Source organism: Euphorbia lathyris, chromosome 1 (assembly GCF_963576675.1).
Source record: "Euphorbia lathyris chromosome 1, ddEupLath1.1, whole genome shotgun sequence".
Taxonomy (NCBI): Eukaryota; Viridiplantae; Streptophyta; class Magnoliopsida; order Malpighiales; family Euphorbiaceae; genus Euphorbia; species Euphorbia lathyris.
The window spans coordinates 27,484,960-27,557,048 of NC_088910.1; the positions used below are offsets into that span (position 1 = coordinate 27,484,960).

Below are 72,089 nucleotides of genomic sequence, written 5' to 3' on the forward strand. Positions count from 1 at the left end.
AGAATTCAGTTCTCTCAGACACCTATATCTATCAAGGATTGTGTTGGATCCTCACTGTCATCCTGTTTAAATACAAGTAAATCCATATAATTGATATGGAATACATTGAGTCTTTTTCCTCTCTTTAAACTCCTTGAAACTCCCAACTCTCCTATCTAAAGCAGGATCGGCTTCTGGATCCTTCTAGCTTTTGGACCGTAATAAGGCTTTGGGCCTTTATTAATTTTTAAAGCCTTTCTTGAATTCCTTTCTCTTTTTCTTTTTAATCAAAACACTTAACAAACCATTAGTTCAAATAAATCAACATTTATTTGTATACTTAAACTATTTTTGGGATTTTAAATTCCTATTTAATATTTTTTATCATAATCAAAAATCACTGTGGAAATCGTGTTTCAACAAATTCTGGCTACTGATGGTGGTTGGAAGAGGAGAAATAGCAAAGTAGCGGTGGTAGACGTTTTAAGAGATCTATTGCCACCAGCGGTAGTCTTCTAAAAGAAACTAGCTGGATTTTTTAGTAGGTGTTATTTTTGTTATTGGTCAGACACACCACATTATATTCTAGTGGTGTATTTGGCATATAGTATAATTTCTCCACACATCAACATTCTCAAAAATTTAAGGTTAAAAACTATATATATATATATATATATATATATATATATATATATATATATATATATCAGTTTTGATCACATAACCTTAATGATCATATAGTATTTGGTCATTCACCGTTAGATCTAGATTTATTAAAATCCTAAGTTGGAGATTTAAAGTATCCTAAGACTTAGATTTAATAACTCTAGATCTAAAGGTGAATGATCAAATTCATTTAAAACTGATTTAATAAGTCTAGCTCTAAATGTGTATATATACATTGATTTAAAATTGTAAATTATCATAATATCTATTTTATTTCATTAAAATGATTCTTATTTTTCCCGTGAATCACTCCTTAAATTACTCAATATCTTTTTCTATTATTTTGACTTTGAAATAAAATTTAATTTCTTCAAAAAAAATTCAACTTCTAATTAATATTTTAATTTCACATAATCTGTAAATTTCACTTTAAATCCTTATCGAGATTTGTGGTTTGCCATGACCTTGGGAGTGGATAGATCTAACCTTACCTAAACTTACTGTAACAAATTATTATACATATATATGCCACTCATACAATAGATTTAGAAAGGCTAAAAGATATTTTTGACAAAACTAATTTAATAATACTATCAATATAATATATACAATTTTAGGTCTCACATTTTATATATAATAATATAAATATTAATAGTTCACTTTGACCTTTTTTTTTTTTTACATAAATCTCGCTTCCGTTCCTTAATGTATTAGGCAAAACAGTCCTCTCATTTTTAGATATATTAAATAAGTATATCATTATGATGACAACACGTTATCATAATTTTATCCTATTATGTGTATGTATTAAATACGTCGTCGATACGATAATTATCAAATGATTTATTTTCAACTCTAAAACTTACACATTATATAATCTCACATATATACCTCATTCTCACGCCTCTTTTAATCCAGCTACATATTTACAATTTTTCCTTCTCTCTTCATCCACACCAAAAAAAGGCAAACCAGAAAGCGGGATCATGGACGAAATCTCTTGCCTCATAATCACTGAGATACTTCTTCTTGTCCTTCTCCTCCTCATGTCATCATCGATCCTCATCCACCAAAACCCCTTCTCTGAAATAAAAATTTATTTGCCTTATTCAAGGAATAGTTCGATAAAGGTCAGATATCATGAACCATCCGACTCAAACATTTGATCGACGATGATCAGTCGTCTAGAAGGCTCATTCTGAAGGTGATTGAAGTAAGGAACTCGAACTTCGGCTAAACAATATATGACACGACTATTTTTTTTCAGAGGTTAATCGCAAAATGCATATAATCGTTTTCATTTTGTTTGCAGATCTATATTATTAATATTTTAAGCATGTACTATTTCAAATGATGATGAAGCTATTTTGAAAAGTGATAACAAGCAAGGTAGAATTTTTAATAATGCTTAAGGCGAGGTGAAAAGAAGGTGTTAAAAGCTATTTTGAAAAGTGATAACAAGAATGTAGAATTTTTAATCATGCTTAAGGCGAGGTAAAAAGAAAGTGTTAAAGTGTAAGTTTTACGATTTTTGAGGAGTATTAGAAAGTGGTTATATTCATAAAAAAAAAAATTGGTTCAATTGTTAGTGTTAAAAAAATGAATCTGTTGGTTAACTTTGATTAGAATAGTCTAATCAAATTCCAGTTGTGATAGAATTGGTTTTTTTTTATAGAAAAAACAGTTTCATTAAATGGAATCAACATACAAGGAATACAAAATAAAATCTGGAGGGACAGTATCCCACTCTACAAGTTCTGACAAGGATTGAGAAGACCTAGCTAAAGCATGAGCCACCCCATTCGCAGAACAACCTATAAATCTGTCAGAAAATGTCGTTGATACTATACTAGAAATAAGACTTTTATAATTGTCTATAATTGAACCATAAGAAGAACAAAAGTATGCTTGTTGGGCGAATTCCGCAAGTGCACGGTTTCGTTTGTAGTAATAAAAGATATCGATCCCATAGGGAACGTATGATATTTTGATTAAAAATTACTATTTTGATTAAATTCGTTTTCCCTTAAGGTAAATAGAAAATCGTTATTTGTTAAATGTTTTCTAATTCTAATTCTAATTAAAGAAATTAAATCTAAATTAAAACTTATTCCAAGGTTAATTTTATGCTAAGCCAAAAACACAACTTTAAACTTTGCTTTGTTTAAAATAAATGTAATAAATTACCAATTGATTCAATTAGAAGAATTGATCTGTTATCAATCTTTACTTTCGATCTTAGATTGAAAACATTAATCAAGTTCGGAATCTAAACCCGATTACTCGAATTACCGCAATGACCAAATGTAAATCCGAATTTGCTTAAGTGTTCAAGAAAGTTTGCATGTTCGAATACCAAATTTCTTTCCAAGAATTTTTACATGAAAACACCAATTAATATTACTTAAAGAATATTATTAAATCAAACTTTAAGTAAAACAAAGTGAGAATGTAGTTGAATTAAAAGGTATGTTATTAATGTGAGTCATAAACATCACAAGTTTAACAGAGAAGAAGAAGGTTGAAATGCATTTGAATAAAGTAAGAATTTCGGGTTGTCAATCCTTTACTCAACTTCGTAGGTTCGTCACGCCTTGGTTTGCCTTCAATTCTGGATCTTCTCGTTAAGTCTTCGAAATAGAAATCTTTCGATCAACTTCGAAGCATAAACTCGACTTGGATAAGCCTTAATGTAAATAATAAAATCCGTAACTTGTAGTAACTCAAATGTAGTCACTTCAAGCCACTTTTTTCTACACAATTTCTCCTCTATTTATAATCTTCAAAGTGTCTGCTGGAGAGGCATATGCGTTGGTGAATAGTAGCCTCGATCCGGATGAAAGGATGCGTTGCTTGGATGAAGATGAGGAAGGAAAAATACATGAACTGCTCGCTAACGCGTACAAGGTTCAAGAATGTCGATCGTGGCATGCGAGGGAGAGGGGGAGATCACCGCGTGTTACTGGCCTGCGCGTGTCTCTGTCGAGATTCTAGTAATCTCAACAGTGATAGAAACTTTGATTCTTTCCTTGGCAAATTATTTCAGCTTCTCAGACGCGACTTCCAATTCTCGGGCGTGACTTTACTTGAAAGCTTGCTATCTTGCTCAATTTTAATCCATTTTTGCTCCGATTTAGCTTTTTCCAAATAATTAACACCTTGCAAACAAACATCAAATACTCATGTAAAATCTTCCCAAAATAAAGTAATTAACACACAATTTACAAGAAATCAAACAAAATTATGCATGTTAAATTAGGTATATTTTGGACTTATCAATGCTTGATGAATATGCTCTACCACTAACAGCGCATTTGATCCCACGTCCACACCACCCAAAGCCTTGAGTTTGATCCATCTAAGAGCCTATCGAATACCAATAGCTTCACCTTCCCTAATCGAAAAGTTTCCAGCAATACGAGAACGAAAAATAATAAATGGTTTGTAATTTTGGACAAGATCCATTAAAATGCCAACTAGTCATGGGTTGCACAGTCCACGACAGTTCCAGGCTAATAGACTCATGATGATGGGTGGGCCTGTCCCGTAGAACCCACCTAAAACCTGTTTTTTGGATCCACAATTAGACTATTATTTGAAACTGCCTCATCCCTCTAATTTAAAACATCTTATTTCCTTCTACGTTTTACTTCCATAAACACAATATCTTTTCCAAACTCATGTTCTGACCCATGATTTATACCTCCTTCATAAGCAACTGTCATATTAATTATTCCATTACTGTCGCCATTAGTCCCATGATCAATGCCACTAAATATGGAGGTTTGTTCAACTGTTTTGGTCCTTTCCCTAGAAACTGACCTATGAATTACGCCGCATTCATAATTAACTGCCCTATTAATTGTTCCATTAATGTTGCCATTAGTCTTACGATTAATGCCACTAAATATGAGAGTTTGTTCAACATTTTCCATAGTAACTGATTCATGATTTACTCCTAGATCATAATCAATTGTTATATTAATTATTCTACTAATGTCGCCATTAGTCCCATCATTTTTTTTGGTAGGAAAAGGAAAAGAAAAAAGCAAAAACAAAAAACCAAAAAACCTAGCCTGGGATTAGCCTAGGGAAGCTAACCCCCACCACATCTTCCCTAAGAAGAGAAAGAAGATAATCAGGAGGATAAGAAAGGGTAGTGACACCTATCATGCTTTCATGCCCAGCAGTCGCCAAACGATCACCCGGTTCTGCTCTCTGAAGATATGGCTGAAATTAATGAAATCAAAGGAAGAGCAAAACCTTCTAATTCCTTTGATAAGGTTCTGGCTATTTAAGCAAATAGCATTCTTTCTGGAAATCATTTCGATAGCCTCAAGGTTGTCTGATTCAACAATCAAAATTTTCAAACCCAGACTTAAGGTGAGTTTAAGGCCAGAAAAGATCCCCCAAAGTTCAGCCAAAAAGGCCGAACCTAAACCAAGATTCTGAGTAAACCCAGACACCCAGGCACCCCCATCATCCCTCAGAACACCTCCTGCAGCCATCTTACCATCCTTCAGACAAGATCCATCTGTATTTAATTTCACCACTTCTTCCCTAGGCCTGCACCAACTAAGGAGGTGAACTGCCTTATTCTGGGTAGACCTTGCAAAAGAATCACCTTTGAAGCTATCAGTAATATTGACCATTTTTTCCGTGAAGAATTCAATTAAGTTAGGAATAGAAACAATTTTCTTCCCAAAGATTTCTTCATTCCTCCACTTCCAAATCTGGTGACAAACAACAGCAAAGAAAATATCACCATGCTCAAGGTTACCCAACAACTTCCCACTAACTCCATCTATAAACCAGTCATGATCAGAACGAGCTAAGAAAGTGGGGAGCAGGTTGTGAGGGAGGACTTTTCTCCACACCTCTTTACTCCTAGCACAGTCTCTAAGAGCATGGAAAATAGTTTCCACATGCCCTCTGCATCTGCTGCACGCACATGAGTCCACCAGATGCCGTCTATTTCTATCCGAGTTAGTGAGCAGCCTGTCCTTAATACCAAGCCACAGAAAGCTCCTAATACGGTAAGGAATTTTTAAAGCCCAAATGATTTTCCAAACTTCAGAGTGAGGACCCGAACCATTCAGGTTGAAAGCCTCAAATGCAGACTTGCAGGAATACGCCCCATTGTTTGTCAAAGCCCAACAATGACTATCCCTATCTTCCTCCCTGTTACTTATCTTAACCCCTCTTATCCTTAGGAGAGTATCCAGGCTAAAAAAGGATTCAAATTTCGACCAAATCCAGTCCCCCTCAGAATCCACCACATCAGTGATCTTCCAATTACGAATATTATTAGGCGGCGGGGATCTACACACCTCTAATAAAGATTTGCCTCTAATCTAGATATCATTCCAGAAGCTGATGGACTTCCCATTTCCCACCTCCCAACCAATCCTAGAGCAGAACTCTGAAAACACAGAACTAAGGCATTTCCAAAGAAAAGAACAACTGACCACTCTTTCCTTGGGCCCCCCAAAAATATTATCTTTTCTATATTTACCACAAAGGAGACGAAAAGAGGGGAGTTGCCACATTCTCCACAGAAGCTTCATTAATAAAACTTTGTTATTATCTTTGGCTTGTCTAATCCCAAGGCCTCCCATAATCTTGGGCTGGCAAACCTCATTCCAAGGAACAAGGTGGATCTTCTTCCCCTCCGTCGAGTCCCCCCAAAGGAACCGCCGATTGATCTTATCAAGATCATTAAGAACAGGCTCCGGCAATCTACAAGCTTGCATAATATGATTAGGAGCCGCACTATTGACATATTGAATCAAAGTAAGACGGCCCGCAAGAGAGAGAGTCTTAGCTTTCCAACTGGCACATTTGCCATTAGTTCTGTCTAGAATCTCCTTAAAAGAGGCTTTGGAAACTCTATCACTATGGAGAGGAACCCCCAGATACTTACCCAAAGTATTTGTCAAAGGAATGCCCGATAAATCACTTAGCCTTTTGCAGACACCTTTACTCATATTCTTAGAGCACAACATCCGGGATTTTTGGATATTAAGCTTCTGGCCAGAAGCGACATAGAAACAGCTTAGGATATCCATAACCACACCAATTTGCTCCTCATTCCCTTCCACAAAGATCATAACATCATCTGCGAAGAACAGATGAGTAATCTCAGGACAGAATTTGTTGATGGAAACTGGATGGAACTTCCCATTGCCCACAGCTTCTTGGATAAGGTGAGACAGTCTTTCCATAGCTATAACAAATAAGAAAGGGCTCATAGGGTCCCCTTGACGGATCCCCCTGGAAGGAGTAAACTCCTCCGACATATCTCCATTGATCAAAACCTGAAAAACAGGAGAAGAAATGCAAACCTTGATCAATCTCCTCCAACTATCCGGGATACCAGCTCTCTTCAGACTATCCAGAAGAAAACTCCAGTTTAAGCGGTCGTAAGCTTTCTCCAGGTCCAACTTCAGTGCCACAATACCTTTCTTACCCTTCTTAATTTTCATGGAGTGAACCATCTCTTGGGCAATAACAACATTATCCATCATCTGTCTGCCCAGAACAAAACTGCCTTGATTTTGGCTAATAATCTCAGGAAGAATACACCTGAGTCTATTAGCCACAATTTTAGTAATAGCTTTGTACAACACATTACAAAGACTAATATGCCTCATTTGTAAAAAGGAGGACAGATTTTCAACTTTTGGGATCAAGACAAGAAGAGTTTTATTCACAAGCCTAATCTCATCGGAACCACTGAAAACTCTTTTAACAAAACTGTAAATGCCATCCTTCACAGTATCCCAATGTTTGTGATAAAAACTGGCAGGAATACCATCAATCCTAGGAGCTTTGGTAGCTCCAATACTCGAGAAGGCCAGGTCAATATCTTTCTGGTTAATAGGATGGAAAGCTTCCCGAATCCTATCTTCTTCCAACCTAGGAAACGAAGTCCTAGAAAGAGCTTTATCCAGATCAACATTTTCCTCTTTAAATAAGTCTTTATAAAAATTAAGGGCCGATCGACGAATGTCCTCCTCCTCATAGACCCAATCCCCATTTGAATCTTTGATAGCATCGATCTGATTCCTCTGCCTTCTAATAATAGTAGAAAGGTGGAAAAACCTGGTATTGCGATCTCCATCTTTGATCCAAGCCTTTCTAGATTTCTAAAACCAAAGAAGCTCTTCCTGCCTCAGTACAGCTTCCAATTTGTTCTGGAGAGATCTAAGAAGACCATTCAGGCTATGATCAAATCTAATCTCCAAATTACGTTGAACGCCCTCAATTCTGCTTAAAAGTTTATTCTTTCTTCTGATAATGTGGCCAAAGATGTTTCTATTCCATCCCACCACATTCCTTCTAAACCCCTCAGCAGCTAGGAGAACATTGGAGTGTGGCTGCCAATTGTCCTGAACAAAGCTTTTAAACTCAGGGTGAGAATCCCAGGCAACCTAGTACCTAAACGGACGGTTACTTTTAGGTCGATGACTCTTGACCAGCTTAATTAAAATAGGGCAATGATCAGAGTGACGGAAAGGGAGATTCAACACCTTCATTTCGGGAAACCTATAGATAGCCGTAATATTCGCATAAACTTTGTCCAAACGAACAAAAACACTATTACGCTTCCAAGTAAATCTATGACCAGCCACTCCCAGATCAGAAAGCCCACACAAATCCATATTCTGCTTATGGTTGAGACACCGGTTGACATAGTGGTTCCCACCCCCTTTTTGATCACTCATAAGGGCAATATCATTAAAATCCCCAGCCACAAACCAAGCATCCAAAATACTTGCACTCATAGTATACAGGACCTCCCATAACCTTTTACGATTGGCCATGATAGGATCAGTATAAACAAAGGTGATAAAGAAGGGTTTATTACCAGGATAACTGACCTTACTATGAATAAATTGTTTATCCATACTGACAATGTCAATCTGAACACAATCTGGCTTTTAGAAAAGCCAAATCCCCCTAGCCCGGCCAGTAGCCTCCGATCTGACACAATTCCAGTTTCTAAACTTTCTAACCACCTCATCTGCTTTATTACCACTGATCTTGGTTTCCAGCAAAGCAAAACAAGAAGGGTTAAATTGCTTAATTAAATCTTTCACATGGATACGGGTAGCCTTACTAGCCTCACCTCTAACATTCCCTAGGAGTCTCCAATTTATCCACATATCATTATATTACAATTGCAATACCAAAGTTCTAACTATAATTCTAACAATACGCAGCCAACTTCCAAACCTCGCCTAATTGGGCGGTAACTTTCTCTATTTCCTGTACTTTCTCACCTAAAAACATTAAAACATTTAAAAAAACGTGAGACAAAAATCTCAGTAAGAAATTATCAACTATAAAAACCAACTTTACTTAACATAGCTACATATATACATTTATAAAGGGATTTAATCCAAACCTTATAAAATATACTCAAAATTAAGTTCATAAAATAAAATTTGTGTATGTGTATCCATCCTCGAATTCCACCCGTGTAGATCATAACATCAATCATAACAATATCGAGATATCTCATTTATATCTCGTTCCTTGCCTAACAGTTAGGACTACCAGCCGTGCACTCTGGCCATATCGCCATTAGATATGGTCTTACAAATACAACTCCTACCCCGGGCAATCCTAGATGGACAAAAACATTTTATCTATCAAAATATCACAACTCAAAGAAAATCATATTTGGACTTCAATCCAAAATAATAACAACAATAACCGCAATAGATTTCTCAATCCAAAAACAATTCGTAAGAAATCATCAAATTCATTTTATTCACTATATATATACATTGAAACCAAAAACATATATGTATATATGTAAATCAACCAAATCAAACCTTAAATCAACATAATCAAGTAAAATCTGAAATTCACATAGAAGCATAATCAATAGCTTCATTTGAACCGTAATGTCACAATAAAAAGCAAAATCAGGAAAAACCCCAATTTTACAAAATTCCTGCATAACCCTAAAATATCAATTTCTGAAAATTCTTTGATTATATATATATATCTATATACATAAAACTCAAAATATAGTTGATAGTTACTTACCTTGGCTACTAATTAAGGAAAACACACACGTTCAATTCTCCTCTAAATTCTATCTAAGACGTTTCCCTCCAAACACTGCCGAAACTTAAAAACTCTTCGGTTAGGACTTAGATCTATACTTAAGGATGCTATGGTTTCAATTTCGAGTGATTCGGACGGTCGAATCTCCGTAAATCAAAGAAACGGTGGAGAAACAATCGAAAGAAAACTGATGAAGAAAAGAAATTGGAAAGAAAAGAAAAACAGAGAAAGAAAATGAGATAACCATCGCACCTCTTCACGATTTGGATTATATATATCCAAATCTGGCAAATATCAAGTTTGGTCCTCCATCTTTATATAATCTTTTAAAAATTACCTAAACTTTTAATTTACACATAAAATCATCAAATTAACTCTAAACTTTTTCCATAGCACCAAATTAATATCACATACCCCATAATTATAATATATACTAATATCAAGATATAAATTCTAGAAATTTAGACATGGACGTTGTTGGTCCCTTGTAGGGTTGCAAGTATAGTTCCAAGGGGGGTTAGGAACTATTTAAACTTTTTTGCAATTAGGGCACACTTCTTTTTCTAAGGAAAAAGGTTTTAACAGCGGCGCTGAGTAAACAGCAAGATACTGGCTTAGTCAACTGGTGACTAGGTCAGTTTCTTAGCTTGAGTCAGGAGATAGCACTTAGAGTCTATTCCTGAGCTCAGACGTTTAACGCACACAACTCAACTTGACCTCTTTACTTGGTCAGTTTTTGGTTATTTTAAGCAAGCAATATATATAAGGAGTTAAAGGTAAGAAATACTTTACTCAGCAGATTTATCTAGGTTCGGCTTCTTCTAAGCCTACGTCCTGTCCCCGAAACACGTTCTGAGATTTCGAATCCTCTACTGAGCTCTTTAAAGGTAGAGCCTCAAACCTTTTACAATCTTAGCAACTGAGTATGACAAGAGTACCTTCCTCTATACCTCTACTCAATCCTAATCTCTTGCTGAGTACTATAACCGAGTACTCAGCCTCTCCTTTCTATCTCTAGAAATGATAAGTGTTTTGTCCTATACAAAGATTTTAGACGATTGAAATAATCACTCTAGACTTTTACACAAATGTATGAATTGTAGTGTAAGATTTGCTTTGCTTCTTGCTTGCAGAACTTGTGTAGAAATTTGGTCAGTGTAATGGCTTGATCAAGTTCTGTGTTGAATGAAGCTTCTGATGGCCCTATTTATAGAGACGTCTGGGCATCGGTCATTTCGAATTTCGAAATAACCGTTGGAGGGAAACGGCTTCCTGTCGTTGTCATCCTGACTTGCTCAGAGCTCTCGGCCAATCAGATTTGTGTATCTTCTGTCCTCGGTCAGCTCAGCAGACTGTCTCTCCTTTTATGGTAAAGTCAACTGGACAGCATACTGTGTCGTCTGATCTTTACCCAAAGAGGAAATACTTTGTCTGGAAGTTTTCCTTAGCCAGCTGCTGTCTTGTACGTTTGTCGAGTCTACTCAGCAGCTTCATCTTTAAGTTATTCCCGAAGGTCTTCTAGATCCTTCTTCCGCTGAGTTGCGTTTTGTCCAAAACAGCAACGTTTTGACAAGCGCGGGCCGAGTTGTACTGAGTTGTTTGACTTGGGCTTTGACACTTGCATTGGGCTTGGGCCTTTTAATTCTTGTGTCTTATAATCAATTTAACTCAACATTGAACAAACACATTAGTATAATAAATCAAAGCATTTAAACTTAGTGTGTTTAGAATATGTATTTCAATTATACTTAAACAATTTTGTCAAATCAAAATTATGTGGAAAGGTGTTTCAACAAACTCCCCCATTTTGATGTTGGCAAAACTATTCAGCGAAGAACTCAGTATTGAGCTCCCCCATGATAGTTGACCTATTACAACTTAGCAAACTCCCCCGTAAGGGTTGAGCTACTGACTTAGTTTTACTCTAAACATTTAAAGTTTTAATTGAGTAAGTCTAAGGTCAGTTTTTAGATATAGGTCAGCTTATTAAACATATTCTATTTACTCAGTATAAAGCGGAAGGTTTAATCATATAGAGTGCGCTGACTAATTTGTTGTTCAATGAGTTCTTAACAGACAATGTTTTTATAAACACATAGGTCAATGTCAAACATGTTATCAGCATTTGATTCAGTCAATTAGTTTTATAAGTATTAAACATAGCTGATTTAATTAAAGATACATAATGACTCAGTACACAGTAACATATATTAACATATATCATAACTCAGAAACCTGAATAAAAGATGCAGATATGATATATTGATAGTAGTCAGTGTTTACACAACAAAACTTATAGATAAGGCATATAGATTACATCTGACTTAGTCTATACTGAGCTAGCCTATCTATTTCTTTTTCTTGTGTTGCGACTGACTTCGCTCATGCTGAGCTCTAGCTGCTTGTTCTTTCTCCCCCGTTTTGTCAGCATCAGGAGGACGAAGTCTAAAGGCATCAGTTAAGGCAGCTCGAGTCAGTTCTTGGGACAGCTCCTTAAGTTTCTCAGCGCTTTCATTTACGCCGTCAAAAATTGCAACTCCATCAGTGGATACCTCTTCGGGTATGTTGAGTTCAGCAGCACTGATCATGTTGACGTTAAACGCCTGAGCTTTGCCTTGCCAGATGAGTGCTTCAGTAAGACCAGCAAAGACTTGGTGAAAGGTCTTTAAAAGGGCTGTGTCGTAATACTGACGTTGAATATTGGTATGACGAATGTGGTTGAAGGTTTGGCGTGTGATAGACAACATCTCATTCTGTTTCATTACGTCAGTAATCATCTCTTGCTTATTCAGATTTAGCAAGCGAATAGCCTCACCAATTTGCTCTACTGAGCACTGATTGTAAGAAACCATTTGCTCGTTGGTCTTGAGTTGCTCGGTGTGAAGCTGAGCAAAGAGCATCTTGATTTCAGATGAAGTGGCATAGTCGGTGTTCACAGCTGACAATTTCTGAACTTGTTGGTGTAGAGAGTTCAAGTGTTGCACGATTGTCAGCTGGATCTCAGCCAGCTTGGCGAGTGAATCCTGCTTTGCTTGCTGTGCTTGAAAGGTAATAATTACATTCAGCAAGTCCTTGAGTCCCTTAACTTCGTTGAGAAGTTGAGTGACCTAGGAAAGCTGAGTATTCTCAAAAGTTGAAGACCCAGCAGGAGGAGGAGTGGAGTGTTGAAGGTCTCTGATCAAGGCTTGCACTGAGTCAATGATCTTTTTGCCGGACTCAGTGGCATTCAGATAGCTTTGTGAGCCTTCAGGGACATCAGTGTGACCGGAAGGAAGAGGAGTGAAAGGAGTGACCTGGTCAGTGACTGGAATAGCATTTTCAATCTGCACTTGAGTTTTAGGTATAGTTGATTGATCGGCAGATAGATGAGTTGGAGAAGTGGTAATCCGAATACTGTCTGTGCTGACGGCAGAAGTGTGTGGAGTCAGCACCATGCTTGAAGAAATAGCATTCACAGTAATCGGCTCAACCTGACTGGTTGAGGTGGTGGAAGCATTTTGGTCAGCATGGTCCTGTTGAGAAGAAACAGAGGCTTGCTTTTCCTTTGCTCGGCGAGGTGACTTTGGTAGGTTCCGGCACAGAGGTTTGCCTGGAAGTGTCATCGGAGCTGGGCTTAGAGTGGCCAGCACCGGAGATGTTGTAGGAAACCTTAGTCATTGTTGAGGATGGGAAAGCTTAGAGGGATTTTTAGAGAGAATGAATTTCTTAGCCAGAGTATTCGATAAGCGTAAAGAATAAAAATGGGGAATTACCCATTATTTATATAGGTGAGAAATGGATCTTATCGAATCCATGTGTCAGTTTTGCCTCGGGATTGTGAACCGACAATAATCCTGGCATTTATGACACATTCGGTGCGTACGTCATCCTAGGTGGCTATACACGTGCTTTTGCAATGATTCTAACGGATATAACACTCAGCGTTTTAGAATACTAATCGTTTGATATTCTGAGTGGTCAGTATGCATAATGGGATGATTTCTAAGTTTAAGTTTAAACTAACTTACTCAGTGTGCAAGTTTACTCAGTATTTGCTGTTTAATTAATTTCAATGAGTACACAGCAAAAGCAATCATTCAGCATAGTAATTCACTCAGCATGCATATTCATTTAGTTCAGGAATTTACTGAAGAGGATTAAAAATACCAATAGCTTCTCTCAGTATGCTGGACTGCTCACGAGCCAGTGGCTTCGTGAAGATATCCGCAAGTTGTTCGTCCGTTGGGACAAAGGTCAGCTTGATCTCACCTTTGAGTACATGGTCTCTAATGAAGTGATGTCTGATGCTGACATGCTTCATTCTGCTGTGTTGAATTGGGTTCTTTGAAAGATCAATTGCACTTTTGTTGTCACATTTGACTTCAATTGTCTTTGTTTGAACACCATAGTCTTCAAGCTGTTGCTTAATCCATAGGACTTGAGCAACACAATGACCAGCAGCAATGTACTCAGCTTCAGTGGTAGACAAGGCTACTGACGCCTGCTTTTTGCTGAACCAGGATACAAGACAGCTTCCTAAGAAGTGACATCCTCCAGAGGTGCTTTTACGTTCCAGCTTATCCCGTCCATAGTCAGCGTCAGTGTATCCGATGAGTGTAAAATCACGAGTATTGGGATACCACAAACATGCGTTCACTCAGCTTTGCAAATATCTAAGGATTCTTTTTACAGCAATGTAATGAGATTCCTTAGGGTTAGATTGATATCTAGCACAGTAGCATACTGAAAACTGAATGTCCAGTCTACTGGCTGTTAAGTAAAGTAGAGAGCCTATCATACCTCGATATAATTTGCTGTCTACTGACTTACCATTCTCGTCAGCGCAGAGGACAGTGTCAGTGCCCATAGGAGTGGATATTGGCTTGCAATTTTCCAAGTCATATTTCTTTAATATCTCCTTGGCATATTTGGCTTGACTGATGAAGATGCCATTCTTTCATTGTTTAATTTGAAGACCGAGGAAGAAGTTGAGTTCTCCCATCATGGACATTTCAAACTCAGTCTGCATTTGTTTGCTAAACTCCTTGCACATTGATTCGTTAGTTGCACCAAATATTATATCATCAACATCAATTTGGGCCAGCAGGGTATCTTTACCCTTTCTCTTAATGAATAAGGTTGTATCAGCTTTGCCCCTGACATAATTTCTAGTCAGCAGGAAACTGGTCAGCCTCTCATACCAAGCACGTGGTGCTTGCTTGAGGCCGTACAGAGCCTTTTTGAGTTTATAAACGTGGTTAGGGAATTTATGGTCCTCAAAACCTGGAGGTTGATTAACATAAACCTCCTCGTTTATAACTCCATTAAGAAATGCACTTTTGACATCCATTTGGAATAATTCAAAGTTCATGTAAGATGCATATGCACATAGAATTCTAATTGCCTCTAGCCTTGCCACTGGGGCAAAGGTCTCACCGTAGTCAATACCTTCTTGCTGACTGTAGCCCTGAGCTACAAGCCTTGCTTTGTTCCTGACTACATTTCCTTGTTCATCCATCTTGTTTCTGAAGACCCATCTTGTTCCAATGGTCTTTTGACTCTTTGGATGAGGCACTAGCTCCCACACATCGTTTCTTCTGAATTGATCGAGCTCCTCTTGCATTGCGTTCATCCAGAATTCATCATACTCAGCTTCAGCGAAATTCTTCGATTCTTGAACTGAGACAAAAGCAACATTGCTGAGGTACTTCCTGAGTTGATTCCTCGTCATCAGGGTATTCCCAGCAGAATCAAGGATTGCACTTTCTGAGTGCCCTCTTGGAATCCTTATCTCTTTAGGTAGATTTATGTCTTGTGCTGTTTCTGTTTCAACAATCTCTGCAGAAGTAGATGGGTCAGTAAAAGTAATCTTAGGTTCACTCTTACTCTTGGTCAGCCTTTTAGTGAATGACTCAGTAGCTGGTTCTTGGTCAGCGGTGGTTACTGAGTGTGGATCATCTTCGGTCAGCGGCTGGTATCTACCTGCAGGGTTAGTTTCGTCGAACTCTACATGTACTGACTCTTCTAAAACTTGAGTTCGCTTATTAAAAACTCTGTATGCTTTGCTGTTTATTGAGCAGCCCAAAAAGATAGCCTCATCAGCTTTTGAATCAAATTTTGCTAAGCTATCTTTGGTATTTAAAATAAAACATCTACAGCCAAAGGCACGAAAGTATCCAATATTGGCCTTTCGTCCTTTCCAAAGTTCATAGGGGGTTTTCTTTAATATAGGTCTAACTAGAGCCCTATTAAGAATATAGCATGCTGTGTTAACAACCTCTCCCCAAAAATACTTTGGAAGCCTATGCTCATCCAGCATTGTCCTGGCTATTTCAACCAGAGTTCTGTTCTTCCTTTCTACAACCCCATTTTGCTGAGGTGTTCTAGGAGCAGAAAAATTGTGGTCAATGCCGCTGGCTTCACAGAATTCAATAAACTTTTGGTTTTTGAATTCTCCACCATTATCACTACGGATGTGAGCTAATTTTAGGTCTTTTTCATTTTCAATTTTTATAACCAAATTTGAAAATGTCTCAAAGGTTTCATCCTTGCTGGTCAGCAAGATGACCCACGTATACTGAGAGAAGTCATCTACAATGACCAAGGAAAATCTTCTTCCACCCAGACTCAGCGGCTGGACTGGACCGAAGAGATCCAAGTGTAGTAACTCTAATGGACGTTTAGTTGAGACAATATTTTTGCTGTGAAAAGATTGTTTGGTTTGTTTTCCAGCTTGGCAAGCGTGGCATAATTGATCTTTTTCAAATTTAAGTTCAGGCAGTCCCTCAACCAATTGCTTTCTTGCTAGTTTGGCCAGGAGGTCCATGCTTACATGACCAAGTCTCATGTGCCATAGCCAGGAATTCTCTTCCTTTGATACTAAGCACACAGTTTTTGAAAACTTTTTCTCTAAGTCTAGCATAAAGACATTATCTATGCGAGGGGCAGTTAAGATTAACTCATTTGTTTTACGCTCGTATATTTTACATCCAGTAGCATCAAATATAACTTTTCTCCCATTGTCACATAGCTGAGCTACGCTGAGTAAGTTATATTTGAGTCCGCTGACTAGGGAGACAGATTCAATAGTAGGATTACCTCCGATGGTTCCTGACCCTACTATCTTACCCTTTTTGTTGTCTCCAAAACTTACGCTCCCTCCTCGTTTACGCTCAAACGTGATGAACTGAGTTTCATCACCCGTCATATGCCTTGAGCATGCGCTGTCAATATACCACATCTTTGACTTCTCAGCACATCTCAGTCTTACCTACATTGTAACTAGTTACTTTTAGGTACCCAATTCTTTTTGGGTCCTTGCTTGTTAGGTGCAACAGGTAAAGCATCATATTTTATTTTATGGCGGCATACATGGACAATATGGCCATTCTTTCCACAGAAGTTACAACTGACCTTCTGTTTAGGATGTTTCACTGACTTGTCAGCACCCCAGTGCTGAGCGTGCCAGCACACTTTAGTGGTGTGTCCTTTCTTCCCACAAAAGTCACACTGGACTTTTCGCTGGGTATTCCATCTCTGCTGAGTACCTTGGTACTGAGTTCTCAGAGGAATGTTTCTTTTATTTGGAACTTTTAGTTGGTTCTGGATAGTTGTGATGTCCTTTTTTAGTTTCAATGAAACTGATTGGACTTCAGAGACAGACTCATGTATGATCTTCATGTTATCATGCAGAGTTGAATTGTCCTGAAGAAGGAATCTGAGGTCACTCAGTTTGACCTTTTCCACTTCGTCACAACGCCTGCTGAGTGCTCTAACTTTCTTATTACACTTCTTGACAAGTGTGTAGAGATCACTCAGGGCATTAACCATATCGTTTCTGAGCTGGGGAAGAGTAATTACCTCATTTGATTGCTCTTCGTCATCTGATGCGACAGATAGGTCAGCATGCTCAGAGACGCATGGCTCAGCAAGTTCGTCAACCATGAAGCATATCTTCGCTGACTCGGTGGCCTCAGTTTCTGTAGATGAAGACTCATCATTGTCGCTCCATGTAGCCACCATTGCCTTTTTGCCGCTCTTCTTGTCTTTCCTCAGTGTGGGGCAGCTTGACTTAATATGGCCAGTTTGATGGCACTCAAAGCATGTAATGGGCATTGAGCTGTCCTTTTTGTATTTGCTGTCGCTTGAGTCAGCTTTATACTTATCAAACTTTCTGTAAGGCTTCTTAGAGTATTTGTCATTTTTCCTGAATAGCCTTTTCATCTTCCTTGTGAACATAGCCATCTCCTCATCATCAGTTGAGCTCCCGTCGGTAGAGTCAGCTTTCATGACAAGGGATTTCTGCTTCTTGTCTTCAGATTTTTCCTTCACCTCGAAGTTCTTCATAGATATCTCATGGGTCAGCAACGAGCCGATGAGTTCGTCATATTTGTAGGTGGTTAAATCCTGAGCTTTCTCAACTGCTGTCTTCTTTGCTTGCCAGTCTTTAGGAAGACTCCTGAGTATCTTTTTGACTTGTTCTTCCTCAGTGAAGATTTTCCCAAGTCTCTTGAGCTCATTAATGATGTTGGTAAACCTTGCATTCATGTCTGAAATGCCCTCATCATTGTTCATCTCGAACAGCTCGTACAGTCTCATCTGCTGATTCACCTTGGACTCCTTTACTTTATTGGTTCCCTCATAGGCGACTTCCAGCTTTTTCCAGCTGACTCACAACCTGAGATTTTATTATATTCTGCAGCGTCGAGCGCACAGTGAAGCATATTGATAGCCGAAGCGTGATTTTGGAGCTTCTTAAGATCATCCTCTGTCCATTTGGCCTCAGCTTTTACAACTGTTTGGCCAGCCACAACTTCGATAGGTACAAATGGGCTTTGGACTATAGATAGCCAGGCACTCATGTTTGTAGCCTGAATGAAATTTTTCATCCTATTCTTCCAGAAGGTATAGTTTGACCCGAAGAATAGGGGAGGCCTAGTAATGGACAGCCCCTCAGGCAATATCTGAGTTGTTTGGTTTCCAGGGAGAAACCGAGTGCTGTTTTCGCCCATGGTAGGGATCAGCTTAAGGTTGTTAGACCTTTTACAGTGAGCTTTTAAGCTCTGATACCACTTGTTGGTCCCTTGTAGGGTTGCAAGTATAGTTCCAAGGGGGGGTTAGGAACTATTTAAACTTTTTTGCAATTAGGGCAGACTTCTTTTTCTAAGGAAAAAGGTTTTAACAGCGGTGCTGAGTAAACAGCAAGATACTGGCTTAGTCAACTGGTGACTAGGTCAGTTTCTTAGCTTGAGTCAGGAGATAGCACTTAGAGTCTATTCCTGAGTTCAGACGTTTAACGCGCACAACTCAACTTGACCTCTTTACTTGGTCAGTTTTTGGTTATTTTAAGCAAGCAATATATATAAGGAGTTAAAGGTAAGAAATACTTTACTCAGCAGATTTATCCAGGTTCGGCTTCTTCTAAGCCTACGTCCTGTCCCCGGAACACGTTCCGAGATTTCGAATCCTCTACTGAGCTCTTTAAAGGTAGAGCCTCAAACCTTTTACAATCTTAGCAACTGAGTATGACAAGAGTACCTTCCTCTATACCTCTACTCAATCCTAATCTCTTGCTGAGTACTATAACCGAGTACTCAGCCTCTCCTTTTTATCTCTAGAAATGATAAGTGTTTTGTCCTATACAAAGATTTGCTAAGACACTTTAGACGATTGAAATAATCACTCTAGACTTTTACACAAATGTATGAATTGTAGTGTAAGATTTGCTTTGCTTCTTGCTTGCAGAACTTGTGTAGAAATTTGGTCAGCGTAATGGCTTGATCAAGTTCTGTGTTGAATGAAGCTTCTGATGGCCCTATTTATAGAGACGTCTGGGCATCGGTCATTTCGAATTTCGAAATAACCGTTGGAGGGAAACGGCTTCCTTTCGTTGTCATCCTGACTTGCTCAAAGCTCTCGGCCAATCAGATTTGTGTATCTTCTGTCCTCGGTCAGCTTAGCAGACTGTCTCTCCTTTTATGGTAAAGTCAACTGGACAGCATACTGTGTCGTCTGATCTTTACCCAAAGAGGAAATACTTTGTCTGGAAGTTTTCCTTAGCCAGCTGCTGTCTTGTACGTTTGTCGAGTCTACTCAGCAGCTTCATCTTTAAGTTGTTCCCGAAGGTCTTCTAGATCCTTCTTCCGCTGAGTTGCGTTTTGTCCAAAACAGCAACGTTTTGACAAGCACGGGCCGAGTTGTACTGAGTTGTTTGACTTGGGCTTTGACACTTGCATTGGGCTTGGGCCTTTTAATTCTTGTGTCTTATAATCAATTTAACTCAACATTGAACAAACACATTAGTATAATAAATCAAAGCATTTAAACTTAGTGTGTTTAGAATATGTATTTCAATTATACTTAAACAATTTTGTCAAATCAAAATTATGTGGAAAGGTGTTTCAACAGACGTGACACGAATTATATGGTATAGGTGGCTCATACACCAAATTATCGGCAACAGAAGCACCTCCATCAAATAACCATTGAACCGAGTCCATTGTTGAATTCCCGACCATATTTCCTTATTCATTCCATTGAGTCATATTATAATTTAGATTTTAAATGAAGGTACAACATGTTGTTGCAGAGTGAAGAACATATTTGATTGTTCTCCTATATCAGTTCCAAATTGAAAGTTGATGTTAAAATTTTGTTGTGGAGATTGAAAGTGGAGTGGTGAAAATTGGTCATCAACCATCCCAAAATATGATTGTGCCAATTGGGGACCCCCGTCCCATGTAGAATGTGGACCTGACTCGAATTGTAGATTGTGGAATTATTTATGGTACTTGTGGGGGAGCTCCATCCCATATAGGTCGGGGAATTGCCTCCTCCGCATTCTGGAAATAAAGGTCATACATCCTTTAAGTAGGTATTTGCTGAATGCCTATTGGTGCTGGAGGGTATGTCAATTTCTCACGATATGACAATAAATTTTGTTGCCTCCTTCTTGTTTCGACTTTCGGCTCAACCATACGCGGATTTGACAAGGAACATGGAGCATGTTGTGATTGATATGTACTTGCCATATGATACTCTTCATTCAATCCAGCTAACATGATGACCATCATTTCCCTCACATTTTGCAATTCAACAGGTTGTATGTGATATATATTTTGTAGTCTGTCTGCCTGCACACATTAATTTTACCAAACATTAGTTTTTATATTTTTTCCTTAATATGTAACAAATGAACATTAATTTAACACTACTCTATTGTCGGTCTAACAGCGGCTATCAGGCCAATCCACCTTTTTATACGTTGTAAGTACCATTGCATATATTCAACTTGGGAATGCAATCCACCTACTAATAGAAGTGACTATATTAACCTAGAGTGTCTTTCATTCCACACTCCAATGGAAGGTCCATGTCGTTGTTCCCAATTTACACCATGATGTCCTTGCATGTCAAGTGTATGGTAGGAATCAATTTGGAAAGGTTCTTGAGGAATAGGTTGGTTCATATCAAATTGACGAAAACATCTACCGGGTTGATGAAATTCCGCAACAAAACTGTATATTAAGGGAACAATAGATCACGAGACAGTTTCTCTAGCACGACAATATGGAGGCAACAATTATAGTATATTATTATAAGGCTTCCAAATAAACTAACATAAAACAAATATAAAAAAATGTGAGTTACATTAATTACTTACATATGACGTGAGTTTAAAAAACAATACGCATTTATCTCATCATCTCTTTGATGTGACCATAATATTTATTAACTTACCAAATATTCATAAAAACCAAATATGCTTAAACTTGCTAAATACATTTTTATACCTTCTTCACTACCATATATATTTACTTAACTCATTTACTAAATAAAAATATATTTAATTACAAATATAAACATTTTCGTACCTTATAAACTGCTAAATATATTTACTTAACTCATTTTCTAACTAAAAATATACATTTACTTACAAATATAAATATTTTCATATATTCTTAACTACTAAATATATTTACTTAACTCATAACTAAAAATATATATTATATACTTCTACAAATATAAAATATTTTCATACATTGTCTGTGAATAGATCATTTGAAGAAGAATGAACAATAAATCGTTTAGTTGTATGGTATTTTTAAGATGTAAGGGGAATGAAATAGTATGAAGAATGATAATGTTTATATGAAGAGTAGAAGAAGTAGTCAGATATTTTACATCTATTCCTCTCAGTGTCGGAGCCAGAATTTTATATTTAGGGGGCTAATTTTAACACAGTGGTTGAGGGTAATTTTTAAAGTCCAGCTCGTCAGGGCTGGACAATTTTTTTCACCTTATTGTATGATAAAACTTCTTCATTTTGACGTGTTGACTACAAAAGTAAAAGTGTCCAACGTGAAAAGTATAAACATTTAAATTTCTATAAATTCAACGCTAATTTTCTAAATTAAAACCCTTGAGATTAGAATAATATTGACACTTTGATGTAAGGGAAAAAAATTGACTTTTTGATTCAAGGGAAAAAAAATGGATAATGACTTTTTAAAGTCTAATGTAGTGGTTGGGGGTAATTTTTAAAGTCCAGCTCGTCAGGGCTGGGTAATTTTAACCGTCTTATATGACAAAACTTCTTCATTTTTATGACTATAAAATTAAAAGTGTCCTGAAAAACATAAACATTTAAATTTATATAAATTCAACAATAATTTTCTAAATTAAAACCATCAAATTAAATCCCAAATCAAAACCCTTAAAATTAGATAATGATATTGACACTTTGATGTAATAAAAAAATTTCACTTTTTGATTTAAGGGGAAAAATAAAATAAAATTGGATAATAACTTTTTGATTCAAGGGAGAAAAAAATAATAATATCGACACTTTGATGTAAGGAAAAATATTGATGTTTTGATTAGGGGGGAAAAATTGGATAATATTTTTTGATTCAAGCGGAAAAACAAATAAAATTGGAGATTAAAGGAAAAAAATAATAATAATATTGACACTTTGATGTAAGGAAAAAATTGACGTTTTGATAAGGGGTAGAAAAAAATTGGATAATTGACTTTTTTGTTTTTATTAAAGGGAAAAACAAATAAAATTGGAGATTCGATGAGGAAAAAATAATAATATTGACATTTTGATGTAAGGAAAATAAAATCGGTGAGGTTTGAAGCAAGCACTTATTAGGTATGGAGAAATTTCTAGTTCATTTTTAAACAAATTATATTAGCTTAATCTTTTGCTTTTTCTTTTATAAGTAGGAATATATTTCCTTTAAGAGGGGCTGCCCAGGGCGGTGTCATGGAGGAAGAGTTTGGTCATAAGCAAGTTCGATCCCATGCATAGGCAAGGTCACCCCAAGCGTCGGACCAAGTATTGATGAGAGTTGTGGCAAGGTTTCGAGGAGGATTGAAGGAGAATAGATGTGAGTGGTGAACGAAACATATCAATGTCCATTGGTCGTGGACTTCAAGTTAGCGAAAGAAATACTACAGGGGGACATAGTCATCTGACGTCGGATCTCGCCAACCCCTGTTTCAGTTATCAGAACTAGTTTAAGCAATCCACCCTAGTCCTCTAGAGACTAAGGGAAGCATATATCTCCGTAGGGTGAAACACCCGACACTTTGGGCTCCCGAGTTAGCCCATAGTGCGAGTCCTTTGTGAGGCGAGATTTAACCATAGGGAGTCCCTTTGGGATGGAATACTGACGGACGAATTGACGTGATGTTTGATGTTCGAAGGGAATAGATCCATTCGGTAGGAGTTGGCTCATCGATACTCGGGAAAATCTCGGCGTCGTATAGGACTTTGGCCTACCTTCGACCTGGTCCTGTGATAGGCGGCATCACCCCTATTCAAGGATAGTGCCGCAGACCAGAGGGCTCCGAGCTCCAGACTCTAGACTGTCTCCGTCCCTGTTCCTATTTTAACTGACTAACGTTAAAAAAAACACTACACAGTATATAATTTTGAATCAAGGTCTGTATATGTGGAATAATTGTTACAAATAGCATTATTGGAGGAAAAATGCTCCATTTTCAATAGCTAAATTGATGGTTTATTGTAAGAAAATAGGCACCGAGGTTCCAAATTCCAATAATGAATTTGCGGATCTGGGAAAATAAAAAAGTTAATAAGGACAAAATTATATAATCGAGGCGATAAAATAAAAAATAAAATAGAATCATTGAGGAGAGAAAGAAGGCAGTTCACATGACTGATGATGATTACAACAAAAGTACACGAGGCAGCCGTGTATTTCCTGAATTGTCCAGCTCACCCTTTCTCTCTTCTTCTGTTTATTTATTCATTTATTTATTTTTGAAAGTTTTCTTTTGTTTATTTATAAGTTTTGCATAGTATATTCTCAAATGTCTAAAATTTAGATTCGGTAATCTAATTGATACAATATGACTAATGTAATTATCATTTTGTTTCATTTTATATTATTTATAATAATAAGAAATATATACATACTATAACATGTTAATACTATTACCTTTTTGAATATTTTATAATAGAAATCTAATGAATTACTACAAAAAGAACATACTAATAATAATAATTAATATTTTGTCTCAACAGAAATAACTAATGATAATTTACTCTTACTTTTGTTATGATTTTGAACTTTTAAAATTAAATATTATTGCTTTCTAAATTTATGGTCCGTTTGTTTTCCCTACTGTTTACTGTTGTTGTTTGTTATTTGCTGTTTACTGTTGCTATTTGTTGCTTGCTGCTTGCTGTTACGGTTTGCTGTTTGCTGTTGTAAAAAGCTGCTTTTCAAAAAAGCAGAGATTCTCTACTTTTGTAAAAGACTGCTTTTCAGGTGTGAAAGGCAAACAAGAGGTCACTAACCAAACACTTAATGCTGCTTTTCAAATTTAAAAGGCAAACAAAAAGTCACTAACCAAATACCTAAAACTCTTCATTTTAAAATGAAAAAACAAACAAGAACATAAAGAGTAGCAACCAAACGGACCCTTAGCGTTGAACAAATCAAAATGATAATCAACCTCAAAATATATATTTTCTTAAAATGAAAATCATTTATTAGCACATTTTCAATGAACCAACATTTTTTTATTTATTTTTCAAACAATGGCTGGATTTTTTTAAATAATTATTTTTCTCTCTCATAATCAAACACCACTTAAATAACATTAAAATAACAAAGTACAAAAATTAAAAATGTTTATCATATAATTTTCAATTAATGTATGTTAGAATGCCATCATAATCAGTGGATGCAAAGTTTATAAACTATAATGAAAGTAATAATAAAGTTTAGGGGTTAAAGGTGTAATTAAACTCATTAAATTGTTAATTATGAAATTCAGAAATTTAATAAAGTAAAAAATAAGAGTATCGGTTAAAAAAATATCTCCGATAGTTTATATCTACAACCACTCAATATACATGTCACCTTATGGTAAAATTCATTTAATAAACTTTCTTTTATTAAATTATCAAACTCTAATATATAACCACTCAATCATAAATGATACACTAATTATAAAGAATCCACCAATTAATTAAACTCTATCATAGTATTTAAGAATTAAAAAAATATATAAAAATAGTCAAAAGGTTTAATCAACTATTCAATATCTATTGAGTGGTGGATAAATGTTCAATATATTAAACTCACTCCCAATGTAAACATATTCATGCATACCACCTTGGCCCATAGAAAATGTGACAGGCTTGGTTAGTGTAAATTTACACTTAACCCAACCGAGTCCAAACCCGAATATACTCGTTGAGTTATGGGTTAGACTTGAAATCTATTATTAAAGCCTGTATCAGTCCGGCCCGATCCACAACTTATTTATATATACTATTATTTATATGAATTTAAAGGTCTACAAGAATAATTCAAATTTAGTTTCTTTAAAAAACATTGTCCACCTGTTGTGAAAATAATTCTTTTAGATGTATAATAATACTTGTTAATTTAAATTTATTATTAGTGAAAATAAAATTTTAGATTTATGAAAAACAAAGCATGGGCGGATCTGGGATTAAAGTTTTCTAATTCAGCCCAACTCGGTCCGAACTTGAGGCATATTTACTACGAGCTGGGCTAGCATTAGATATGCGTTTTTTTATTGAAAAATCCGGTATGACCCAACCCATGAACAAATCTGGATATAATGAGTGAGGTTCATTATACCATTGGAGATGCTATTAGGGAGAAAGCATTTAAAAAAACCCCGCTAGAAAACATAAATTAACAATTTTAATAATTAATTGGCAAAAAAACATAATTAGGTCATTGAACTTTATATGTTTTAAGAATCAAACCCTTGATCAATTATTTTTCCATATTAAGCTTTTGATTATTGATTTTGTTATGGATTCAACCCTTATTTAACGTTTTCATCGAGTTTAGACGACAATCGTCGTTAAAGGATTCAGCCTACTGACGTGGATATTTTTACTTTCATATGGATAAATAAAAAATAAGTTTCTTGATTAAGAAAAAAGGTAAAAAGTAAAAAGAAATTACATAAATCGATTTTCAATAGGTTTTTCTAAGCTGGAAATCGAGTTTGGAATAACCCACTGGAAATGGATTTCGGTGTTAGGAGAGCAGATCGATTTGACGATTTTAATGTTGGAAATCGTAAAATTAGAGAGAAGAATATCAAGTTTGGAAGAACCTACTTGAAATTAATTTCTATAATTTCTTTACTTTTTAATTTTTATCTATCCTAGTCAAGACACTCATATTTTTATTGTTCATGTTAAAAACCAAATCGTTCTAACGATATAAGCAGCCCAAACTTGACCAAAAAGTTAAATAAGAGGCCCGAATCCCACTTGATTTAATTGTTAAAATCGGCTTGAAAATATTTTGTATATATATATATATATGTTTCAGAAATTAATAGTTTTATGTTTTGATTATCGAATGAAAATTCGTTTAAATGTTTGTTTTTACCAAGTTGTAAATCAAAGTGTTAAATGAATTGAAATCAAAATAATTGGGACATGCATAATCGACGTTTTATATGGTTATATTAATCTAAGAATTAATATAAAGATACAAAACGATTAGAAGTAAAATTGGATGAAAGTTAATTTGACGAGTTAATGTGATTAACCTAAATATTACATAAGACGGTTATGTAATCAACCAATTAAATTTATTTAATTGAGTCTGTGCATGTTTAGAGTTATGGACATATTTGGACCCTCTTTTAGTCTTTTGGTATTTTTGAAATAGGGCATGCGAGTCCTGCCTATCTACTATCTATTGTAATTTCTCCTCTCATCTAATTCCCTTCAATTCAGTTGAAGTTTTCTTTAGTAGTATAGTCCTCTTGTTCATAATCATATCCTGAATCACAAATGACATGATCGGTGACCCATGATGCAGCATGAATTGAGCTATTGGGAGTAAAATATATATATAACAGTATGTTAAAACTGAAACTTGGAAAGCACCAAAATTAAAAGAACACGGTAATGGAATGAGTCGCCGACTATGTCGCTTTCTTTAACATGTTCCTAAAACGGTCAGAAAGTGCAAGCAGATCAAATTCCAGTCACCTCTGGGATAAAACAATCCACTCATGGTCATATTGCATAGTACCAACTCGGTTCTGTTTACATTCTAATTGTTCAGTTTGAAATTTTTAGAAAGTATTGTTTTTCAGCATTTGTAAAATGAAAATCACAACATTGTTAATCTTTGAAGTTGGCCCTTAGAGAGATCGTTAGTCCTGCACAGAGTAGCTTCATACCTGGAAGATAGATTGCAGATAACATCATCCTCCTTCAGGAAACAATCCACTCTTTCAAGCGTAAGAAGGGGCGTAGGGGCTCTGTGGTTTTAAAGTTAGACTTGGAGAAGACTTATGACAGACTGTCATGGGATTTCCTCAAGAGCACTCTTATGGAAGTTGGCATGAACAATTCCCTGATCAATTTAATCATGGCCTGTGTCATTAGACCAAACATGAGGGTCTTATGGAATGGCGAACCGCTACAATCCTTCTCTCCCTCTCGAGGCCTAAGGCAAGGAGATCCTCTATCTCTATATCTCTTTTTCCTATGTTTGGAGAGGATAAGTCATATGATCATAGATGCAGTCAATTTAGGTACCTGGAAGCTAGTTCGTCTTTTAAGGGGTGGGCCTGCGTTGTCTTATATCCTCTTCGCAGATGATATCATTCTTTTAACTGAAGCTTCTATCGAGCAAGCACATATCATTAGTCAAATTCTGGACGATTTCTGCAACAGCTCGGGGCAAAAGGTTAGCCTGGAAAATTCGAGAGTTTTCTACTCTAACAATGTATCTGAAGCGAGGAGTCAGGAGATCTGCAACAGTCTGAGAATCTCCAAAACTACTGATTTGAGGAAGTATTTAGGCATGCCGATCATCCAGCAAAGGGTCAATAACGAACTATATGGTCCCATTATTGACAGAGTGCAGTTGAAATTGGCAGGTTGGAAAATAAAGAGCCTTAATCTAGCAGGCCGTCTGACCATTGTGAAATCGGTTATGATAGCAGTGCCTAACTATGTAATGCAGACTATGATCCTCCCCCGAAGCATCTGCGACCGACTTGATAAACTAAATAGGGGCTTCCTTTAGGGATCAGTGGGTAATGAGAGGAAAATTCATCATGTAAATCGAACACAGTTACTAGACTGAAGAAAGAGGGGGGTCTAGGGATAAGAAGAATGCGTGAGTTTAACACGGCTATGGTAGGCCGATTAAGCCGGGCTATGCTAAGAGAAGTGGATTCCCTTTGGGCAAGAGTGCTCAAAGCCAAGTATGGAGGTAACATACAAGGTTTGGAAGTACTGAATTCCAAACCGTCATATTCGGCTACTTGGAGAAGCATATCAACGGGAAAAATAGTCTTACAGCAAGGAGCAACAAAGTTAATTTTCAATGGAAGAAATACTCTATTCTGGAAAGACATTTGGTGTGGAAATACTATTCTAGCAGCAAGAGATTCGACGAGTGTGGAGGAGGAAGAAGCGAATAGACTGGTTGTGGATTACTGGGATGATTCTCGCAATCGATGAGATTGGGATCGTCTGAATGATTTGTTGTCAGCAACAGACGCTTTGCGTGTAGCTGCTTATACTCTCAGGACTACAACGATCCTGACCCCTGGTATTGGCCCCTGAGCTCTTCCGAAAATACTCGGTCAGCTCTACTTATGACCTGTTGTTACTGATGGTTAATGCTCGTGAGAGGAAATGGGAAAAGGTTTGGAAGCTTGCTGTACCGGAGAAAATTAAAGCTTTTATCTGGTCTTCTCTTCAGGGTGGGTTGTTATGCAATGTAAATCGAGTTAAGAGAGGGCTATCGAAGAATCAGGACTGTATGAAATGCCGGCAAGGGGAGACTGAACTGCACATCCTACGGGATTGCTACCTCGCACGGGGATTTTGGGCAAGAATTATCCCATGGCACGCGAGAGCGGATTTCTTCAGAGGTAATCTGAAGTCGTGGATTTTTGGCAATGTTAACTGTGAGCAGGTTTTCCAACAAGTTCCATGGTCAACGGTCTTTTCATACGCGATTTGGCTACTTTGGAAGCGTAGAAATGCATGGGTTTTTGGCAGGCAAAAGGATAATGAAGTCGATATCACTATAATCCTTGGGCTATGTAACGAGTTCTGCCGTGTGCAGAAAATGCTGGCGAATTCTAGCATGAGTAGCATTCACCGCATTTGGGTGCGATGGCAGCGGACTGAGGACGGTTGGGTCAAGGTAAATACGGACGGTGCCTCTAAAGGAAACCCAAGGCTAGCATTTGCTAGGGGCTTGATTCGCGGGTCGAATGGCGACTGGGTTGGGGGGTTTGGAATTAAAATTGGATGGTGCACCATCACTCTTGCTGAACTTTGGGATTTGTTCTATGGTTTAAGCTTACCTTGGGAAAAAGGGTTTCAGAATGTCATTGCAAAAGTAGATTCAAAAGTGGTTCTGAATCTGGTAAATGACGTGGTAGATCGGCACCACCCTTATTCATGGATAATTGAGTGAGTTTGAGTTTTAAGGGAAAGAAATTGGAACTTAAAATTTAATCATATTTTCAAGAAAGGCAACTGTGCGGCAGAATGATTGGCGAACTTCGCAGATTCTTATGATATGGGATTTCAAGAGTTTGAGATATCCGTGCAGGCCTCCAAAAAAAACTCACTATGCAGACTGCCAAGGTTGGCTACCAATAGAATTGTTAACCCAAAAAAATGATTCATTTTTGCCTAATTAATTAGACGATGAAGAAAAATTGAAAGGGAAAATTACAAAACTAGGTCAAATGGAAGACCCATTTACATATTAAACCCATTTACTCAACCTACTATATATCTAGACTGATTTTGTGTGACTTTCCCATAATACCCTCAATATTTACGCGCGTCTCGTCCCCTCCCGTCTGACTTCGCAAATTCCATATTATGCGAAGCCTGCGAAGCTAATGTTCATAATAATTGATGAATTTAGTTCGCATATGCAAAGCCTGCGAAGCTAGAGTTTGATTTATTTGATGAATTTAATTCGCATATGCGAAGCCTGTATATGTTTTGTAGCTAATTCGCGAAGTGGTATATAATAAAAAATTGCAAACAACAAAAGATTCTAACATTAAAATCATAACATTATCAAAATTTACAATAAGATTGCCACAATAAACTCTTAACAAATCATCTCATAATACATAGGCTACTATTCACTAAGATTGCCACAATAAACTCCTAACAAATCACTTCATTATACATAGGTTATTATTAACCACAGAGGGATGGACGTGTCCCACGGTGTAGACTCTTATTCACAACTGACGGTTGGAAGTCCAGGCGTTTTCGAATGGATGTCTCTCATGACACCCTAACACACCGGCTTCCAGGAATGAATATTATGTATTCAACCACCTTCAGAAAAATTTAATCGTGTTAGTCAGAAAAAATGAAGATTTGGCTTCGCGAAACGACGATTCGCTAAGTATGCGAACATAAATGTGCAAGGAATGTGACGCTCTGACTTCGCGAAACAATGATTTCGCGGAGTCTGCGAGGAGAAATGTGACGCTCTGGCTTCGCAAAACGCTGAATTCGCGGAGTCTGCGAGAGAAATTTATCGAATTACCTCGCAAACTTCGCGTAATCAGCGTTTCGCGAAGTGAAATCGATAAATTTCTCCCCGAAGACCTCGCGATAACCGCATATGCTAAGTGGATTTATGGGGGAAAACGCAGAAAAAACAGCATATACTTACATTTTTTGATGAACCCAATATGATAAACTGGGAAAAACGATGAAAATAACGTAGATTCACCATTTTTTCGAACGAGCAGGAAATGGAAGATGAAGAACCATGACTTCGTTTTCTAGGATTAGGAAGTTGCAGAATCAAGAGGAAGAAGAGAAATTCATTGTGATTTGGAGAAATGAACCAGATTTCGTGGAATTTAAAGGAAGATAGGAAGATCAAAAGTCTTGGAATCATTAATGGAGGAGCTGCCGCCGTTTCGCGCAACCAAGGAGAAGAGGGGAGAGAACGTTCGCGTAAGGGAGGAAGTGGGAAGGTTAGAAGTATTATGGGAAAGTCACACAAAATCAGTCTAGATATATAGTAGGTTGAATAAATGAGTTTAATATGTAAATGAGTCTCCTAGTTTTGTAATTTTCCCAAATTGAAATTCAAAAACTTAATAGCATAAATATTTAAAGTTTAATGGACCCTTAATTCTCGATCTTCTCTTCCACATCACTCACTGTCACTTCACTTGTTTTCCCTCCCTAATCTACGAGCGAGTGAGAGACATATATAAAGGGGTGGAGACACTTGACCCCATAACTTCCACTGGCACCACCAGCGATGGCCGCTTCTTCTTGCTTGAGATTGGAAAGCTTCTTCTCCTCCGCCATTCTTAAGTTGAAGAATTCTAATACAGATATACATGGGAATAAGAATCTTTTATCTTCTCCATTATCGTCGTTTCCTCTGATCTCTTCTGCTCTCCTTCCATCAAATATCCCCCTTTTAAAGACCTCACTCTCTCATTCCTTCTCTATCAAAGCCTCATCTCCTTCTTCTTCCACTGCCATTGCCGAACCCGAAGGCATCAAGGTCGTCTCTGTCGCTCTTCCTGTCTATGTTTAAATCCTTGCTGTATGTAATTGTTTGAGAATTGGTTCTGTTTCGCAGATTAATTCAGTGCCAACGAAGCCGATCGAGGGTCAAAAGACAGGGACTAGCGGTCTCCGAAAAAAGGTAATTTCACTCTGCATTTCTCTACGGTTCTATTCTCAATCGATTTGTCCGTTTCGGGGTGCATAAGATAGCTAGATGCATGTAAACTAGAATTTTTCCTTTTCTATGTTTATATTTTCATTGATTAGAACGAAATGTTTTGTTTCTGTTTAAGTGTGGTCGCCTTATTACCATAATCTGGTTGTAGTTGCTCATTCTGTATTAAGTTTAATTTTTTCTTCGCAGGTGAAAGTTTTCACGCAAGAAAATTATCTCGCCAACTGGATACAGGTCTGATTCCTTCTCATTTACTACGACATTGAATTATTCGTCAGTGTTATTATGATTTGGTAATTTTGGATTTTGCATGTCTAGGCATTGTTTAATTCATTACCACCAGAGGATTACAAGAATGGCTTGTTGGTCTTGGGAGGTGACGGTCGTTACTTTAACCGAGAAGCTTCACAGGTCATAGTTTTTGATTAGAATCGTGGCATGGTTTGACCTTCTTTTTAATTGACTACATGATTCCTCTGTCTCTCACTATTGATTTGTTAGAATTTGGAACGCAGATTATCATAAAAATTGCTGCTGGGAATGGGGTTGGTAAAATCCTGGTTGGCAGGTGAGTACGAGAGTCTTCTGTTCTCCTAATAGATAAATGGTCATGTAACTCCATGTATTAAAAAGGGTGAATACTCATCACTGTTTTGGTGCTTTTTGTCAGAGCTGTGCAATTCGCCTTGCTACCATCTTTAAGATAGTTCTGTTAATTCATAACTTTTTGACGTTTTCGGCTACTATGTCATTACAACAATTGCTTCTTAATTGAGCTTACAAAGGGGGTTTCCCATGATATAAAGAAGACAATGAGGCTACAACTTAAAATTATCGGAGAACCAAATATTGTGTAGATGCTGAAACTAGATTGTAAAGTTCAACTATTTGATTATATTGTTGGCATTACACTGATGTAATTAATAAAATCTTTCCTTAGAAGAACCATTATTATATATCTTTCTGCACTGTATACATTCTCCTGTTCATTGTTTATAGAATTGGTGACATTTAGTGGCAATGATCCAGATTTTTGGATTTCTGTGGGGGAAAATGGATGATGGTTTGACAACAAGTCGACTCGATTTAAATTTCTAAAGTGACTAAATTCTTTACAAATTCTAGATTTTGATATAGATAATCTTTTATACTCAATTAAAAAAGTTATAGTTTTACAGTCTTAGTAGTCTCTTTATTGACATTTGTATTTGTGTAAACTTCTGGTTTGCTTCTATAATTTCAAAGTAATATTTATGGTTCTGTATGCACATATTTTGTTAATAAATGTTCGGCCACCATAGGGAAGGCATCATGTCCACTCCAGCTGTTTCTGCTGTAATCCGAGAGAGGAAGGTCAGCTCATGCTTCTCTTCTATATTTTGAGCAGTGATCGTTTGACTGTCATCTAATGCTAATAGTTTGTAAACAAATGTTTTGACAGGCCAATGGTGGATTTGTAATGAGTGCAAGCCACAATCCTGGGGGACCTGAATATGACTGGGGTATCAAGGTAGTTATTCATGGATTTTTCCACTCAATACTCATCATGTTAGATTTCGAGGAAAATTAATTCTGACTTTGAAATATAGGCCCCTTCTGATGACAAAATGGAAATAGTATACATTGTGAATTTATGTCCATGAACTAAATTACGTCCATCGACATATTCATTACTACCAGCTGTATGGAACTATAGATAGTGTTGAAAAATTTCCATCAAATGTTGTTGTCCGACTCATATAGTTACCAGTTACCCTCCTTTCCTGATTTTTTCATTTTAGTGTTCACTGAAACATTCAATTTTTGGGAAAAATATTATACATATGCATGAATCAGTGTCAAACGTACATATATGTACGCTGCATAACTCTTAATGATCTGGTCACCTTCTTCTGTGGTTTATGTTTTTTGGAGATTGACTTTTTATTCTCTGTTCCATTTATGCAAACATGAATGTCAAGTTATCTGTCAATCTGATATTCAAAACTTCCACGTCTTAAGAACTCTATATAAACAAAACTCTTCCTAAATAGAATTAGGGGCAAAATTGTTCTGTTGCAGATGAGGAACTTAATGATGTTTGATTGATTTCACTTTTGTATGTTTACTGTACAAAGTAGTAACTCCTATAGTTAGTCTTTAAAAGCCTGACATAAGTAAAAAATAAGGGATTGTGTAAAATATTATATAAAACTTGTATAAGTGAATACTGCTTGTATGCACATACACATGTATCAATAATCTCTCTCCCTCTCTCTCTCTCTGTCTTTTCATTTATGTAAAAGTGGTTTAGTTCTGATTTGGTCAGAGTTGCAAAAAGATCTATTCTAACAATGTTTCTGTTGATTTCCAGTTTAATTACAGCAGTGGGCAGCCTGCGCCTGAATCTATCACTGACAAGATTTATGGGAATACCCTTTCTGTAAGTATTTGTCTTTCTGAAGTATGGCCATTTTGCTTCTTGCTTTTTATGTCCTTTTTAAAGGTTTAAACTGAGGTAATTACAAATTCTAATTCATTCTTCAGAATTCAGATCCATATTCTCTAGAAAGAATATGTATTATCTATGCTATAAATTTCTATAGAGAAAAGAAGTTGAATGTCCATTCTGAAATCTAGTTTTCCAGTCAATTTTGGGAATTCAGACACTGATTAAGTATCACATATAGGAAATCTTGAAAATGATTTTTTTTTTTCGCTTTTCGTCCATGGGTATGAAGAAAGAGGTGAAAGTGCACCTTAAAATTAATGAGAAATTGATTTCTACTCTAAATCAGTGAGCTGGGGGGCGCATTGCTTGAGAAATATAAAAGTAGCAACTTACACAGAATCTTTATATAGAAGGTATTGGACACCAACCTGTTGTGGAGCAGCCTTGAAAAAAACCAGGGGCTGTAAGGAGTCGTGTTAGGCCCTGAGTATGCATTGCCATACTTGATCCCATCAAGTAATTTTTCCTTAACAGTGCCAGTTTCTGAATAAAACTTAAATAAACTGGAAATTTAATTGGTGGCTGTTGTGGGCAATGAAACTACAATAGATTCCTTCTGTTTCCATATATAGGATGTTTGCTGTATATAAATCTCATTTAATTTAATTTAATCGTATGGCTATCTCTTGTACATCTTGCTTCTATTTCCTCAAAATTTTCTGTTGCTTAGACTTATACATCATTTATTAATATCATTATTTAAAATTATTTGGAGGGTTCATGTTTATGTTTTCTTCTTACAAATTTCAATATTGTCACAACAGTTAGATGAATTTATTTTGATATCTTTGTTCATCTTTTCATGTGTTCTGCAAATACCATTCAGATTTCTGAGATTAAAATAGCTGATATTCCTGATATTGATCTTTCACGCCTTGGAGTCACCAAATACGGAAATTTTATTGTTGAAGTAGTGGACCCAGTTGCTGACTACTTGGAACTAATGGAGGTAAGAAACAGAGGTATCCATCTGTATATGGAAATCATGTGGATTATTCATCAATAATTGTGTGAGATTCTTTGCAGAACGTATTTGATTTTGAGCTCATCAAAAGTCTTCTTTCACGGTCTGATTTCAGGTATTTGGTCACTGTGTGATCCTGAACATATTTGTCTCTTTTTTGGGACTTCTTTTATAGGGATTGTTTACTTGCTGGTTGTTCCATAAAACTAGGGTAAATAATTTATTAGTCCCTTCTTTTTACATAACATACTGTTCAGTCCCTCTATTTTGAAAAATTTATTATAAGGTCCTATCTTTTGTCAATATTACCCTTTGGTCCTTTTGTCTATTTCTTTTATATTTTAACCGAACATATCATAGCTTTCAGGACAACCATGGTACGATACAAAATGGCCCTGGTACTCTTGTTATTTTCTCTCGCAGAAGGACCAAAGGGTTAACAGTGACAAAGGATATGGACTTTATAATGTGTTTTTCAAAATAGGGGGGACTAAACAGTGTGTTAGGTAAAAAGGAGGGGACTAATAAATTATTTACCCATAAAACTCTGCCCTCTTATGCTCTCATGCATGAAAAATGAAGATGGACCCATGTCTTTATGTTGTTCCTTTCTAGACATGCTCTCTATTTATTCTACATGCATGATACCAAAATCTTAGTTGATAATTATCCAAAAACTATTTACTCTGTAACTTTTGTAACATTTGTCTCGGTCACTCACTTTGTAGCTGTATTTATACCTGTTCTTGTCCTTCTAATTCAATTAACCACTCGTACAAAAACATGATTAGTCTCTGACTTCTTTTTGTTTGTTTTAGATAAGTACTCTTTTTGTCAGTACAAAGCTTTCCACTTTACTTTTCCCTTGCGTACACTGTACTCTCCAGCTTTCAAAGTGTTGCTCAATCATCAAATCCTGTGTGGTTAATGTGATATTGTATTTTAACTTCTGGGTTTTTTTAGGTTTATATTTGACGCTATGCATGCTGTCACTGGTGCTTATGCGAAGCCCATCTTTGTGGGCAAGCTGGGGGCGAGTCTGGTATGTCTTACACTGGAAATATTTGGAGAATTGTTTTTGATTATGCCTATGTTCTTGATAGAAATGCTAGGTTTGTCTCATAGGATTCAATTGTCAATGGAGTTCCTCTTGAAGATTTTGGACATGGTCATCCAGATCCTAATCTTACGTAAGATCATGCATGTTGCCCTAAAATCTGAAATTCGTCTGCAATTATTTGTATACCTACTAACTTTGATCTGCATTTATTAACAGATATGCCAAGGATTTGGTAAAAATTATGTATGGTGACGATGCGCCTGATTTTGGTGCTGCAAGTGATGGTACTTCTGATGCATTGAAGAGAGAATTTCTTCTATTTTTTGATGTGTTGCTGCATTTCTATTTCCTTGTTTGCAACTTTTCATGTATGTCAAATCCACTTGTTCTTTGTGGTGCACTCGTTAATTTCTTGGGTTTCAAGACAAGAGTTTTGTGTTAAAATAATTACAACATACCGCAAGATACTTTGCATGTCAGTCATAATAATCTTCTATATAGGCATCTATAAGATCAATGAAATATAATCCCAAATTGCAAATGAACTTCTCGAGATTCATGGGACTCTTGTGGAAAACCTATTTGAATTCAAAAGATAGTGGTTTTTACCCTAGTAGATGGAAAAACATAAGGGCATCCGAAAATTTTGCTTATTGAACGAATTCAGCTGAGAAAGTAAAAAATCTTGATAGGGAAGATATTGTGGACAGAAATAACCAGTCCAAATATGAGGAACTAACTACTACAATTGATAGATGAGAAACTATATTTTTGAGACCATAATAGATTGCTTAGATATCTAGCTGGACCACATTTACTTAATAATGATAGGAAGAGGCAAACGCAATGTTACTATGGAATTGTAATAGTTATAACTTACATTTCTTCTGTGATTAGTTTATCATCTTCATCATTAATGTAAACAAGCCAGTCTGAGTACCAACTCTCCAATTATGTTTGCTTTATACCCTAGTGTAATTTCTAAAAAATATGTAAAGGTCAACCTTTTTGAACTATTGTTAAACTTCATCAGCTCTTTAGTTTACAGTACGATAAACTGACAACTTTGCTTAGTGCTCTTGTTTTCTTTCATGTGCTAAATGTGTTTGTTAATATAGTTTTATTGAATATATCATGAGGTGGAACTTTTAGGATCTGTAGATTTTATTCAACAATTTGTTGCATAGAAGTCAAGTAGTCAACTTACATATATATACTTATGTTGTAAGTTAGTTAATTTTTTCTTCTTTCTTGTTATATAGGAGATGGTGACAGAAACATGATCCTAGGTACAGGGTTTTTTGTTACTCCTTCAGATTCGGTAGCTATCATTGCCGCCAATTCACAGGGAGCCATTCCATACTTTAAGGGTGGCCCCAAGGTAGGAGTTTCTTTGTCTTTTACTCACATATTTTATTTTCGAAGAAACAAAGAAAACTGATTTGGATTATAAGTTCAGGGTTTAGCTCGGTCCATGCCGACAAGTGGTGCACTAGATCGTGTGGCTGAAAAATTGAATCTTCCTTTCTTTGAGGTTAGGTACTTTACAAACACAGTGGCCATTTTAGGAGAAAAAGAAAAAGATTGTGGTCAATTTACATTTTTTAGATTCTAATTGACTGATCTTTATTTATTTTAGGTACCTACTGGTTGGAAATTTTTTGGGAACCTGATGGATGCTGGAAAATTGTCAATTTGTGGGGAAGAAAGCTTTGGAACTGGTTCTGATCATATCCGCGAGAAAGATGGCATATGGTAACTTCCATGACAAATACATGCATACACAAAACTCCCTTTTATATTGCCAATCTGACTGTAGTTCTTCACTGCACATTTATTTATGTCAAATATGTAGAATTCGCACCTTTGGGCCGCTATGCAACCCTGTTGTTGCTTATGGTCTTCCTCAGTTTTTGGTTTTTAGTATTTCATTGGACATTATTTTCTTAAGTTCCTGTACATCTGTTCAAGCATCATATAATTTATCATGCATTCACATTCAAACTCAGCACTTTTGTAGCTTGTAAATTATCACTGTACCCCTCGAGAAACTGAAATAATTTCTGCAAGTCTTCTCCCACAGACTAGAAACACGGTGCTGGATATATTCATGGTGCTTGATTTTGTCAAATTCTCTAATTAATTGTTGGGTGGCTATTGCTTTAGATAGATTGGTACAAAATTTCCTAGAAGCTTATATAATGGCAATAGAAAGCTTGCCATTAGTCTCCACTCTTTCTTGAACTTTGTGTCAAGACCAGTTAACTAGGCCATATCATGCTGGTTTGTTTTCCAGCATAAAGAAGGGTGTGGATAAAGTAGGTAGAGGGTCCGCTTTTCATATGAAGTTTTTTGTAATCTAGCTTAATCATATTGTCTACTTGATTCAGTTTATTATTTTCAGAGAAAAGATTTAAATCACAAATGTTGAATCTCAACGTCATTTAAATGAAATTTATGCGGAGAGAGTATAAATTTGAATTCTATGTGATGTCAAAATCTCCGTAAGGACTTTCTGTTCTGGCATATCACAATTCTATTCTTCAAGTTCTGTCCTACTTCAGTTCTATGTATTGCAGTTTAACAGTGACTAGTACATTTATGAAGGCAATGGTTAATTTTACATCTTTGCATTGCAAATTTTCTCAAATTTTAAGTGAAAAGCTCAAAATTTTGAAATGGCAGGGCAGTTTTAGCTTGGCTGAAGTTTTTTGTAATCTAGCTTAATCATATTGTCTACTTGATTCAGTTTATTATTTTCAGAGAAAAGATTTAAATCACAAATGTTGAATCTCAACGTCATTTAAATGAAATTTATGCGGAGAGAGTATAAATTTGAATTCTATGTGATGTCAAAATCTCCGTAAGGACTTTCTGTTCTGGCATATCACAATTCTATTCTTCAAGTTCTGTCCTACTTCAGTTCTATGTACTTAGTTTGCAGTTTAACAGTGACTAGTACATTTATGAAGGCAATGGTTAATGTTTACATCTTTGCATTGCAAATTTTCTCAAATTTTAAGTGAAAAGCTCAAAATTTTGAAATGGCAGGGCAGTTTTAGCTTGGCTGTCAATTATCGCTTACAAAAACAAGGACACAAAACCAGGGGAGAAATTAATTTCTGTTTCTGATGTTGTGAAAGAGCACTGGGCAACATATGGAAGAAACTTCTTCTCTAGATATGACTATGAAGTAAGCAAGCATTATACTGTAGTTAAATTATTGAACTGTTTAATGTTAGTTTCTTTATCATTTTGAACTTCTGAAACTCTCCAGAGTAACTTGTATTATTGAAGGGAAGATCTCCATAATATATACTATTCTTTTTTTTAGGAGTGCGAGTCTGAAGGAGCAAATAAAATGGTAGAATTTCTTAGAGATTTGATCTCTAAGAGCAAACCAGGAGACAAGTACGGTAAGTTTGTGTGCAAGTTCTTTTACTATATCATGTTTTTACTTTGACAATGTTTGACCATTGTAAGATTCACAGGAAGTTATGTCCTTCAGAATGCTGATGACTTCAAGTATACTGATCCTGTAAGCTAATATGCAGTGTGTGCTACATCTGCTTTGGTTCCTTAAAATATTGTTATAATAAGCTGGTTTGTGTTCATGCAACTTCTTCAGGTGGATGGAAGTGTGGTCTCAAAACAAGGAGTTCGATTTGTCTTTACTGATGGATCGAGGATTATATTTCGTTTATCAGTATGTTCCATAAATATTTATAGTTCAAGGATTTGAAGCATTATTCGACAACACTCTTTTTTATGCACCCGATATTCCATGTTTTCAGGGGACTGGATCTGCAGGTGCAACTGTTAGACTGTATATTGAGCAGTTCGAGCCTGATGCCTCGAAACATGATATGGATGCTCAAATGGCTTTAAAACCACTAATAGGTTTGTAATTCAAATATTTTTGCATGCTATGCCGATGTACTGCATTGATCCCAAATATAATCAGCTCATTATGTGTTTGGTTTATTTAAAGATCTGGCGTTGTCTGTATCAAAGTTGAAAGACTTCACAGGAAGGGAGAAGCCTACAGTTATCACATAGAGCATTCGACAAAGTGTTATTCTCATGAATCAAGTGCTCTGCTAAATAGGGTGCAAGGCAAGTCATAATTTTATCTTTTCTTTTCTTTGGGGCTTAATTTGCCACGTGTATTCTCTGTTCAATTTTGGTTGTGCATTCATAGTATGTAATAATGCTCACGGGGAAATAAAATCTCTTCCATTGCATATCTACCCTATCTACCCTTCTTGTTTGCACATATCTTGACTTCCATCACTGGTTCGTATAGAGATGGGAATAATATAATAGGTTGGATGTCGGTCGGGTTTTAACTTTGGGTTGTCTAAAAATAGCATAGAAGAGAAAAAACGAAAGAACAATACGAAAATGGCAATATTCGGACAAAATTGCATAACTAGCATTTTAGCGAGTTTCACACAAATTAAGAAACACAATTAGTAATTTAAAGTCAAATTACTAATCTAACTTTAATTAATGCCTTAAAAGTTGGTTGAAAAAAGAATGAAAACCACTCTCATGAAAAATGTTGGAACTCTCTCTCTTTCATCCCCTTCATTCATTTCTCTCTCTCAATTCAGCAATAAAGTCTCTCTAAAATGTCATTAATGAACATTGGAACCAAAGTAAGTGATTAATATTGGAAGAGTGATTAGCCATTAATGAAACAATAAAGAGAATGGTGACTTATAAAGTGGAGTGGAGGGAGTAACATTTTTTTGATACGAAAATACTCCCTCCATTCCCTTATATAAGACATTCTAGCAAATTAGTTTTTTCCCCAAACATATGTCGTTCCAGTTTTCCAAGAATTTTTAGTTTAGTTTTTTCGGTTCAAACATTAATTTTTTTTGTTTGATACTTGTGTTTTTGAACATTCCAAGGCTTATTCCCCAATTATAACATGATTGAGATTTTTTTTAGTTTAACTAATGTGAATTCATTAATTTGACTCTATATTAATTGTATTTCTTAATTTGTGTGAAATACCCTAGAATGACTTAAATAAGGGAATGAAGGGAGTAACAAATATAGGCGTCTAAAAATGTTGAGTGACGCTTTATGACATCACTAGTCTAAGAAAAACCAAACCATGTATTGGATATTTTGAAAAGTATGCGCAGTGTGCTATATGTTATAAAAAAGCGTATACACTTGTACATGTGTCCATCTGATATGTATACATACTTGAAATAATAAAACCATACTGAAATGAAGATAAAAAAGAGGAGAGACTATTTGATCCAACAATTGTATAGCTATTTATGCAGGTATGAAGATACTAATCTCTATAATTACTCTTGTTATTATTCTCCTATTATAGCCGATTTCAGTTCTTATATCACACTATTGTACAACTGATACCAAGTCTAATTCACACATTGCAAACTCTCCTCAAAATGGAGCATAGGTATTACCTAGTTTGCTACACATGAATCACCTGAATCCCATTTAAAGCTTTTGTGAAGATGATGAATCGAATATGGTAAGATTGGGTCGAGTAACAGTAAGATAATTCAGTTTTTCAAGTAGTCGTCTGTACTTTTGAGGATCTTCAAATACTTCTCCATCTGCTGTGAATTGTTTATTAGGAAGCATTCAGGTGCTCTTAGGTCCCAACTTGTATGTTTCTAATAATAAGTCAAGTACATATTTCCATTGAGATATGAAAATGCCTTTTATGCTTTTCTTCATCCATTCTTTTTTTCAAATTGCTTGACTAAATTTTTTAAACCAAGCCCGAGGACTTTGTTCTAGGCCATACATTTGTGAAGACGGGGAACAAAAGCCCAGTGGTTGCTGTATGTAGATGTAGGCTGCTTCATGTTTATTCATTTATTTTTTGATGTCAATTGCTGCAATGGCCAATCATGTGATGCAAACGTGAGATAAATTACCGAATTGAGTCATTTGAGCTACTAGGGAAAGGGTGGCTTTAACCCAGGCCAATCATCCATCAGAACTGCGGCGAAAACTCGTGATGCACCTATGATACTGTTATCATATGTAAAGTTGAAACTTGACAATGATAGATTTGCTTGAGTATATAAGACTTGTTGGAAAGTTGGAAAATTAAACTAAACCATCTCACTATCACCTTCCTTGATTGTTCCTTTCTAGTGAGTCCTTTCTAGTGAGTCTTGTAAGCTAATTCATATCATCTCCTCGAACTTCACATTAATATGTTATTTATATTTTGTGATATTTAAAGGATGCATCAAGACGTAATATATTATGATATTGAATATCATGGTCATTATACTATAAAAGGTTTTTACAAATGAAGATTATGTTGGAGATCTCATAGATCGGCGCTCTGCTATTGATTATCGCGAATTTGTTGGAGGCAACCTTATATTTTGAAAAAAAGAGGGAAGTGTGATATCTGGGTCAAGCGTAAAATCCAAATACAAAACTATGGCACAAATTGCATGCGGACTGGTGTAGTTACGTTGTCTATTTGAGGAGATTGGATTTACTTAGCTGAAACTTGTGCAATAATGAAGCAACTATTTATATTGTCAATAATCTTGTATTTTACTAAAAAACTAAATACATAGAAGTTGACTATCATTTCACACGAGAGAAGCTGGAATATAGTACAATGATAACATGTGAATTGGTAGCTAATTAGCATGTTGTTTACCAAAGTTTTACTGAGGATTTGGACAAACTATATTTGTACTACGCTAGACATGACCAACATTTATACTGTAGCTTGAGAGGAGTCACAAAGTATAAACTTTCATAATTAAAGGTGCCAAAATTAGTAAATGGGTTGACCTAACCCATTTAATAAATGGATCAATCCAACCCAATCATTTAATAGATGAGTTGAGACAATCCATTTATATATGGGTTAACATGGCTCAACCTATTTATTAAATGGATTACACGTGTTGACTCATTTAACCTAATTCATAAAATTTAATTAAAAATAAAAAATATGTAAAAGTATAAAAATGGAAAAAAACTTTGTAATTTCAGTGGAATTTTAGAATTTTAGAATTCTAGAAAAATGTAATTATAGATTCTGAAATTCTAGAAATCCGAAATTCTAGATTCTAAAATTCTAGAAAATTATGGAATTCCAGAATTTCAAATAATAGTGGAATTCCAGTATTTTTTGGAATTCCATAAAATAGTGAAATTCTAGATTTTGGAATCCTAGAATTCCAGAATTCTAAAATTTTAGAAAATATTGGAATTCTAAAATTTTAGAAAATACTAGAACTCTTGATTCTAGAATTCTGGAATTTCAGAAAATATTGAAATTAATTTTAGTATTTTCTAGAATTCTAGAAAAATATAGAATTCCAAAAAATACTTGAATTCTAGAAAAATATAGAATTCCAGAAAATACTTGAATTTTGGAATTTCAGAATTCTAAAATTTTAGAAAATCTTGGAATTCTAGATTCTAGAATTCTAGACTTTCAAATTCCAGAATTCTAAAATTTTAAAAAATACTGGAATTTTAGATTTTAGAATTCTGGAATTTCAAAAAAAGAAAAGAAAAGTAAGAGAAAAATACTCTGCATTTTAACGGCATTAAAGGATTTGTCGCGAATTTTAACGGTGTTGAGAGCTGATCTCATAATCTTTAGATATGAAGATATCTAGACAGTTATATGGTTTCAGTGAAAGAGTTCATTAGGATTGGGGACTCGACTTGAGATAACAGGATGAATGGATTTATCCGAATGTCACCTGTTTCATCTCAAATAGTATTAGTAGGTGTAAATAATCTTCAGACTCAAATAAACGTTAATTAGTGATTCTGGATTATGGAGTGTGGTGCTTTAACTCTGTTCAAATACGATCCGCTACAGGGGGGACTTTGGGGTGTGTGAGACAGACGTTGGGTATCACATAAAGTAATTGCAGGGTAGTTAATGTTAGATTGAGCATACGTCACTCCTGATAGATAGAAGATATATCCATGGCTTCTTGTGGAGAATTAACTGGAAATCCTTGTAAGGTGATATGGTTAAGGAGGCGTTTGGTTCAGTAAAAACACACCAGGAATCGGAAAGGGAATGAAATAACCCCATTCCTGTTGTTTGGTTACATAAAATTAGTTATGGAAAGGGAATCAAATTCCCATAACTACTGGAATGACTCATTCCCATCCACACCCACGTTAATCACTTCTGATTCCCATCCGGATTCAAGTAAAGAAACAATAATGTTGCAGAAACTTTCATGTCTCTCGCCTCCATAAATTTTCCTGAAGCTGTCACACAACACAGATTCCTTTAGAATTGTTAGATTTAATTTCTAGAATGGGATACAGATAAGAAAGAAAAATTGACAATGGCGAAAAATTTAAAAACTATTATGAACTGGAATTGGAATTGATATGCAGATTTAGAAAGAAAAATGAGAACAGCGGCCGGAACTCTAAAAGCCATGAACTGTTGCTCAATTTTAGATTACCATGGAAAATCTAAAGCCATGGACTGGAAAATCTAAAAATGAGAACGGTTTGTAACCCATCAATTAAATTTACCATCTCTTTGTAGGTTATTGGTACAAATTTACGAAGGTTGAATGCCAGGTTGATGTGAATTAGGATAAATAATAAGTTAAAAAAATTTCTTTGAATTATAAAATTTAAATTATTTTGAAATTATGTAACTAAATCTTATCAAATGTAATTATCGAATTCCAATTTCGAATTAAATCAAATAAAAAAATACACAATCATTCCGATTCCGAATTGAACCAAACAAAATAAATAAATAGTGATTCCGATTCTGATTCCGTAACATTCCGATTCCGATTCCAATTCCGATTCCGAAGTTTGAACCAAACACTCCCTAAGAGTAGAAATGGAGATTTCATTTAACCTATCCATTCAAAGTTAATTATATATGGACAAGTAAAACAAACGTCTCATTATATGTAACTAAACATATTTCATAGTTACAGATTCGTCTAAGGATATAGCTGATAAAGGATCGAATTATACTGGACCTAATACAGAAAGGTAAACGTCAGCATCAGCCTGGTTTCTTATCACTCCGGGGAATGTCTACGGTTCTGCTAGTAATAGTCCTCGAATTCATTCCGTTATATATTTAGTTGAAATTAATCAGGTTGAATTAATTCCAATAAATATATATGGCTAGCAACGGTAAGTGTTGGATTGTGAATCCCTTGATTTTCTATTAATCATGAAAGAGGTATTTATACAATAGTATGATTCCTATAATTATGCTAGAGGCAATTATAATAGGAAATACAATACAATTATGGTATAATTCCTATAATTATGCTAGAGGTAATTATAATAGGAAATACAATAAAGAGAGAATATTAACATATATAACAATATCTAACACACCCCCGTAGTCGAAACGGGAGGAGGACGCACGTTAAGACTAGCCCGAAAATCATCAAACAATACAGAATGAAGGCCTTTGGTGAAGATGTCCGCAAGTTGATGTCGAGAAGGAACATGAAGAACTCGAACCTCGCCTTTGGCGACTTTTTCCCGTACAAAATGTATATCCATCTCGACATGTTTGGTCTGCCGGTGCTGAACAGGATTCTCGGACAAATAAACGACAGTGACATTATCACAATAAACCAAAGTGGACTTCCGAATGGGACCATGAAGTTCGAGTAGGAGATTTCGAATCCAACAAGTTTCGGAGACAACATTTGCGACGCCCCTATACTCGGCTTCGGCACTCGAGCGAGAGAGGGTTGGTTGCCTCTTGGCGGACCAAGAGATGAGATTGTTCCTAAGAAAAACACAATAACCAGAGGTGGAACGTCGGGTATCCGGACAACCTCCCCAATCGGCGTCAGTGTAAGAGACCAATGAACCAAGAGATGATGGAGTGAGAGTAAGACCGAGATCCAATGTACCTTTGATATACCGAAGAATGCGCTTTATGGCTGCCATATGCTGTGTTTTTGGATCATGCATGAATAAACACACTTGCTGAACCGCATAGGATATATCGGGACGAGTAAGAGTCAAGTACTGTAAGGCGCCTGCTAGGCTTCGGTATTCCGAAGGGTCATAGTATGAGGATCCAGAGGAGATGCTAAGCTTCTGTTTGGTGTCAACCGGAGTGGCACAAGGATTCGAAGAGCTGAGACCAGCTTTCTCTATAATTTCTGAAGCATATTTCTTTTGAGAAAGGAAGAGAGAGCCAGGTGAGCGAGTGACAGAGATCCCTAGGAAGTAGTTCAACGACCCTAAATCTTTCATGGCAAATTCATTACCCAATTTAGTGATGATGGAGGAACGCAATTTATCAGATGAGGCCGTTAGAACAATATCATCAACATAAAGAAGCAAATAAGCAATCTCCGTGCCTTGGCGAAACACAAAAAGTGAGTGATCAGACATACTATGAGCAAAACCTAAAGTAGAGAGAAAGGTTGCAAACCGTTGATACCAAGCCCGAGGGGCCTGTTTGAGACCATATAGAGATTTCTGGAGCAAACATACATAATTAGGTCTAGCAGGATCTCGAAACCCCAAAGGCTGATGCATGTATACAGTCTCATGAAGGTCACCATGTAGAAAGGCATTTTTGACGTCGAGTTGGTGAAGACCCCAATTTTTGGAAAGAGCAATGCTTAGAACTGCTCGAATAGTGGCTGACTTCACAACTGGACTGAAAGTTTCCCCGCAATCAACCCCCACCAATTGATTTGCTCCATTGCCAACCAAGCGGGCCTTATATCGCTCAAAAGAGCCATCAGCATTGATCTTATGCCTGAAAATCCACCAACTTCGCAAAATATTAGCATTAGGAGGACGGGGTACAAGGACCCACGTCTTATTATAATAGGAAATACAATAAAGAGAGAATATTAACATATATAACAATATCTAATAGTAAGAACCTATTGGGTCGCATATGAGACTTGGAATCAGAGGACAGAATAGTAATTAAGAGAGAGAAAGTATATGGGCCGAAAATCTATATATTAGGGATGAGGTAATTTAATTGATAATTATAATTAGATTATAGTTATAGTTGAATTATCTGATTATGTGATAATATTAATTAGAAGGTTTGATGTGATTATATCTCTAATGAATTAAATCCTTAAAATAAATAAATATCTAATTAGATTAGGATTATCATTTATTTATTTATATTAAAATATAGACAAAGATAAAGATAATATTTATTTATTTATCCATTAGTAAATTTATTTGAAATATGATTCTAATTAAGTGATTAAACCTAATGTGATTAAAGTTAATATTTGGAAGGCTATAAATAGTCTTCTACCTATGTGAATTTCGGCCAATACAAGCTTGGAGGCTAGGAATTCTTCCGACTTTCATTCATCTTAATTACTCTTTCGTTTACTCTCTCTTTGATCTCATATCGATTCCTTTAGAGGCAATCAATTTAGATTGCTATTAATTAGTTGATTGATTACTAACCGTTTTCTTTTCTATTGATTTCATTGTTCGTGAAATACGGTTAAAAAGTTGTGGGCACTTCGTTTGCAACGGTAGATTGATTTTCAGAAAATGTACACTTATTTAATCCCTCTTTATATGAAATAACGAATAACGGATCTTGGAAAAAAGAAAATAGATAAATAGATAAAATTTTATATTTCCATTGCGCCTAGGTTTATATATTTTCCTTCATCTAGGTGGGTCGGAAAGATACTTGAACTCGTGAAAAAGTCTACTCTGTATATTACGGGTGTTCAAAATTGAGTGAGCTATTATCAACCATCTACCAAATCTAATCCATATACCCATCTAAAGTCTTATTTTTTTATTACATTTATGATTTAAACATGGGTTAATACACATATTTACCCTTATATTTATCCGTTTTAGCACATATACCTCTATATCAATTAAACACGTAAATATATCCTTATATTTTTCCAATAACACCAAAAATTTCCTAATCTAACAGACTAACTTATCTGTCATAACGGTACCACACATAAGCCTCCACAACAATTTTAGTCAACACCTTCTTCACGAACTTTCCACTCCCCCTTTGAATGGATCTGGTATCTGGATAATACAGAAAATTAACAGATATTGTGATTGGTTAAGGGACTGCTTTTATCAAATCTCACCCAAATTCATATTCATCTCATCCTCTTCAATGTAGAGATCTCGAACTCTGCTTCAGCGTCGCTCTCGAACGGCTCCCAACTGCGCAGAATCTTAGCCCAGGTCACGACCCACCAATCTCGAATGCGTTAATGGCGGCACTGAAGCGTGCTCAGGCTCACCAGCGACGGGTTGCCCGGAACAGCAGCAACAGCCGCTGCTGCTCGCGGTTAAAGTTGAGCTTGAGCAGCTAATTATATTAATTTTAGATGATCCAAGTGTGAGTAAAGTTATGAGAGAAGCTAGCTTTTCGAGTCCAGCTGTTAAGGCCACAATTGAGCCGTCCGAACTCATCATCGATTTTCCTCCTCTTTGAACGGAAACAAATATTGCTATTGGTTTTCTACTGTCTCATTTATTATATATAGATTGATATTTTGCTAGCTAAAGAAGTGGACTTTCTTCCTCTCTTTCTCTTTCTAGACCTGGGTAATCACAAATTTTAAGCCTGGAGTTGGTGAGGAATCAAGATTGTTCTTATTTTTGTTTTTTTTATTTTGATATTGATTTTACTGGTGGTGTGCTTGTTCATTAGTCTTCTTCAGATACCTTCCTCACTATTTTCTATACAAAATAACAATAATAAATATTTAGATAAAATCTTTGACTTTTTTCGTATAAGACTAATGATGTGTAATGTGTTAATTGGTGTTATGTGTAGTGTGATGATCAGACTAATGGTGTTATGTCAAATATGTTTAGTCTGTTTTTTTTTGGTGTATGTTTTTGGTGTTATTTGAAAAATATAAGGATATATTTATGTGTTTATTTGATGTAGGGGCATATGTGCTAAAACGGACAAATACAAGGGCAAATATGCATATTAACCCTTTAAACATTTGAGTTTTTAGAAAATATTTTTATATTCATACTTTGATATTTATTTTTATATTTTTATTACACAAAAAAATTAATTGAAAAAATAGAAAAAAATATATAAAAAACAAAAAAATTGATAAATTGAGAAATAAAAGGAAAAAAGTGAAAATTGTTCTAAAACAGAAGCTACTATAAACTGAGATCAATACATCTGATCAATTCAAAGATTGATGTATACAGCTTACGGGAATTGATTGGTGTTAATAATTAAATATATACAAGTTGTATTGTCTTTTAAGTTTTCTATACACATATTAAGAAACATATTAATCAGCCTAAAAAATAGTTAAATATTACCTTATTACCCTCTTGCAATTAATGCTTAAATTTCTCTGCACATTTCTTTCCTCTCATTATATGAGGACAAAGTTGGAAAAAACACATTGAAAAGTGTAAAACGTCAAATAATTTGAAACAATTTTTTTCCTCAAATCGACAATTATTATAAAACGGAGGGAGTAATATATATGACGTTTTACTCCTTATTTAAGTTTAATAAAAAATACATAAAAGAAACAAAAGTTACTAGGAAAAAAACATAAAGAAATTTAATAATTTATAATGCTTTTGTTATATGTGAATATACATTGTTGGATGTGTCAACAACATAGATGTGATTATTTAATTATTTAATCAATTATCAATAGTTACTTAAATTCTTTCCATTTTCTGAATATATGTACCAAACAGTGATGGACAAGTATTTGGTTATTCAACGTCCATGTGGACACTATTATCAGTTTTTTTTTTGAAATCAAGTTGGATTAATGAGCCTTAATCGAGCAAAAAGTTAACAAACTAGGAGAGATTACATCCAGAATAACATCATAAGTAAAAAAATAGCATGTAAACGAGATAACCGAGCAAAAGTATCGGCTAAACCGTTAGCTAATCTCCTAACAAAATGGACCGAGAAACCGCTATTAAGGCTAAGAAGCGCTTTACATTGAGCAATAATATCGCCGAATTCACTATCGTCGAGAAGTGGAGAATTAACTGCCTTCACAACCGTTAGCGAGTCCGTTTCTAACACAACCTGCTCAAAACCCTCAGCAGCAACCCATTGAATGGCGCCTAGTAACGCCGAAGCCTCACCCTCATGCACCTGCTGTAAACCTTCTACCATATTAACCTGACTTGACAAGAATATCCCCTCATCAGATCGAATAACAGCAGCAGCCCCTGTCTGACCCGTATTGATGAAGAATGCAGCGTCCACATTGTAGCAGACAACACCACGGGGAGGACAGTGCCATTTTGGGCAGCCAGGAGGAGGAGAGTCGTGTAATTTGTCAGCTTTTCTGAGATTTCGCGCCGCAAGCCAATTGTAGAGACATTCCAATCCTTTGAAAACCAGTCGCCTACCACTTGTAAATTCATAGTTCCACAGCTTATCGTTACGAGCTCTCCACAAACTCCACATTACCATTAAGAATTTGTTGCTAACTTCTTTGGTTTGAGAGGTAAGGATAGAGAAGAATAAAGAATTAAATCCGTCAATATCCAAGGAGATAGTATCAATAATATTTAAGAGATTACAATTGGCCCAGACCTCCCTCACATAAGGACATGATACGAACAAATGCCATCGATCCTCATAACCCGAATTACACATTACACAAGTAGAAGGGACTAATAGTCCATGTGACAGCAGATTAGCACGTAACAGTAGGCAATTGCGAGCCACTCTCTAGCTGAAATACCGCACTTTAGCAAGAACTTCCATTCCCCACATTTTCCTCCACTCACCAGCAGCCCGCCACTGATAATTCTATGCCCCACCTCCGTCCCTAGCTGATAGGCGCTTTTGACCGAATATTTACCGTTTCGGGTTTCATTCCAAATGACTTTATCCTCGATATCCGGTCTGTTCATAGGAATATTCAGAATGGCTTTCACATCTCTAGGTACGAAAAGCTCATTCAACATCTCAACGTCCCATTCTCAAGTATCCGGGATAAATAAATCGCAAACCCTTAAATTCCCCAAGCCTTCCACCATCGGTGTAACCAATTTCTTCCCATCCTCTTCTTTTAACCACGGGTCCGCCCAAACATTGATAGAGTGTCCATTCCCGATCTTCCACCTTAAACCTTCTTGAATAATGAGTTGAGATCCCCAAATGTTTTTTCAAATGAAACTAGGAGAGTGACCAAGTCTGGCTCTCAGGAAATCCGCTTGACGGTAGTATTTAGCTTTGTATATACGACTTGTTAAAGAATCCGGGGAGGATAGAAAAGACCACCCTTGTTTACCCAACATCGCTATATTAAAGGCAGTGAAGTCACGGAAACTCAAACACTACTATCAGTTATATAGTTATTATACTTGATGCTACAGTATATATTTTAATAAAAAAAACTAGACTTTACAAATGAAAAGAAGAACACAAACTAAATATAATATTTTTTATCCAAATCACATACGATTAGGTGAACAATTCAAATGAAGAAAAATTTCATTGTACGACTGACACACGACATCATCCATACACCAAAATAATAATTTAATATCATATAATCAATGAAATATAATTTATTTATTAATTAAAAAGAAAAGAAAATTGAAAAAAAGTTCATTATTTAAAAAAATTAGTCGAACTCATATACTTCGATTATTATAACTCATCCGATCCATATAATCCAACCTAATTCAAAACCCACCGTAATTAACCATAACCCATCCAATCCATCAAATAGTGCATTCATAAGAATTGGATTTTATTTGTAGTACCCAGAGCTAGAGTTGAATTAATTATTATCTTGGGGACCCAAACTTCGGAGTGCCGAAAGACATTGGAAAATCTTTATTACTTTGTAATACAAACTATCAATACATGTAAGGTCTGACCCAGTTGGTTCTTACATTAATTATTTTATCCACATCCACTTATATCAGATTCGGGCCGAGTCAGGCTGAGGGAATTAATTCCCAAGCCCAGCCCACCCAAATAATATGTTAATTTTTTTAATTCTTTTCCCTCCCTTCTAGAACAACAAATTACAAATTAAGTTATTTATTGCATAATTAAAGTTCAGTATTTGAAACTCCACTCAGACTTAAATTAACAAAACTCAAAAAATCAAATCATGGGAATTATTCCCATCAACTTGCTGAAATCTCTAGTAGCAGCACCATTAAACCAAACTTCTTCAGTTGTTGATAGCATTTCCTCTCATCTTCTCCCCTTTTCATCATCAGATGGAAAGAACAACTCTAAATTCTTTAACAATCCATTCACGTGGATTTTTTGAACACAGGCCGACAGGGTTAGGGCTGGATCCGGCCGGACTCGAGCTTTTAAAATAAATCCCAAACTCAACGCATGCATTTTATGTACGGTTTTCAAATCAGATCAGGCTAACTATTAAATAAGCATATCCAAGATTAAATTAATTAGATGTGAATATTTAATGGTTGTAGTACTGGCTATCCAACAAGCTGCTAGCGCTACGTCCCCGTTCTTTCTACTGATCCAAGACTGCATTTCCTTGTTAAAGGACATCCCTCAGTGTTCTGTCCATTTTATTCGTAGAATACACAATTCGAAGGCTCATGCCCTTGCACGGGCAGTCTCTAGCTTTAATAACAGGGGAGAATGGCTTTTGTTTCCTCCCCCGTTTCTTAGCTCTGTATTGAACCTTTCTGATTAATATTATTCACCTCAGTTTCAAAAAAAGATGTGAATATTTAATTAGTTAAAAGTTATCTCTATTTAAAATTGTATTTTTTTACCATTCAATATCTTCTCTATAACAGTGTCACATATGTAAAAACACACCTTTCGAACCGTTAATAACATAAAATTTGGACGCATATAAAATAAATGATTCCCAACGTGTCATGTAATCAATTGAATTAAAAGGTTAAACAGATAGTTAAGGTCCAATTATAACTTTTATATTAATATCTGACACACCCTTCATGTGAATGTCCCTCGGCTTGAAACGTGCACAACACATGCCCATATTACTATGTCCTGCAATTTAATCAACAAATGAGGTTGTCAGGATTCGAACCCTTAATCAAAGAGGCTCTGATATTTATATAACCAATTGAATTAAAAGCTTAAATTGATAGTTAAGGTCTAGAAAAAAGTACAAAAATAAACTTTGTGTTTTGACCGATTTGCAAAACCAGTCCTCATAGTTTTAAAAGTTTGTAAACGACGATATGTACTTTGTAAAATTTGAAGTTAAATGATATGTGAGTCAATTTTTCAACTAAACAATACTTGTGGTTTAGTTAATTTGTAAAGTTAGACTTTGAATTTTGGATAATTTGCAAAGTCAGTTATTTTAATTGCTCCAAATCGCTCACTTTTGGGATAAATAGTTGCGACAACAATTTGTTAAAAGAATGACCGAGTTTGTAAACTGCAAAAAAAACGGACGCCTGTTTGCAAACTTTTGAACCACATGGATTGTCCTTGCAAATCGGTCAAATTAAAAGATTTATTTTTGTACCTATCTCTAACTTTTATATTAATCTCTGACATTATTAACTGAGTTTTATGTTCATAGAAAAAAAGGATAAATTAGACCCATGGCCACTGAACTTTATCTATTTTAACATTATAACCACTGAGCTTCAATTCTTAACAATATTACCACTGAACTTTACACTTTTTAACATCGATTGCCACTTAATTTTAACTAACTCTTCAAAATGACCGTTAACAACCTCAAAATGAAAATATTCAAGAATTAAAGTTGTTCAGAACGACATTTACCATGCAACCACATTTTTTATTTTCCAAAATCACATTTTTTAGAGCTTTCTCTCTCTAAGATTTTACTTTCTCTCTCCTAACCAAACAACACATAAATGACCTTAAAACGAAAATTTTCAAGAATTAAAGTTCCTTAGAATATCATTAAATCTTCGAATTGTTTATTTTGAAGCCGTCAACGGTCGTTTTGTGAGTGGCCACCGATGTTAAAAAGTGTAAAGTTCGGTGACCATACTGTTAAGAATTGAAGTTCAGTGGCCACAATGTTAAAATAGTAAAGTTCAGTGGCCATGGGTGTAATTTACCAAAAAATATCAGACTTCACAGTATCCTATGTTGCACGGACACAGACACGAAAACCGACATGGACACAGTAATAGATATGGAAACGTTATTTTTAAAACATAACCTTCATAAAATAGTCTACAAACAAAAATAGACAAGGATACGAAAATAGACAGGGACGGTGTTCTAAAAATCCCCCTAGATGTCGCCTGGCCCGGTTTTTAGAAACGGCACGAAATGAACGCGGGCTGACACGAAACGCATAAACGCTACTAACTAGAAGTGTCTGTGCAACATATACTGTATCAAAAGAGAATTGATAATGCATTTTTGTATGCTCATTTGTGATTGAATGAGATATTGACTTCATCTTCTGAACTGAACTGAAATGCCCCACAAACAAACTGTTGAAGCAACGAGAATGATCTAGCAAGATACAGAATGATGAATATTCCATTAACATGACCTGAGTGACATGTTTGCTAGAATTAATTTCCAAATCACTTACAAGAGATTGGGTAGTGCCAAGTCAGCTCTAGTAACCCAAAAAGACAAAGCAATTGGTACAAAGGACCCACCAAAGTCTCTTATCCTTTTTAAGTAGTCTTTGTCATGCCCAATATGTCAAAGGACATAATCTGGTGGTGTCCCTATTTACAAACAAGCTAGGCTTATTACTACTTATTATAAGGGTTGATCTCATCCCTATCCCTATGGGTTTTGGAATCACCAGAACATATTTATATAAAAGACAACAGTCAATGGCCTATCTCAGCCTTGTTTTGTGGGAGCTGAGTGTACAATATGATATTATCATGGACACCTTATAAGCAAAACCTATAGTAGTGTAGTGGGTGATTTTTTTAACTCCTTATTTTCATATGCAACCAAACCATTTTCATATAATGGAACTTGAAACATATCAATACCTTGTGACACTGTTTTCTAATTTGTCCTTTAGCTTCTTTGCATGTATTCATATATGTCATCTTTTCATAACTTTTATACTCTTCTCTTTGGATGTGACATTCACTTTCTCACTATTCCCTCCCTTTTTCTCACTTTATTATGAGGTTTGAATATGTAACAACTCACTATTGACTCCTGCACTAAAGTTTGTTACTTTGTAATTTGGGTTAATACATAGTTAATATAACGTTTCAATTATTGTAAGAGCCCAACCTAAACGTGTCTACATGTTGATACAACTGAACTTGTGTGATAATACTTCGATGACGATGGGAAGTCCTTCTATATCTGAAGTAAGATAGGAAAAGAATCAAAGTGAGGCTGTTGACCGGTGACGCTACTCTGATGCCTAACTTAGTAGAGTTTAGAATGAGAGCACTAAGCAATTGATTAATAATTGCAACAGATGTGTGTATATACCTTGACTATAAAGTTGCATTCTATTTATAGGGTGATAGGGGAAAATCCTATAGTCGGTGAAGATGTTCGCCTTAACTCTCTTGAAGGACAAGTGTTGGCTACCGAGTGGTGATTATATTTAAGGTAGTTAATAATATACCCAAATTGAGATTCATTAATCCTAGGCGTGAATCGGGGATCCTGATCTGAAGAAGATTCAGAGTGCGTCTCATTGATCCACGTGCCCTAAAGGTTATTTATTGCAGTACAATCTGATCCGAAGGTTCTCATTTCTTCATACGTCCCTATTGGCTTAAGATGAAAACACATGTATCCTGATAGTATTCACGCAATATTAGATGTCCCTCCCTATCGATTCTTAAAGCTCTTTAGGGCTTCAATTACCGTATGTCTTGTGGGAGCCTTGTTGCAACTGCTGAGGTATGGGTTGGCATTTTACAGATGCTTAATCACATGAAATCCCTTTTGAAATGGCTTAAAATTCACTGCGTCGTACTTGATATTTTTTACCTTTTAAGTAGGCAAGCCATCGCATCGCGTTGCCTCAAAGCAACACCATACCTAGTAGGCATGTAATCTTCCTTGTCGGCATCGTTTCCACCATTTACTTAACTCTATGGGATGTGTAACACATACCCTACATGCTTAACATATGTGTAAAGAGGTGAAAATAGAGTTGTGAGTTCCAAGGAGCATTTTCACCAGGGGTCTTTCATTGAAGGTGACGTTTCACCCATCCTTCAACAAAACTTTATAAAAGGAGAACCAAGCCAACGCCTTTTCCTTTTTTGACTCCAACATTTCTTCTTGACTCTTGCATTTCTTCCAATTCTTCAGAAATTTGTAAGTTTACTTTTTTCCTGGTTTTTCTTCTTTTTTCATATGGAAGTTTTGAGGCAGAAGAACTCTAGCAACCCAAATACATTCATCATCGTTGATCCATCTTCTTCCAGTGACTCTAAAATCATGCCTCCCAAGAAACATACCCAAGAGATCTCTAATAAGGGCAAGAAAATGGTGATAGAGAAGAAGCAGAACCCTTAATCCAGGGCGCATGTTCCATCTTAACACTGTCCTAATTAGTGGATTGGTCTTACGAATATTCAGAACTTGGCTAGATGGAGATGACTTGCCTGATCCCCACCAACATATGATGATGGATATAACAACGACAAGGATAATTGTCAAAGGAGCCTCTTGTTCAGATTAAGGCTATCACTTACGTTCCTCCTTCTTTTGGGCCTTCGAAAGGTACAAAACGAAAGTCTAGTCATGGACCAATTAATTCAATAATGACCCCTCACTTTTCCATTGTTCCAAGGGCAGCAACGCTGAAAAGGCAAGCTGATGAGGTGGAGACCTCGAAGGAATAACAAATTCATGCCAAAAGATCGAAGCCTGTCTTTAAGGGTGTGAAAATGGGTTGGCGGGTCATAAATAGGTCATGTCGACTTACTCTAGTGACCCGTTAAGGGTAAACATTGGCACGACCCATTAAATAAATGGGTTAACATGGATTGACCCATTTATTAAATGAGTTGACACAGGTTGACTCGTTTAACTAAATGAATAAAAACTAGGTAAAAATAACATGATTTATTTAACCATTTTAACGTATTATCTTTACAGGATTTTCCCTCTTTGTTGATCGATCTCGTTGTGGTCCTCCAGTAATCACATTGATACCACCCTAGGGAGCGCATTCTGTAGCTAGTGACTTTTTCCATTTTATCCAGCTCGATTTCCAATTGCTTGCAATCTTCGATGTCACGACCCTTAGTCTTATGGAAATCAGAATATGCTCCATTATTATGGTGCACTGATCATTTCAACTTTGGGGCATATTCAATGCGTTGTTTGTTCTTTTTCTACCTAGTAAAGCACCTCCTTCCTAGTGGCATTGAGAGGTGTGAAGTTACACTCCGATTATTCCTTATGCTTCCTGCGGTCTCTGTCCTTATCTCCAATGTGGTGCCTTTCCAAACTGTTATCCGAATTAAGACGATCTTTTGCACTGGTGATTTTCAGCAGGGGTTTTGCTTGTGACTGTCCCATTTGATGAAGTCTCTAGCCCATTGCATAAGTTCGTGGAACATTTTGGGGTTTCATATAGTTAGCTCTTGAGATAAGACCTCACTTTGATAAATTTTCGCCATGGCCTATACCGCATTGTCAACACTAAGATGTCAGATATGTGTTGCGATCTTTCAGAATTCTTCTACCCATACTCGTATGCTCTCTTTGGGTTCCTATACCAAGTAGTTGAGATCTTGGATCATTTTACTTTCGGGTATTAAAGTAATGAATTATTGAGTAAACCCGTTTGCCATATGGTTCAAACTCCTAATTGATTTGGCAGGTAAATTCTTATAGTAGTAGAAGACTACATGTTTTATGGTAGTGGGGAAGAGCTGGCACATAATAAAATTGGTAGCCATAGTAATTTCTAGAGCCCTTATAAAGTTCATCACATGAGTTGTTTGATCTCCAATCCTGCTGTGTTTATCCAGGGAGGGGTATTTGAAAACTCTAGGTATAGACTCACTTAAGATGTGGGCACACAACGAGGAGCTAGGATATGTCACCTCTGGTATACGGGAATCTATGCCTGCATCTTCTATAACATTTTCGAACTCCATTTAGATAATCTCTTCCATTGGTTCCTTTTGCACATGCCTTTTATCATCTTCATCATTGGAGAATGTGCACTGGCGAGTTCTCCATCAATCTCTAGGAAATCTTGGTACAATCATCTTTCTCCCTAGCCAGTGTTTTCTCAAGATTTGGATCATGTAGAGCTTTTTAGTGCCTTACCCCTACCCCATGGGGAATCCAATATGTCTGACCGTCTCCAAGCCTTGTTCTTGTGTGCTGGGGACCTTGACGCATTCAGATGTTTGCGTGATCTACAATTGTCCATCAAAGATTCAGATTCTTTTTCGTGCTTTCTTTAGCATGACAAGAAGTTATATCCAGACGCATCTTTCCATGGCAAGCATGGGGGTGATATTCCCCATCGGAAGAGAGCGATCGGGAGAGATAGTTTCTGCATCTATGAGGAGTTTGATGTTTCTCTCTTGGTCCCCTCTTTACGTCTTTCCGTCGATATTCTAGTGACATATTTCTCATACGAGGGTAGGTAGGGACAATGTGCTTTCTAGTAGTGCATGCAATAAAGTTTTTATTTTTTTCCAACCTAATGGGTTCCTCGGGAGCATCCAACTTTTCTTGCAACTCGACCATTGTTGTTGCGTTCATGATAGTGGCTTCGTATACAATGTTAACATTGTAGAGGAGATGCTTATTTATGCAGTCTATGAATTCCCTGTTTGAAGGGTCCAATGAACCTAGGAATTCCTCAGTATGCTTATCTAGGTCTGGAGTGATTTGGAAGTGTCTTAATAGGTTTCCACTAGTGTCTAAGGGTGTCATGTGTTGAAACACCTTTCCACATAATTTTGATTTGACAAAATTGTTTAAGTGTAATTAAAAAATATTCTAAACACACTAAGTTTAAATACTTTGATTTATTCTACTAATGTGTTTGTTCAATGTTGAGTTAAATTGTTTATAAGACACAAAGATTAAAAGGCCCAAAGCCCAATACGGAAGTCAAAAGCCCAAGTCAAACAGTTTAAGGCAACTCGGCCCGCGTATGTCAAAACGCTGTCATTATGTATAAAACGCAGCTCAGCGGAAGAAGGATCTAGAAGACCTTCGTGGAACAACTTCGGGACGAAGCTGCTGAGTTGATTCAACAAAGAGTACAAGACAGCAGCTGAGCAAGAACAACTTCCAGACAAAGTATTTCCACTTTGGGTAAAGTTCAGAAGACACAGAATGCTATCTAGTTGACCTTACCATAAATGGAGAGACATTCTGCCGAGCTGACCAAAAGCTGACCGAGGACAGAAGATACTCAAATCTGATTGGCCGAGAGCTCTGAGCAAGACTGGGTGACAACGACAGGAAGCCGTTTCCCTCCAACGGTTATTTCGAAATTCGAAATGACCGATGCCTCAGACGTCTCTATAAATAGAGCCCTTCAGTTGCTTCATTCAACACAGAACTTGATCAAGCCATTACGCTGACCAAAATTCTACTCAAAGTTCTGCAAGAAAAAGCAAAGCAATCTTACACCAAATTTCATATCTTTCGTGTAAAAGTCTAGAGTGATTATTCAATCATCTAAGGTGTCTTAGCAATTGTTGTTTAGGATAAACACTTATCATTTCTAGAGATTAGAAAGGAGAGGCTGAGTACTCGGTTATAGTACTCAGCGAGAGATTAGGATTGAGTAGAGGTATAGAGGAAGGTACTCTTGTTATACTCAGTTTCTAAGATTGTAAAAGGTTTGATGCTCTACTGTTAAAGAGCTCAGTAGAGAATTCAAAATCTCGGAACGTGTTCCGGGGACAGGACGTAGGCTTGGAGGCCGAACCTGGATAAATCTGCTGAGTAATATCCTTCTAACCTTAAACTCCTTAATATATATATTGCTTGCTTAATCAAAACTGACCAAGTAAAGAGGTCAAGCTGAGTTGTGTGTATTGAGTGTTTGAGTTCAGGAATAGACTCAAAGTGCTATCTCCTGACTCAACGAAAGAAGCTGACTTAGTCACCAGTTGACTAAGCTAGTGTCTTATTTACTCAGCGAGCTGTGTAATCCTTTTTCAAAGAAAAAGAAGTCAGCCTTAACGTATTAAAATTTTAAATAGTTCCTATCCCCCCCTTGGAACTAACTTGTTACGTTATAAGGGACCAACAAGTGGTATCAGAGCCTAAAAGCTCACTGTTAAAGGTTTAACTACCTTGAGCTGATCCCCACTATGGCTGAAAACAGCACTCGGTTTCTCCCAGGAAACCAGACAACTCAGATCTTACTTGAGGGGCTGTCCATTACTCGGCCTCCCCTATTCTTCGGGTCTAACTATACCTTCTGGAAGAATAGGAAGAAAAACTTTATTCAGGCAACAAACATGAGCGCATGGCTTTCAATAGTCCAAGGCCCGTTTGTTCCTGTTGAAGTTGTGGCTGGCCAAACAGTTGTCAAAGCTGAGGCAAAATGGACAGAGGATGATCTCAAGAAGCTACAAAATCACGCTTCGGCTATAAATATGCTTCACCGTGCACTTGATGCTGCAGAATATAATAAGATATCAGGTTGTGAGTCGGCGCAAGAGATCTGGAAGAAGCTGGAAGTCACCTACGAAGGAACCAACAAAGTGAAGGAGTCCAAGGTGAACCAGCAGATGAGATTATACGAGCTGTTCGAAATGAACGATGATGAAGGTATATCTGATATGAATGCAAGGTTTACAAACATCATCAACGAGCTCAAGAGACTTGGTAAGATCTTCACCGAGGAAGAACAAGTCAAGAAGATTCTTAGGAGTCTTCCTAAAAACTGGCAAGCAAAGAAGACAGCTGTTGAGGAAGCTCAAGACTTAACCACCTATAAATATGATGAACTCATCGGCTCACTGCTGACCCATGAGATCTCGATGAAGAATTTCGAGGTGAAGGAAAAGTCTGAAGACAAGAAGCAAAAATCTTTTGTCATGAAAGCTGACTCCACTGATGGAAGCTCAACAGATGATGAGGAGATGGCTATGTTCACCAGGAAGATGAAAATGCTATTAAAAAAGAATGACAAATATTCTAAGAAGCCTTACAGAAAGTTTGATAAGTATAAAGCTGAGTCCAGCGACAGCAAATACAAGAAGGACAACTCAAAGCCCATTACATGCTTTGAATGTCATCAAACTGGCCATATTAAGTCAAGCTGCCCCACGCTGAGGAAAGAAAAGAAGAACGGCAAAAAGGCAATGGTGGCAACATGGAGCGACAGTGATGAGTCTTCATCATCAGAAGCTGATGCCACTGAGTCAGCAAAGATCTGTTTTATGGCTGACGAACTTGCTGAGCCGTGCATTTCTGAGCATGCTGACCCCTCCATTGCATCTGACGATGAGGAGCAATCAAATGAGATAATATCACTTCCCCAGCTCAGAAACAAAATGGGTAATGCCCTGAGTGACCTCTATACACTTGTCAAAAAGTGTAATAAGAAAATTAGAGCACTCAGCAGGCGCTGTGACGAGGTTGAAGAGGTCAAGCTAAGTGACCTCAGATTCCTTCTTCAGGACAACTCAACTTTGCATGATAACATGGAGATCATACATAAGTCTGTCTCTGAAGTCCAATCAGATTCAAAGAAACTGAGAAAGGACGTCACAAATATCCAGAACCAACTAAAGGTTCAAAACAAAAGAAATATTCCTCTGAATGCTTAGTACCGAAGTACTGGTCAGCAGAGATGGAATCCCCAGCGGAATGTCCAGTGTGACTTCTGTGGGAAGAAAGGACACACCACAAAGGTGTGCTGGCACACTCAGCACTGGGGTGCTGACCAGTCAGTGAAAAATCCTAAACGGAAAGTCAGATGTGACTTCTGTGGAAAGAATGGCCATACCATCCAAGTATGCCGCCATAAAATAAAATATGATGCTTTACCTGTTGAACCTAACAAGCAAGGACCCAAAAAGAATTGGGTACCTAAAAGTAACTAGTTACAATGCAGGTAAGCCTGAGGTGTGCTGAGAAGTCAAAGATGTGGTATATTGACAGCGCATGCTCGAGGCACATGACTGGTGATGAAACTCAGTTCATCACGTTTGAGCGTAAACGAGGAGGAAGCGTAAGTTTTGGAGACAACAAAAAGGGTAAGATAGTAGGGTCAGGAACCATCGGAGGTAATCCTACTATTGAGTCAGTCTCCCTAGTCAGCGGACTCAAATATAACTTACTCAGCGTAGCTCAGCTATGTGACAATGGGAGAAAAGTTATATTTGATGCTACTGGATGTAAAATATACGAGGGAAAAACAAATGAGTTAATTTTAACTGCCCCTCGGATTGATAATGTCTTTATGCTAGACTTAGAGAAAAAGTTTTCAAAAACTATATGCTTAGTTTCAAAGGAAGAAAATTTCTGGCTATGGCACAGGAGACTTGGTCATGTAAGCATGTACCTCCTGGCCAAATTAGCAAGAAAGCAATTGGTTGAGGGACTGCCTGAACTTAGATTTGAAAAAGATCAATTATGCCACGCTTGCCAAGCTGGAAAACAAACCAAACAATCTTTTCATAGCAAAAACATTGTCTCAACTAAGCGTCCGTTAGAATTACTACACTTGGATCTCTTCGGTCCAGTCCAGCCGCTGAGTCTGGGGTGGAAGAAGATTTTCCTTGGTCATTGTAGATGACTTCTCTCGGTACACTTGGGTCATCTTGCTGAGTAGCAAAGATGAAACCTTTGAGAAATTTTCAAATTTGGTTAGAAAACTTGAAAATGATAAAGACCTAAAATTGGCTCACATCCGAAGTGATAATGGTGGAGAATTCAAAAACCAACAGTTTGTTGAATTCTGTGAAGCCAGCGGCATTGACCATAATTTCTCTGCTCCTAGGACGCCTCAACAAAATGGGGTTGTTGAAAGGAAGAATAGAACCTTGGTTGAAATAGCCAGGACAATGCTGAGTGAGCATAGGCTTCCAAAGTACTTTTGGGGAGAAGCTGTTAATACAGCGTGCTATATTCTTAATAGGGCTCTTGTTAGACCTATACTAAAGAAAACCCCCTACGAACTTTGGAAAGGACGAAAGCCCAACATTGGATACTTTCGTGCCTTTGGCTATAAATGTTTTATTTTAAACACCAAAGATAGCCTAGCTAAGTTTGACTCAAAAGCTGATGAAACTATCTTTTTAGGCTACTCAACAAACAGCAAAGCATACAGAGTTTTTAATAAACGAACTCAAGTTTTAGAAGAGTCAGTACATGTTGAGTTCGACGAAACTAACCCTGCAGGAAGATATCTGCCGCTGACCGAGGATGATCCACACTCAGTATCTGCTGATCAAGATACAGCCACTGAGTCATTCCCTCAAGGGCTGACCAAAGGTAAAAGTGAACCTCAAATTGTTTTCACTGACCAGTCTACACCTGCAGAGATTGTTGAAACACAGACAGCACAAGACATCAATCTACCTAAGGAGATAAGGATTCCAAGAGGGCACTCAGAGAGTGCAATCCTTGATGCCGCTGAGAATACCCTGATGACAAGAAATCAACTCAGGAGATACCTCAGCAACGTAGCTTTCGTCTCAGTTCAGGAACCAAAGAACTTCGCTGAAGCTGAGCACGATGAATTCTAGATGAGCGCAATGCAAGAGGAACTTGACCAATTCAGAAGAAATGATGTATGGGAGTTTGTGCCGCATCCAAGAAGTCAGAAGACCATTGGTACAAGATGGGTCTTCCGCAACAAGCTGGATGAACAAGGGAATGTAGTCAGGAACAAAGCAAGGCTTGTAGCTCAGGGCTACAGTCAGTAAGAAGGTATTGACTACGGTGAGACCTTTGCCCCAGTGGCAAGGCTAGAGGCTATTAGAATCTTATCCGCTTATGCAAGTTATATGAACTTTAAGCTGTTTCAAATGGATGTTAAGAGTGCATTCCTTAATGGAGTTATAAACGAGGAAGTTTATGTAAATCAACCTCCAGGGTTTGAGGATTCAAAATTCCCAAACCACGTTTATAAACTCAAAAAGGCTCTGTACGGCCTCAAGCAAGCACCACGTGCTTGGTATGAGAGGCTGACCAGTTTCTTGCTGACTAGAAATTATGTCAGAGGCAAAGCTGATACAACCTTATTCATTAAGAGAAAGGGTAAAGATACCCTGCTGGCTCAAATATACGTTGATGATATTATTTTCGGTGCTACTAATGAGTCAATGTGCAAGGAATTTAGCAAGCAAATGCAGACTGAGTTTGAAATGTCGATGATGGGAGAACTCAACTTCTTCCTTGGACTTCAAATCAAACAAGGGAAAAATGACATCTTCATCAGTCAAGCTAAATATGCCAAGGAGATATTGAAGAAATATGATCTTGAAAATTGCAAGCCAATATCCACTGCTATGGGCACTGATACTGTCCTCTGCGCTGACGAGAATGGTAAGTCGGTAGACAACAAATTGTATCGAGGTATGATAGGCTCTCTACTTTACTTAACAGCAAGTAGACCGGAAATTCAGTTCTCAGTATGCTACTGTGCTAGATATCAATCTAACCCTAAGGAATCACATTACATAGCTGTAAAAAGAATCCTTAGATATTTGCAAAGCTCAGTGAACGCAGGTTTATGGTATCCTAACACTCATGGCTTTACACTCGTTGGATACACTGACGCTGACTATGGACGAGATAAGCTTGAACGAAAAAGCACCTCTAGAGGATGTCACTTCTTAGGAAGCTGTCTTGTATCCTGGTTCAGCAAGAAGCAGACGTCAGTAGCCTTGTCTACCACTGAAGCTGAGTACATTGCTGCTGGACACTGTGTTGCTCAAGTCCTATGGATTAAGCAACAGCTTGAAGACTATGGTGTTCAAACAAAGACAATTGAGGTCAAATGTGACAACAAAAGTGCAATTGATCTGTCCAAGAACCCAATTCAACACAGCAGGATGAAGCATGTCAGCATAAGACATCACTTCATTAGAGACCATGTACTCAAGGGTGAGATAAAGCTGACCTATGTCCCAATGGATGAGCATCTTGCGGATATCTTCACGAAGCCACTGGCTCGTGAGCAGTTCAGCATACTGAGAGAAGCCATTGGTATGTTTAATCCTCTTCAGTAAATTCATGTTCTAAATGTAAATTTATGCTGAGTGAATTACTACGCTGAATGATTTATGCAAATGCATGCTGAGTGATTGTTATGCTGAGTACTTAACGCAAAATATATATCAATACCACCGAGTAGTAATCTCAAACTGAGAAATCATCCTTTTATATACTATTGACCACTCAGAATATAAAACGCTTAGTATTCTAAACGATGAGTGTTAGATCCGTTGCATTAAATGCAAAAGCACGCGAATAGCCACCTAGGATGACGTATGCGCCGAATGTGTCATAAAAGCCAGGATCTTTGTCGGTTGATAATCCCAAGGCAAAACTAACACATGGATTCGATAAGATCCACTCTTCACCGCTATAAATAATGGGTAAATCCCCATTTTTTATTTTCTTTACACTTACCGAATTCTCTGGCAAAGCACTCTCTCTCTCTCTAAAAACTCTCAAAGCTTCCCAATCTTTTTCTGAAACTATGACTAAGGTTTCCGTTAACATCTCCGATGTCGGTCACCCCAAGACCAGTTCCGATGAACCTTCCAGGCAAGCTACTTCGCCTGAAACTACAAAGGTCACTACGCCGAGCAAAGGCAAAGCTGGCCAAGCCACCTCATCTAAGGGAAAGCCGACCAAGGTCAGAACCTACACCAAAGTTTTCGCAGACATTAGAGAATGGAAGATAGACTTCTCTAGATGGGTCTCAGAAGCCTTCGTAAAAACTGAGCAACCCTTCTGCGAATGGATATCAAAGAATGGCGGGACTGAGCTATTCTCCATTAGAGATCACACCTACCCTGACCTAGTAAGGGAGTTCTACCACAACCTCTGAGTTGCCAATGATAATCAGGACTATCTGGTAACTGTGGTAAAGGAAAAGACCATTTTTATAAACCCTACCTATCTTGCTAACTTGCTGAAGTTAAAGAATGAGGGAACAAAACTGAGGCGGTCTGGGGATCACGAAGGAACTGGGTACGATACCACCTTCTGCAAGCCCGCTGGCCACTCTGGAGAAATCTCCAGCACCTCAATGGGTCAGCACCAAAAGATGGCCCACTATCTGCTGACCTACTACATTTATCCCAAGATCAACTGCACCACCTCAGCAACGAATTTTGAGCAATGCTTCATATGGCATATGCTGATATACAAGCCGATCAACATGCCAGTATTCTTGATTGCTGGTTTCTTAAGGAGCACTGGAACTCTCAGGCTGGGCTCGCTCATCACCAGAATCCTCTTAGATCATCAAATTGATCTATCTGAGGAAACTAAAGTTAGAGGATCTGAGATAACCGCTGCTTCACTGAGGGCTTTAAAGTACAATCAGCCAATTAAGAAAGGGAAAATTACTGATGAGGCTGATGAGGAGTCAACTGTCCCAAAGAAGGGCAAAAGGACAAAGGCTCCAGCTGCCCGAAAGAGGAAAGCTATTGGGACTCCTTCAAAGGTCAGGAGAGACCTAAGTCAGCTGAGAAGAGGAGCAGGCAAGATGAGCCTGAAATAGAGGAAAGAATAGATGCTGATAAGCAACCTCAAAAGAAGCAGAAGTCTTCTACGCTGACCCCTATTGATGCTATCCCCACTGACATCATCGTTCCTGGTGATTCTCACTACACTCAGTGTCAAGGAACTGAAGCTGAGCATCAAGAAGATGATGTGGAACTGGATGATCACTTCATCACTCAGGTGGAAGAAGAACTAGATAACGATGATCAGGATGATCAGGAAGCAGAAGAAGAAGCAAGCGGTCAGGATGACGCTGAGGACGCTGAGGAGACAACTAGTGAAGAAGAAGCTGCTGACCCAACTAATACTGAGCTGGGTACAGATAAAGAACAAGAATAAGCTGTCCAGCTTACTGCTGATCAAGAAGAAACTTCTCACTCTCACGCAGGAGAGTCTATCCAAGCTGACACTCCTCCTCGCAGAAGAAGATTAGTTAAGGCAAGTCAGAAGTCTGTCATTGACCTTCCTGTTCAAAAACCAACTGTCCCTGACCTCGTTATCCAGAAGCCGACCAAAGACCCTTCTACACTCAAGCTGAAATTTTTCAGAAAATAAACATCTTCTACTCCATCGGCTTCTCTTGAAAAGCAAGCCTCTGTTTCTTCACCAAAGGAACACGCCGACTTGAATGCTTCCGCTAACTCTATAAGCCAAATGGAGCAAATTCCCGTCAATGCTGTTACTCCAAGCATTGTGCTGACTCAGGACATTCCTGCTCCAGTCAGCACAGACAGCATTCTGATTACTTCTTCTCCAATCAACACTTCTGCCGATCAATCAGCTCTACCCGAGACTCAAGTGCAGATTGAAAACACACTTCCAGTCACTGACCATGTTATTCCTCTGACTCCTCTTCCAACCGGTCATACTGAGGAAACTAGGCAAGTTAATGAAGGCTCTCTCAGCTACTTGCATACCACCGAGTCTGGTAAAAGAATCATCGACTCGGTGCAAACATTAATTAAAGACCTTCATCAAACCACTCCACCTGCTGCTGGGTCTTCTATTGTTGAGACAACTCAGATCTCCCACGTAACTCAGCTTCTCAATGAAGTTAAGGGATTCAAGGATTTGCTAAGTGTCATAGTCTCCATTCAAGCACATCAACCTAAGCAGGATTCCATCACAAAGCTGGCTGAGCTCCAGCTGACAATAGTTCAACATCTCAACACTCTTCAAGGTCAAGTTCAGACCTTGTCAGCTGCGAACACGAGATATGCAACTTCTGATGAAGTCAAAATGCTCTTTGCTTAGCTTCACACTGAGCAAATCAAGACCAACGAGCAAATGGTCTCATATTCTCAATGCTCAGTGGAGCAAATTAGAGAGGCTGTTCGATTGCTGAACTTGAACAAACAAGAGATGGACACTGACGCCATGAAGCAAAATGAGATATTGTCTGTCACCAAACAAACCTTCAACCATGTACGTCACAGCAACATTCAGCGTCAATACTACGACTCAGCCTTACTGAAGACATTTCATCAAGTCGTTGCTGGTCTGTCAGATGCAATTACCTGGATAGGTAAAACTCAAGCTTTTGTTGGTCCCTTATTTAGTTGCAAGTATAGTTCCAAGGGGGGGGGGTTAGGAACTATTTAAACTTTTTCGTAATTTAGGCAGACTTCTTTTACTAAAGAAAAGGTTTGAACATCGGCGCTGAGTAAACAGCAAGATACTGGCTTAGTCAACAGGTGACTAGGTCAGTTTCTTAGCTTGAGTCAGGAGATAACACTTAGAGTCTATTCCTGAGCTCTTACGTTTTAATGCGCACAACTCAACTTGACCTCTTGACTTGGTCAGTTTTGATTGTTTAAGCAAGCAATATAAATAAGGAGTCAAAGGTTTAGAAATACTTCACTCAGCAGATTTATCCAGGTTCGACTTCTTCTAAGCCTACGTCCTGTCCCCGGAACACGTCCGAGATTTCGAATCCTCTACTGAGCTCTTTAAAGGTAGATCCTCAAACCTTTTACAATATCAGCAATTGAGTATGACAAGAGTACCTTCCTCTATACTTCTACTCAATCCTAATCTCTCCGCTGAGTACTTAAAACCGAGTACTCAGCCTCTCCTTTCTATCTCTAGAAATGATAAGTGTTTTTGTCCTAATACAAAGATGTGCTAAGACACTTTAGACGATTTACAATCACTCTAGACTTTTACACAGATATGAAAATGTAGTGTAAGAATTTTGCTTTGCTTCTTGCTTGCAGAACTTGTAGAGATTTGATCAGCGTAATGGCTTGATAAAGTTCTGTCTTTTGTGAAGCTTGTGATGGCACTATTTATAGAGACGTCTGGTCATTCGGTCATTTCGAATTTCGAAATAACCGTTGGAGGGAAACGGTTATGTGTCGTTGTCATCCTGACTTGCATAGAGCTCTCGGCCAATCACAATCGTGTATCTTCTGTCCTCGGTCAGCACAGCAGATGGTCTCTCCTTTTATGGTAAAGTCAACTGGACAGCATACTGTGTCGTCTGAACTTTGCTAAAAGAGGAAATACTTTGTCTGGAAGTTTTCCTTTGCCAGCTGCTGTCTTGTACGCTTTGTCGAGACTACTCAGCAGCTTCATTGTGAAGTTGTTCCCGAAGGTCTTCTATATCCTTCCGTTTGCTGAGTTGCGTTTTTGTCCAAAACGGCAACGTCTTGACATACGCGGGCCGAGTGTATTGAGTTGTTTGACTTGGGCCTTGGCTTCCGTATTGGGCTTGGGCCTTCCAATCCTTATGACTTATAACATTTATACTCAACATTGAACAAACACATTAGTAGAATAAATCAAAGCATTTAAACTTAGTGTGTTTAGAATATGTATTCTAATTTATACTTAAACAATTTTGTCAAATCAAAATTATGTGGAAAGGTGTTTCAACAAACTCCCCCATTTTGATGTTGGCAAAACTATTCAGCAAGGAACTCAGTATGAGCTCCTCCATGATAGTTGACCTAATATACTTTAGCAAACTCCCCCGTAAGGGTTGAGCTATTGACTTAGTTTTACTTAAAAAAATTTAAGGATTTAAATAAGTAAGTCTAAGGTCAGTTTTTAGGTATAGGTCAGCTATATCACATATTCTATTTACTTAGTGGTAAGCGGAAGGTTTAAACATATAGAGCGCGTGCTGAGTAATTTGTTCAATGAGTTTTTATCAGAATATTTCATAAGTATATGGGTTCATGTCAAACATGTTATCAGCATATAATTTAGTTAATATTACAAGTTTTAAACATAGCTGATTTAATTGAAGATACATAAGGACTCAGTACATAAAAGCATATATCATAACTCAAGATTTGAATAAGAGAAGTAAGTATGATATATTGATAGAAGTCAGCAGTTACAGAGCAAAAGAAATAAACATAGCACATATTACAAAAGTTAAGACCTAGCCTATCTATTTCTTTTTCTTGCCCTGTGACTGACTTCTCTCGTACTGACGTTGCTCATGCTGAGCTCTAGCAGCTTGCGCTTTCTCCCCCATTTTGTCAACTTCAGGGAGCTTAAACGCATCGGTTAAGACAGCTCGAGTCAGTTCTTGTGATAGCTCTTTTAGTTTGTCAGCACTTTCATTTACTCCATAAAAAATGGCAACTCCATCAGCTGATACTTCGACTGGTATATGAAGATCAGCAGCACTGAGCATATTTACACTGAAGGCTTGTGCTTTGGCTTGCCAAATGAGAGCTTCAGTGAGGCCATCAAAGACTTGGTGGAAGGTTTTCAAGAGTGCTGAGTCATAATGATGACGCTGGATATTGTTATGACGGATGTGATTGAAGGATTGCTGTGCAAGAGATAGCAACTCATTTTGCTTCATCACGTCAGTATCCATCTCTTGCTTGTTGAGGTTAAGTAGCCGTATGGCCTCACCAATTTGCTCGACTGAGCACTGACTATAGGATACCATTTGCTCATTTGTCTTAAGTTGCTCAATATGAAGCTGAGCAAAGAGCATCTTGAGTTCTGAGGAAGTGGCGTAGTCAGTGTTCACAGCAGACAACTTCTGAACTTGCTGATGGAGTGAGTTCAGATGTTGAATTGTTGACAGCTGTATCTCTGCCAACTTGGCAATTGAATCCTGCTTAGCATGCTGGGCTTGTAATGACAGGACGACATTCAGCAGATCCTTGAGTCCCTTGACTTCGTTGAGAAGTAGAGTGACTTGAGAGAGCTGAGTTGCGTCAGGAATTGAAGATCCAGCAACAGGCGAAGCGGAATGTTGAAGGATGAGGAGTCAACACCATGCTTGAGGAAACAGCATGGACAGTGCTTGGTTCAACCTGACTTGTTGAAGTGGTGGAAGTGGTATGCTCGGCATGTTCCTGTTGAGAAGAAACAGAGGCTTGGTTTTCCAACGGCGCTGAAGTAGAGGAAGTTGATGGCCGTTTGAAAAATTTTAGTTGAACAATAGAGGGGTCCTTAGTTGTTTTTGAAAGAACAAGGTCAGAAAGAGTCGGTAGTTGCACAGGAGGTTCACTGACGAGCTTCTCACTGGCTTTAACCAACTTTCGCCTTCTACGTGGTGGAGTGAAAGTAGGAGCAGCTTCTTCTTTTGAATGAGTAGGAGAGGATTCCTGTTGCTCAGTATGAATCTGGTCAGCTTGCTCTTCAACTTATTCAACTCCCGCAGCCAACTCAGTGTCAGTCTGCACAGCTCCACCTGCTAACCCAGTGTTGGCATTTTCAACCTCGATTTCGCTGTCATACTGTTCAGACTCCTCAGCATCATCCTGACCGCTAGTTTCATCGTCTTCTTCTTCCTCCTCAGTATTATCTCCATCAAGTTCTTCCTCAACTTGGGAGATGAAGTGGTCATCTAACTGGACCTCAGGTTCCTCAGCATCAGTACCTTGGCATTGAGTGAAATGAGAATCACCTGGTACAATAAAATCTGTCGGCATGACGTCGAGAGGTGCCAGTGTTGAAGACTTCTGCTTCTTCTGAGG

The 72,089-nt window shown here is 37.1% G+C and overlaps 2 protein-coding genes across 2 annotated transcripts in view; both read left to right on the forward strand.

Annotated features, from left to right (window-relative positions):
• Positions 1–2,580, forward strand: part of LOC136226222 (uncharacterized) — a 10,108-nt gene extending 7,528 nt beyond the window's left edge. Inside the window, exon 3 of the transcript XR_010687647.1 lies at positions 1,564–2,580. The gene's annotated coding sequence lies outside the window, so the exon portion shown is untranslated. The remainder of the gene's footprint in view (positions 1–1,563) is intronic.
• A 28,840-nt stretch (positions 2,581–31,420) lies between these two features.
• On the forward strand, positions 31,421–40,727 carry LOC136226232 (phosphoglucomutase, chloroplastic). The gene is made up of 22 exons (XM_066014591.1): positions 31,421–31,784; positions 31,863–31,928; positions 32,154–32,198; positions 32,283–32,375; positions 32,480–32,532; positions 33,266–33,317; positions 33,406–33,474; positions 34,318–34,386; positions 35,282–35,404; positions 35,482–35,534; positions 36,383–36,461; positions 36,545–36,609; positions 36,696–36,763; positions 37,742–37,860; positions 37,939–38,013; positions 38,119–38,234; positions 39,531–39,672; positions 39,814–39,895; positions 39,971–40,017; positions 40,108–40,185; positions 40,274–40,379; positions 40,471–40,727. Exons 1-22 carry the CDS (start codon positions 31,533–31,535, stop codon positions 40,536–40,538), a joined length of 1,920 nt encoding a protein of 639 aa, XP_065870663.1. The 5' UTR covers positions 31,421–31,532; the 3' UTR covers positions 40,539–40,727.
• Positions 40,728–72,089: the final 31,362 nt, after the last annotated feature.

Excerpts from the sequence above, each read along its gene's own strand:
- LOC136226232 (XM_066014591.1), top strand. The coding sequence starts at position 31,533 with ATGGCCGCTTCTTCTTGCTTGAGATTGGAAAGCTTCTTCTCCTCCGCC. Across the intron at positions 36,610-36,695 it reads CATCCAGATCCTAATCTTAC|ATATGCCAAGGATTTGGTAA; the intron begins GTAAGATCATGC and ends ATTTATTAACAG. Across the intron at positions 38,014-38,118 it reads TGAATCTTCCTTTCTTTGAG|GTACCTACTGGTTGGAAATT; the intron begins GTTAGGTACTTT and ends TATTTATTTTAG.